This window comes from Leucopleurus acutus, assembly GCF_964270905.1.
Source record: "Leucopleurus acutus genome assembly, chromosome: 11".
In the NCBI taxonomy this organism is placed as follows: domain Eukaryota; kingdom Metazoa; phylum Chordata; class Mammalia; order Artiodactyla; family Delphinidae; genus Leucopleurus; species Leucopleurus acutus.
Genome location: NC_139152.1, coordinates 8,855,585 through 8,927,673, shown reverse-complemented (window position 1 = coordinate 8,927,673; position 72,089 = coordinate 8,855,585). Strand labels below are relative to the sequence as shown.

Here is a 72,089-nt window from a genome sequence, read left to right as displayed (position 1 = left end):
GTTTTTTTGTATGTAACATCCTGTAGACATCAATTAAGTTCAACTGTTCTATTGTGTCATTTAGGATCTCCTTTGCCTTATTGCTTTTTATGTCTGGAAGATCTGTCCAGTGATGTCAGTGGGGTATTAAAGACTCCTACTATTATTTTATTCCCATCAATTTCTCTCTTTATGTCTGTAGTGTTTGTTTTATGTATTTAGATTCTCCTAAGTATATTGGGTGCATACATGTTAACAAGTGTAATATCCTCTTCTTGTATTGATCCTTTTATCATTATATAGTGTCCTTTGTCTTTCATTATGAACTTTGTTTTAAAGTCTATTTTGTCTGATATGAGTATTGCTACCCATACTTTCTTGTCATTTTCATTTGCATGTGCCATTTATCTTGTGGTTTAAGCCTTCTTTTCCTCCCCTTCCCATTGTTTGGTTAGGTGATATTTTTAAAAATTACCTTTTCTTGAACTGCATAGTTTGACTTGGGTTTATGTCGTTACATCAAATATTCCTAGTGTAGGGCTTCCCTGGTGGCACAGTGGCTGAGAGTCCGCCTGCCGATGCAGGGGACATGGCTTCGTGCCCCGGTCCGGGAAGATCCCACATGCTGCAGAGCGGCTAGGCTCGTGAGCCATGGCCGCTGATCCTGCGCGTCCAGAGCCTGTGCTCTACAACGGGAGAGGCCACAACAGCGAGAGGCCCACGTACCACCAAAAAAAAAACTATATATATATATATATATATATATATATATATATATATATATTCCTAGTGTAATACAGACAACTAGTCATGATTGGAGGATGAATTCATGAATGATATAATGAGTAGTTATTTAATATTTCCACCTATGTCATGGTGATACAGTTTAATATTGTTTGTGTTTTATCCTTTCAAGGGGCATTTATTTTTATCAGAGGAAATCTGCAGATTAAATTATTTATTTAATAAGAATAAAATGGAACGTAAGAACTAGGGCAGAGAAATAGAGATGGTATTTTGAAAACGATGGACTTTGTGCCAGGTAGAGTATGGTTGAGAATGTAGAAATTCCTCAGGATAATTAGTGACAAATATCCTTAAATACTTGTTGAAAATGGGATTATGGCTTTTAGAATTTCTTCCATGACAATAGAAATGAAATAATAATGGATATGAGGAAATAGTGTATGTACTGCCAAGATTTAGCAACTAGTTTAAAAGTAAAACTTGAGGTATTTGAAGTTTGCAGTGTTCATGATTGAGATGGAAATAAGATAACTGCAGGGTGGCTAAGCCGCCATCTCCTCAGATCTTGTAGAATGTGAAAACAATTTCTCAGAGACATTTGAAAATGGAAAATCTAAATGACACACTTAGAGGTCCATTTGTCCTTTCAACTGGAGCCCAAAGTCTCCTAGTTTCTGGAGGTTTGTGATGAGGTAAACTGTCTTCAAAATAGCCTATGTGTGAGAATTTCCTGTTCAAACCTGAAGTGACACATTGATGAGAAATCAACTTTTTCCACTCTTGTTTCACTCTGAGCCTTCACAGGGCAGTCTGTGGAGGTCACAGACATTGTTTATTCTTGTCCTAGATTTATGTTTTTAAATTTCTTCTTTTAATTTTTTAAATTCTTCTTTAAATTTCTTCTTTCTACCCAGCTATAGCAGGCCTCTTTTATGAGAGTAACCTGACCTCCCCACTAAAGGATGCACAACTTTCTGGCCAACAGAAGGTATGTGTCCCTCCTCTCCTGTCTCTCTACTAGACCACCTCACTTAGTGGGAAATAACAAATGTTAAATGTAATGCAAGTGAGGTACAATTAATATACAACAAAATCAAAGTAGAATATGGGTGTTTTTTTAAAATAATTCAGGGTAAAAAGCAACCATAAAACATGAACTATGTTGGAAGATTTCTCAAAGTATTCAATTTATTGTCTGTAGGAAGTTAGTTGCATATGCACTTGCATATTTGGGTTTATAAATCAATATAATATTAAGTGAAAGCCACAGACATCATGACAGCGAAGAATTAGTTTGGGATTTTATAATCAGTAGAAGGTGGGTTTTTTGTATAATAGTATGTTAATATATATTTTGCTCAACCTTTATAAATAGATTCTTGGAAAGGAATTCATTGCATAACAAAAGCCAAACATAATTCCTCATACGTGTACTTAGACTCAATAAAAGCAGCCTGATTTTATAACAAAAATCAGGATGAGGTAGCTTCCTAAATGCTAATTTAAACTTAATTGTAAGTAATGAAAGAATTTTTTCAAAAATTGAACAAACACTGCAAAAAAATGTACCATGCTAATTAAAGACACTCCTGCTTAATAAATTACTTAACAGGGTCTAACTGATATGAATTAGAAATAGTAACATAGAAATTGTGACTAAAATAATAATTAAAACTGATACTTGTTGAGAACTTATAAGTGTCAGGTTGAGTGCTCAGTGTTACATGCATTGTATATTACCTATTCTTATTTCCATTTTAGATTAGTAAGATAGGTTACTAGATACTAAATAATTTTTTAACAGTCACACTCTGATAAGTTTCAAAGCCATAATTTATTTCCAGGTCTTTCTGACTACAGCATCCATTGACTGAATTATTAAGTTATGTTATCTGGATTTTTTTATAAGTAATTTTTATAAGTAATTACCATCACTTATACAACTAAAATGACCTTTACTAACTTTGACACCTATAGGATCTTTCTGGAAGTTTGAATTAACAGTGTTCTTCCATAAATTACTTATATTTGTTTATTATTTTGTGGGTTCATATCTTAGCCATTAAGTCAATTATCGATTACTTTTACAAACTAAGTATTTTTTAGTCTTTTTCTGTTGTTTTATTTTCAATATTGTCTAGGTTATATATAAGTTTAGTGTATCATGTAACATTTTCCAATACATGAAGTATTTCCTCAATTTTTAATGTCTTCTCAGAACTCCTCAACCATTCAAAATAACGACCATTTGGTAACACTTTTCATAAGTAAATGTAAGTCACCAAATAATGTAATTTAGTGTAGGAGATTGTTGTACATGCCAACATTACACTTTCCCCATCTTTAAAATACTCTATTTTTAACCATTACTGGATTTCAAAATTATCATAAATATAGGTGAATCTCTCTTTTCTAATAAAACATTTTAATTTTAATACAAGCATTATAATGGTGTTAAAATATTTCTGTGGAATCTGAGTAGGATATTATTAGTCATGAACTTCTTTACTCCTCCCTAATTTATTGCTTTTCATTGTTTCAACCAAAAATATATTGTCAAATGTAGAATAACTTAAAAAAAAAAGTATTCTACCATGAGACACTTGTTTAAAGCTCTAAGGAATTTAGAACCAGGCCTTAAGGTTGTTCTACTGCGAAGTGAGCACTAGACTCTACCCCGCCCATTTTACTGTACTAGGGATCTCATCTTACATACACCATTCATTCCTAAGTACACTTAGAGCACTGTCTGATATAATTCAGCTGCAGAGATGAATAACCAAGGAGTAACCTGTGCAGAACTGAAGGTAGCCAAGAACTCAAAGAGGCAGCAAATAAAACCTAAGGGCACTAAAAGTTCCATTTCAATAACTGAGCAGGAAATAACCTATGCAGAATCAAATCTTCAAAATGCTTCTCAGAATCTTCGAGGGAATGACAAGAACTACCACTGCAAAGGTAAAACATTTAGTAGTCACATGATGGAACTGTTCTAGGATATGCAGTTGGAGTACAGAGGTTGGAGAAGGAGTAGGGGATAAGTTCACATATTTTTAATTTTGAGGAACAGAACTTGAAGTTGGAGATGGGATTCTAATGTGAAACTGGAGGACTACTTTTATTCTGGCATTGCTGTAATTTGTAGTCTTTGATCAACAACTCATGAAGCGTTATATATGCTGAAAATGCAAAGGTATATTCTGAGAGAAAGATTATAGTGGTAGAAATGGGCTTGGGGTCCAAGTTTATATATATAACTCCCTGTTTATGTGGGTTCTCTTGTTTGTAAACTTTCTAAACAACTGTCACCATCACTCTTTTCTCAGTGTTTCCTTTTCTTTCCCTGCAGATTTACCATCACCTCCAGAGAAGCTCATTGCTGGGGTTCTGGGAATCATCTGCCTTGTTTTGATGTCCAGTGTGGTAACAATGATAGTTTTTACTCCCTGTAAGTAGATTTTTGAAAAATTGTAAGGGAACTTTACACTTTAATGATGGTCAGTGCCTCTAAACAGTTCATAATATTATGGAATGGGCATCTCATTAAAATGTATGCATTTAGACTAAATGTGGAATGGTTATTCTGAATTTGTCAAAAGTATACAACACAATAATTACAGAGAGTATGTATATGTATATTCTGATTTCATAACTCAAAAGCATTCTTTAGGATATTGAAAGATCTTATTGAGAAATACAAATTAATTCTTGAGATTGGTTAAAACAAACACTATAAGAGATGGTGATCTGTTCCTTTAGGCTTTTGAAATATTTTTTCAACCAAATCTTCATTACTTAATTTTTCTTGGTAAAATCAATTTTATTCCAGATTATTCTAATCCTAAGCAATAAACCAAACTTCAACTCAGAAACTACAATCATTATGATTTATTTAGATCAATATTAACTTTTATAATGATTAATTTTGTAGCTACTGCAATACGGGAGCAGAATAACTCCTCTCCGATAAAAAGGCTCCAGAAAGGTACATAATGATTTTCAAAGTTCTGATATAAATACAGTTTGTATTTTGTCTCTATCTTAGGCTAGTGAAAATAAGAATAGATTTTGGGGTTGAACATAAATTACAAAATATGGCAACAAATATTCATAAATAATGATTATAGGAGAGTGTTTCTCCCTATGCAACAATATGATCACCATACCCACTGTTGCCACTGGCTCAAATTTCCTCCCTCTGTAATATGATAAGAGACAAATAATTTTGCTATTCTAAAACAGAGGTTTCATTTCTTGATTTTCAGGACATGTAAAGAGTGGCTATTTCTGTGTTTGCTTTATACGGAGACATGAATTGGGGGGTGAGAGACTGACACTTCTGTGAATGTATGAGTGTGGTTTGTTTTATATGCACCAGCCTTGAGGGTGCATAGATGTGTTTTATATATATACACACATATATATTTATACCTATGCATATATGTAAGTTAGTTTTCATTTTTTTTAATTCAAATTGTTTTTAGATAATAATTCACAATCTTTCTTCAGAATGTCATGCTGGTCATTGTCCAAAACAGTGGTTTACATGTTCCAACAATTGCTATTGTATTCATTTGGAAAAAAAAACATGGAAAGAGAGTGTGATGGCCTGTGCTGCTAAGAACTCTACTCTGCTTTATATAGATAATGAAGAAGAAATGGTAAGATACTAAATGTTGCAAACACTTTGTTAAAGGCTTGATTCAGTCAATATTATATTTGCTAGGATTCACTTGCGGTTTTGTACATATTTGCAGTTTGTTTAAGGCCTATTAATGTTCCATTAAACAACAGAATACAACTTTATGATATTCTATTTATATTTTTATACCATTAATACACGTTTGATAATTTCCAGTTCTTGCTTTTCATAAAAAAAACATGTTTCTACAAATGCTATTATTTTCTAAAATAAACTGTGCTATTTAATTTTACAATATATAAAGGAAAATAAACATATCATGATTTTGCATATTGATCACAAAATGTATAGAACCATGTAATTGCATATCAGATCGTGGAATAGAAGTTTCCACTTCATAGCAGCCCCACTCCTCTGTATTCTCTCATCACTTCTCCACCCTCCGTGTATACCCACTGTCCTGACTTTTGATATTATAGAATCTCTTTGCTTGGTTGTTGTTTTTTTTGTGTGTGTGTGTGGTACGCGGGCCTCTCACTGTTGTGGCCTCTCCCATTGCGGAGCACAGGCTCTGGACGCGCAGGCTCAGCGGCCATGGCTCACGGGCCCAGCCGCTCCGTGGCATGTGGGATCTTCCCGGACCGGGACACGAACCCGTGTCCCCTGCATCGGCAGGCAGACTCTCAACCACTGCGCCACCAGAGAAGCCCCTCTTTGCTTGTTTTTGAACTTCATATACATGGAATCATAGAGTATGCATTTTTCTTCTTGTCTCCTCTCACCCCCATATGCTATTTTTGCAATTCATCCATATTATTGCATTTATGTGTAGTTTGTAAATTTCCACTGCTCATTATGTAAATATAACATTTAAAATCCAATCTACCCAATGTCTCTGGTTACAGATGGAGTCTTATGCCCTCAGATATAAAGAGGCTTCCTGGGTTCAGTACTTTTAGTCATGGGATCCCCTTCGCTGGTCCCACCTCCACCCCTACCCCCCAACTCTGGTATCTCTCGGTGGAGGGGGAGGAGAAGCCCTTACTCTGGCTGCTTCTTGTTAGCAGGTGTCCTGCTGGATCACCTTGTAAGGCTCACCTGGTGTCGCCCACAGGATTCCCCTCAACACCAAGGAGGAATGGCTAGGCTGGGTGTTGGGAAGCAGCAGGCCTAGGTCACTTTCTTCGGTTGGGTGGTGGATATAAGATGCCCTTAATAGTTGTTCCTTAACCCCAGGGTCGCAAACCATTTCGCCTTTCTCTTTCCACCTTTCAGAGTTCTCCTTGACTTGTGTCTTTCATTAGTTCCAGTGTTTACAGTTGTACTTAACTGGGCACAGCTGAGAGAAATGAGTCTCTGACTCCTTGTCTGGTCCCTTGGATTCTAGCAACACAGAAACAGAGTGATTGGGGGTTGATCTAGTCAAAGAACGGTGTGAGCCCCAGGAAACCAAATCTTTGGCTTTCGTGTCACTTATTTTCTCAATTTCATTCCCTTAATTTCCTTCTAAAACTGAAACTCTGAGAAACATAGAGGAGAAATCCATTGATATGGTCACAGTATCCTGAGAAATGGATGTCACAGAATCTAAAATCTTATTTAAAGCCTTGCTGTGTTAGTTTTGACAACATGGGTAACAGTTGAATTACATGAATCAGAATTTTCCTTATTAACCTAAGAAAAACAGTGAAACTGCTAAGCATAACTGTTTGAGTTAATTTTACATCAAAAGTACTGACCTTGATTAATGTATTTGGCAATATTAAAACTTTGAACTTTAATATATTTTTAGTGTTAGATGAGACTCTTAACACTCATTTTGTTCAGAAAACTAAGGATCCTATGAAAGAACACACTACTTGCCTTTGAAAAATTAATAAAAATCTTTCATGACGACTATTTAAGTGAAAATTCTTTATTTTGGGCTAGAAATTCCTGATGTCCCTATCAATTATGTCATGGATTTCAGTCTTTCGTAAAGGCCGTGATCATCCATGGATGTGGCTAAATGGTTCAACTTACAAACTACAGTAAGTTTTTAAAAATAATACTGTATAGAGGAGGAAAAGATTAAAAATTTTAAGAATAATATTAAAACATTTGTTTTAGTTGAATTATAGAAAGATGAAGGAGGATGTTGAAAGTTAATAAAATGTTGATATAGTTATTAAAGAATGGGCTCCTCAATAGCCCATTTCCCTAATAACAAGCTCTTACTAAAATTATATTAAAATATCATTACCCATTTTCAAAATATCTTTTATTACAGTGACATGGAAAATGCTATTGTTTCATGAGTTGTCCTCATATGATATAACAGAATTGTGCTTTTTTTTCCATTACAGTATAACAGACTCATCACCCAATGAACATAACTGTGCTCTGCTCTATTCAGATGGCATTAAATCAGACAGTTGTGAGCTTCCACTTACATATAATTGCAAGGATCAGCTCGAGAAAACGTGAGTTTGGATGCTGTTGAGTAACTTTAACTTTTATGAAATGGAAATAATATTATGATTGTATAAATTTTAAAATGAATTATATTGAAATATAATATGCGCACCAAAAAGTATAGATATCGTTACTTTTGTGCCTGGCTTTTTTTACTCTACATTATTTTTATGGCCTTCAACCTTTGTAAAAGATCGCATGTTGTGTGAGTCCATTTATATGAAATATGAAGAAGAGGGAAATCTATTCTAGAGGCAGAGAGTGGATTGTTGGTTACCAAGGGCTGAGCAGAGGTAGGATTGGAAAATGACTGCTAATGGTTACTATGTTTCTTCTGGGGGCATGAAAACGTCTAGAGTTTGTTACTGTTGATGGTTGTAAACTCTGTGAATATACTAAAGAAAAAAAATCACTGATTTATACCCTTTAAGTGAATAAATCTCATGCCATGTAAATTACACCTCAATAAAGCTGTTTTTAAAAAAAATCCTGGAATTATGTTTGGGATTGCATTTAATCTTCAAAGTAATTTGTAAAGATAGTCATCTTTACAATATTGGCTCTTCCAGGCAATATCATGCTTTATCTCTCTATGAATTAGGTTTTCTTTAAATTCTCCCTATTATATTTTGTATTTTTCTATATTGAGTTCTTAAAGATACATTGGTATTTCACTCTCATGCTTTTGTAAATGACATCCTTATTTGAAAATTTTTAGTAAGTTTTACTGCTGTAAACAGTAATACAATGAGGTTTACATATTGGTCTTATAGCCAATGATTTCTCTGACTTTATGTATTAATTCTGTCATTTCAAATATATAGTCTTCTGGATTTTTATATAACAGCTCTTGCATTTGTAAATAATCACACTTTATTTCTTCTTTCCAGATGTAATTTTTTTTCTTGACTTATTTTTATAGGCTAGGATTTTATTTTCAATGTCGAATAGAAGGTACAGTAAAGGTTCTATATGTATCCTTTTCTATTTTCGAGGAAAAGCTTTCAGTATTTCATCAATATGAGATTCATCTTAAGGTTTTTTTCATCATAAGTTTCTCATATGAAAACAGTTCCATAATATTCTCATTTTTCAAACAAATTTTATAATCAATTGACGTTACATTTGTATTGTTTTTCCATCAGTTGGATTGATAAACGTTTTCTCTGTATAATGATTATGAAGTAAATTACCTTTATTTCTTTCATATGTTAAACCAGTCTTGCATTTTGAAGTAAAATCACAATGATCATGTGTTGTCCTTTTTTAAAAAATCAATGCATATATTATATCTAGGTCAAGCTGAAGTTTTTCTTTATCTGTGTTCCCAAAGAAATTTGACTGAGTTTTCATTTACGTTATGTACTTGACAAGTTGTTACCAAGGCTATTTTTAGGAAGCATTTCCTTTTCTTTTACCTGGACCTTTGTGAAAGAGTACTGCTACGTTTTCAAGTGTTATTATTCACTACTAGTGCCATCTGAGCTTCTAGAACTTTTTTGTGGGAAGGTTTATATAACGAGCTCAATTTCTTTACAATATGTGTTAGGTTTACTCAGGTTTCTATTTTTTGTGATGCATTTTGGTAATTTTCAATTTAGGATTTTTCTATTTTTTATAGATACTAAAATGTTTTCATAATATTGCTTTTTTTATCTGTAAAAACCACATGGTATCCCCATATTTATTATAGACATAAAAGACTTGTTTCTTCTCAAATTTTTTTTTTTTGGCCACACCGCATGGCTTGTGGGCTCTTAGTTCCCTGACCAAGGAATGAACCCGGGGCCTCGGCAGTGAGAGCATGGTGTCTTAACCACTGAACCATCAGGGATTCCCTCTCCTCACCTTTCTTTCAGCAGTCTTTTATCAATTTTATTAAATGTTTTCAATGAGAATACATTTGGCCTTGTTCCTCTCTATTGTAATTTTGTTCTTTGTCTTGATTTTGTACTATTTATTGTTTTCTTCCTTCTACTTCATTTGGTTTTAATTTCACCTAAATTTAGCTTTTCCATTTTTAGTTGCTTGTGATGCATGCTTGGATTTCTGCTTTGTTTTGTTTTATTTAGTTTGTAAGGTAAGCATTTAAGGCAATCAATACTTCACAAGACAGACATTTGGTTTTATATTTTCCTTGTAATTCTTATAAAAATTTTGAACGTTCATTGTGGTCATTTCTATGGTCCATCTGTTACTTAGACATTTATTACTGAATTTAACACCATATAAGGATTTTCAAAGTTTTGGTTATTGACTTCTGCATATAGTAAAGAGCATTCTGTTTGGTTAGAGAACTTTCTGTGAAGCTAGAAATATTCCACATCTTTGTTAAAAGTGGCTGGTGTGAAAGAGGAACCAATATTAAAATATTATTTTTTTAACTAATTAAAATTGAATGCCCACATTTCAAGTGCCCACTTGCCAAACTTGCCTAGCGGCTACTGCAGTGACACCACTTCTATATTTTTATATGAATATGCTTGGAAATATGATTTATAGTGTATTTTTTGAAAATTTCTATGTAAAAAAATATGAATAGTCCATACTAGTATATAGTATGTGTTCTACATATATGTATTGATTAGTTGTCTAGTTTAAATCTTTCTTTAGCCTTACTGATATCTGCTTGTTTGTAAGCAGTGAGAGAGAATCGTTTAAATCTCTATTTGTAATAGTTCACTTTTTTCAAACTTATGTTGAACTTGTATTATTAAGTACATAAAGATTTTTTAGAAAACATTGCTAATAGTTTAGATACTCTATCTATCATTATGAAACATGCTTCATCATTTCCAATACGGCTCTTGCCTTCTATTATAACAGTATACTAACTATAGCATTTTTCTACTGGCTTGTGTTGCATGGTATATTTTTCATCTTTTTACTTTCCTCTTTCTTTAGGCTTTTGTTAAAGGAGTTTCTCATTAAGATAGTGAACAGTTATTTTAAATATTCTTAGAATTTAAATTGGAAGTTACCCTATATTTAACATAATTTTTAAATTATTATAAGATATATTTACATATATTATTTATATATAAGTATGTATTATATGTATATATAATTAATTAAGTATAATATAGTTATCCTTAATCAGAGATGAATGCTACCATTTCTTTGAACTCCACTTCTTTTGTTGTTTTCTTTTTATCTTTCACAATAACTATTTTAACTATTTTAACTATCCTCTGTTGTCAGTTTAATGTTTTAAATATTATGTTATTAGTGCCCCACATTTTACAGCATAAATTCTTAACTCATTAAAGTCTAACAAATTAATACCTTTACCCTTTCTCGAAAAGTGAAAAGACATAACTACCTTCTACCTTTATTTACTGCTTATGCCGTATTTGCTCCCTTGAATTCGAATACAAATATATATTTTAAAATTTGAAACTTTATTGTTAATATTTTGTCGACTCGATATCCATTAAATATATCCACATAATTCTTACAACTCTTCTTTCCCTTCTGCATATCCAGGTTTTCACCTAGAATAAGGGTTTCTTTTTTTATATATACACCTTTATTGGAGTATAATTGATTCACAATGCTGTGTTAGTTTTGTTGTACAACAAAGCGAATCAGCCATATGCATACATATATCCCCATATCCCCTCCCTCTAAAGCCTCCCTCCCACCTTCCCTATCCCACCCCTCTAGGTGGTCGCAAAACACGGAGCTGATGTTCCTGTGTTATGCAGCTATATCCCACTAGCTATTTTACATTTGGTAGTGTATATATGTCAATACTTCTCTCATTTTGCCCCAGCTTCCCCTCCCAACCCTGTGTCCTCAAGTCCATTCTCTATGTCTGTGTCTTTATTCCTGGCCCGCTGCTAGGTTCATCAGTACCATTTTTTTAAAAATTCCATACATATGTGTTAGCATATGGTATTTGTTTTTCTCTTTCTGACAGTTCATTCTATATGACAGACTCTAGGTCCATCCACCACATACAAATAACTCAATTTCATTTCTTTTTAGGGCTGAGTAATATTCCATTGTATATGTATGCAACATCTTCTTTATCCATTCATCTGTCAATGGACATGTAGGTTGCTTCCATGTCCTGGCTATTGTAAATAGTGCTGCAATGAACATTGTATGAACAATGTATATTTGCATTGTTATATCTTCTTGATGAATAACTCTTTTATCATTATATGCAATGACTTTCTTTCGCTCTTGTTACCATTTTTGTTTAAATTCTATTTTGTTTGTTATAAGTATCACTACCCCTTCTTTATTTTGGTTTCCAATTCTGTGGAATATCATTTTTCATCCCTTCACTTTTAGCCTAAGTGAATCCTCAAAGCTGAAGTGAGTCCCTATACGTATATATGTAGTTGGGTCTCAGTTTTCTTATCCATCCAGTCACTCTATGCCTTTTGGTTAGAGAATTCAATCCATTTACATTTAAGGTAATTATTAACAGGCAGGCACTTACTTAAGCCATTTTATTGTTTTCTGGATGTTTTGTAGTTTCCTTGTTCTTTTCTCTTTCTCTTGCTGCATTTGTTTGTGAATTGATAATTTCCCATAGTGGTATGTTTTGATTCCCTTCTCTTTATTTTTTTGTGAATCTATCATAGGTTTTCACTTTGTGGTTACCTTCAGGCTTAAATAATACATGCTATAGATATAACAATCTATTTTATGCTGATAACAACTTCAGTTGCAAACCAAACCTTACCTTTTTACTCACTCTTTTTATGTTTTTCATATCACAATTTACCTTTTTTTATATTGCGTGTTTAAAAACAAATTATTTTTGCTATAGTTATTTCTAATATTCTTTTCCTTTAACCTTTATACTATTTCAGTATTAGAGTATTCTGGATTTGACCTTGACCAATGTCCTGTATATTTTCTATGTTCTCATGTTACTAATTAGCATCCTTTCATTTCAGGTTAAAGAACCCCTTTCAGCATTTCTCATAAGACAGGTCTAGTGATGATGAATTCCCTCAGCTTTTGTTTGTTTTTTTGAGAAGATCTTTATCTTTCAATTCTGAAGGACAAATTTGCCAGGTTGAATATTCTTGCTTGGCAGTTTTTTCCCCCGGCACTATCCCACTCTCTCCTGGTTTCTAAGGTTTTGCTTGGAAATCTCATAGCCCTCTAGGAGTTCCCCTGTAAGTTACTATCTTCTTTTTCTCCCGCTGGTTTTAAGACTATCTCTTTGTCCTTGATTTCTTTTTACAGTTTTATTATAATGTGTCTTGGAGAGAATCTCTTTAAGTTGATTTTGATTGGTGACTCAGGAGCTTCATAAATGTGGATATCAAAATCTCTCAGCAGACTTGGGAAGTTCTCAACCATTATTTTTTCAAAATAACTTTCCACCCCCTTGTCCCTCTCTCCTCCTGGAACTCCAGTAGTCTGCAAGTTGGTTCTTTTGATGATATGCCATATATCATACAGGCTTTATTCACTTTTTTAGTTGGTCTTTCTTTGTTCTCCTCTGACTGGATAATTTCAAAGGTCTTGTCTTCTAGTTTACAGATTCTTTCTTTTGCTTGATCCATTTGGTGTTGATGCTTCCATTATATTTTTGTTTCACCTATTGTATTCTTCAATTCTGTTTAGTTCTTTTTACGATTTGTATCACTTTGCTAACCTTATCATTTTTCATTTATTGTTTTCCTTACAGTGTTGAATTATTTTTCTTTTTTTCTTCTAGCTCGTTGAGCTTCCCTGAAACAGCTATTTTGAATTCTTTATTGGTAATTCATAGATTTCCATGTCTTTGGGGTTGGTTGCTGGAAAATTACTGTGATCCTTTGGTGGTGACATTTTTCATGCTTCTTGAAGTTTTCTATTGCTGTCTTTGTATTTGAAGTAGTGGCCACCTTCTACCATTTACTCACTGACCTCAGGAGAGAATTACCTTCCATCAAAACTGCTAATGATTCTGAGGCTTTTTAGGACCTTTTATGGACGCACCTGCTCCACATTTTGTGCTCCCTCTTGTGGCAAAAGTTTTAAGTTTGTATACCTTATCTTAATTTTGCAATGAACCAGGCTGGGTGCTGAAAGCCTTTCTTTTGTTTTCACAAACATGATGTTAAAGTTCATGTTTGTGGTCTCTTGTTGGCCTTCAGATTCAGACTAGGTTTCTGCACATGCTCACTAGCCATCTGCCAAAGCTCACTCTCTATGCTACAGTTGGGAGTGCCCACAGGGAGGCAACTACAGGGTGTGGGTGTTTTGAGGTGAGGTGAGCTTATTACTGAGGGTACCTGTGGGCCAGTTGGGCGGATCCAAGTGGCTCATAGGCAGGTTTCCTGATGGAGCCAGTGACACAGTTAGTAGGATCTGCATCCTTTTAATGCCATTTTAGAGTCCTATTTGCTGCTATCTTAGACTCTTCTCAGCCCCCCAGTTATACATATGATTCAGTGCCCTGGGTGAGGCATGAGAGAAATCAGCCTCTTTGGCAGCCTCCCATATAGCTGAGAAGGCCGGGTGCTCACTCACACTCTCTTACTTTTCCTAGTGGAAAAAACATGGGCCAAGAAGGTCTCTCTTGGCCCTAAAACTGTGTCTCCATGGAGGAAGGGTAACGTAGGTAAAGTCAGGTTGCTCCTCTTATCTTCTCTAATGCATCCAATCTCATATTCTTTGCTCCAGTGGTGTGGTGGAACTTCTTCTCTGGAAGCCTGGACCTCCACAAGGGTTCTTTTGTCTGTGAGTGATTGTCTAAGACATTGTTTTCCAGAGGTTCCCTGAAAGAGGGAGGAACTGGAGCTGGTTCACAGGCAGGGTCCACAGATGGGACTGAGTTCTGTATCACTCAATTTCAAATCATATAAAGTGGAAAACACCAAGAATAGTCAAGACAGTGTGGGTGAAGAGCATGAAGAATATATTTTGTCATTAGTCCGAGGAACCAAACCAAATTCTGGAAAAAAAAAAAAAGTCTATGAATATATTGAACAATAAATATGTGGTTGCAGAGGTAATATTACAGATCCTAAGAAAAGAATAGATTATTCAATAAAGATGATGGAAAAAATCATTTCCCTGTGGAAAAGTATTGAATATCAGAGATCTAATTATGAAAGACGTCCTCACAAGTTTAACAGAAAATACAGTTGCAAACTTCAAAACCTTTAGTGAAGGATACACTTCTCAATCAAATTTCCAAAAATCCAAATCATAAATGCAAATGATGCTATAAAGTAATAATTAAATAAGTAAATTTATTATCTGGACAGTAAAATATATTATTAAGATTGGAAAGATACACCCAGACTAGCACAGATTATACAATCAGTGAGTGGTTTGCTGGATCGGGCTCATAGCTAATCAAAAGAGATTATTGTTAAAATTTCAGGAATTTTGAAAACAAGCTGTTAAACACAATCATTACTAAAATTCAATTATATAAATATAAATATTGTAAATCATACTAACAATAAAAGTAATAAATACTCAAAACTCATTTTTAGTTATTTTGCTAAATTTACTATACTTATGAAGTTATTTGCATCTATCATATCTGGTTGTTGAAATACTGTACAATGTTGTACTACTATAAATCTCTTCCCTTCTCAATTCTGCATTCAGTGGTATCAGGTTAGTAGCTTTAAATTTGATTATGGTCAGAGTACTTACACAAATAAAATTGGCAAACTCTACCAATGAGATCTTCCCCACCACCATAGAGTGGGTTTTTAAACATTTACTAATTTACACTGGGTGCACTTAACAATAGATTTCTATCTAGAATATACAAAGAACTTATGTAAGTCCATAAAAAGGCAACCGATTCAACATAAAATATGTGAAAAGACAATTCACAGAGAATTAGACCTAAATATTCCTTAATGATACTATTATAAAAGTTAAATGTAAGTAATTATCACGCAAAGGCAAACCAAGACATCCTAACAAAATTTTGTATTCACGATATTAGAAATATGAAAAGATTGTAGATTCCAAATCATGGATATGGTGTAAAAAAATGGAAGTTCTCATGTACTTCTGCTTGGGGTGAAAGTAATAACAAGTTTTGAAAAGCAATTTGTCAATATTTGTGAAGTTTTGAATATACTTATACTAGTACCCCAAAACTGGTAAGTACATAGTCTAGAAGAAACACTCCTGTAAATATGGTTAAGGAAAGATATTGAAGAACATTCAAGACAGAATTTTGAGTGATAATAAAAATGAAAAACAGGAAGAATCTGAATATCCTTAGAAAAGAAAATAGGTGAAAATATTGTCCTATATTCATAGAATAGACTATATTTTATGAAGAAAGTGAATAAAATAGCACAATATTGAGTATATCAATATTAAGGGAGGTCAAAAATATAAATTTGAGCCAATATAAATAATTCTAAAAATACACATTATACATTGTTTATGTCCTTTTTAAAAATACATGCAAGACATAGCCGTATGTATTAGATATAAATAAATAGGTAACAGGGATCCTGTAAAGGGAAAAGAGGGAATTAAATTATGAATGAGCAGATAAAAATTTTACATCTATTCATAATATATTTCCTAAGCTTGATAGTGGGTACATTAGTGTTTGTCATATTATTCTTTAAGCAAAAATTATTATCAATAAGGCAATTTAGAAATGTTTCAGAATATTTATATAAACTTAGAGCAACAGAAGACTTTGTAGGCAACCCAGTACACCCCCTAATCAATAAATAAAAGACTAGAAATATTTATCTACGTAACATAACAATTATGTCAAATAAATAATGGAAAATATATAAAACTCATAACTAATGTTTGATGAGCACTTATTATGTACCATACATTATTTTATGTGCTAAAGATACATCAGTGAAGGAGACAAACTGCCTGTCCTTTCATATTTTATATTCTGGTGAGGAAGAAATATAAAAAGCAAAATAAACAGGTTAGAATAAATGATACAAGTAAAAATAAGTTACATTAAGAAATAAAACATATTAATAGTGTGTTCAGGAAAAGAAACTCTAGAAGATAACATTTGACAGAAGTTAAACGAAATAATGAACTTATCTGGGCAAATAAAATTCATATCTGTCGGAGCAGAAAGGCCAAAGAAATAAACGGTGTTGGTGAGGAACAATAAAAAGAACAATGAGTCTAAAGAGAGAGAAAGAAGATGAAGAATAGGTCAAGAGAGAAGAAAAGTTGATATGGACCTAGTGCTTGACCACTTCTGAGTATTAAAAAAACAGAAATGAGGTACACATTTTTGCAAGTACTTTTTAGATGGTTTTCATTCTTTTGACTGCATCACTCCACTGAGACTGAAAATGTGAGTCATTGCTCTTAAAGACACAAGCATATATGTCTTTAATAATCTAAAACAACATCTAATTACAAGGAAATATTTGGCTTTCTGGTTTGTAATCACATCGGGAACCACCACTCAAACCCTGTTTTAGTGTAATAGTGATTATTCCTATTAACCTTGAGAACACATCACTTTTGAAAATTTCTTTTTTAACTTGTCTTCTTGACATTTCTTATTAAGAGAAAATTCTGTAAACCACAGAGTATTTTTTAAACAAACTGTCTAACATTAAAGATATCTAGAAAGTAAAATTTCGTGTTTTGAATCATAAAACTAAGGCCCATGAGGTCCATTTGTATTTTAAAATAGAAATGGGTTAAAAATCCCAACTGGCTTTACACCTTATTATGTCGATATATTAGGTCATCATCCCCTTCCTTAAACTGCTTACTCTAGTATCCTCTATATTAATGGTACCATCATTATTTCATTCAGTAAAAAATAAAAACGTATGCATCTTTCTTATCCTTTCCCTCTCCCCACTCTTTTTTTTTTTTCGGGACACGGGCCTCTCACTGCCGTGGCCTCTCCCGTTGCGGAGCACAGGCTCCGGACGCACAGGCTCCAGACGCACAGGCTCAGCGGCCATGGCCCACGGGCCCAGCCGCTCCGCAGCATGTGGGATCTTCCCGGACCTGGGCACGAACCCGTGGCTTCTGCATCGGCAGGCAGACTCTCAACCACTGTGCCACCAGGGAAGCCCCCTCTCCCCACCCTTGTCTTCACCTACTGTCAGATCTAATGTCATCAACGATGTCAGTAACCTCCCAATTATTGTCGTCTTCACAATTCCTAACATCACAGTTTTGGATAAAAACACTATTTACTTCTACTGTCCCTAACTATTTTTCTTATTTGTTCTTTATCCCCATCTGTATCAAATCTATTGTCCTCTGAACAGGTCAAATTGTCTACCCACAGTGTGGAAACCTGACCTTGTCAATCCTTTCTTAAAACTCCTCAAAGGGCTTTTACTGACTATATGGTGCTATTCAAGCTTAGATTATGAATCTTTCTTCTCACTCACACACACCCACTTCTTGTCCTTCCAGACTGTTCCAGGTTCCATCCATCTCCAGATATTCATAACCCCACCTAATAAACCAACAGTACTGGAGTGTGTATAGCTCTCTTTATTCATTTTACTGTCTCTTTCTTCTGAGTCTTTGTCATTTCCATCTTCAACTCTTGGTTCCACTTGATATCTAACATATTGTTTTAAAAAACACTCCCTCTAAATCACCTAATCAAGGACATCTTCCCTAACACCATTTCCTCATAGTTGATACTGGTAATCCATTGCAAAATTGTTATGTATAATCCTAGCTTCTCTACTACCCAGTAACTGTGTCTACCATTGCAAATTACATATTAATTTAAAACCATATGCTTATGTCTATGCCTTTAATAGATTGTGGACAATTCGATGATAGGGATTGTGCTGTATACTTTATTAAACTATGTATATCCATTGCCAAACAATATGCTTGACACACAGAAATCCTTAACAGATACTAGCTCAAACAAGAAACAAGAAACAGCCTTCATGAAAATACAGCAGTTTCCTATTTGTATGTTTATTTATATATTCTGTTGTGCTTTGATGTTGTTAATTCTGTGTAAAATAATGGAGAAAAAAATTAATGCAGTTTAAAAAGGCTCCAGGAGATGGGCTAACACCACAGAAGGAACATTGTAAGCTTTTAGTAGTTATTTTCAAACTCTCCAAGAGGATAATGTGAGAACTGTAGAGCTTAAACTGAATGCATTTTTATTCTTGTGTACACAAATGAATCTACTGGGAACAAATGAAGAAGCAATACATAAAATTAGAATTTGACCAACTGCTGTTAGGTGCATTAAAAAAAAAAAGGTTGTGACTTGGGAGACCTTGGTTCTACCTAGATCTTCAACTAATGAGCCTTTTTCTTTGGGAAAAGTGCTGTCTTATTCCTAACTCTATGTCCTTGGGCACCTGGGATAAGTACTGTCCAAATTTCATGATATTTACACAATTCTACTATTCTTTGATATTTAAAGTACTAAAGTAAACACAAAATCCACTTGGATGCAAGATGCAGAAGTTGTAAATAGCATCTTTCTTTTTTTCCATGAATGTGGAGATTACTGCTGTGGCAGGAAGTGTAAGGTCAAATGGCAAATAAAGCAATCAAACAAAAATAACTAGGATGCTAATAGAAATTTGAAGTCCTCTAATTTGTAAGTCACGCATGTGATTCACTTGAGAGCAATTTTGAAAAGAGTTACTATTTACATGCTGTTTATTCTCAAATTCTAAGTTAATACCACAGGAGGAGAAAAGTTTTCAGTTTCATTATATCATATAGATGGATATTAAACAAACAATGAAGTTTTCTAGCATGGCCTAAGTGAATATAATGAAAATATTTCTTTGTGAAAGAAATGACATCTCAGTAGAATTGTTTATTTTTAGAATTACAGAAGGTTTCAACCGAGATGGGGCCAAGAAATTATTTATCCATTACAAGCTCAGGCAACTGTGTCAAGCAGTATCAGTTAGTTGCCAAGATGGTGATCTCTTCTCTTTCCCTCCCTGCTGAAGTTCAAGATTTATGAATTACCTGCCTTGTGTTCATTCTACTACAATGTACTAGTTGGCAGCATACGTTCCTTGCACAGTACGTAATACCCACTAAGTGTTCTGAATAAATATTTAGGTTCTGAATAAATATTTTTTCAAGTGTGTTTGCAGATTTTTCACTTTTTTATCACTCAGCATTTCAATTCTGCTTCAATATGCCCATGCATATCCAGACTCAGCTCTGTTTCTCCCTGTCCCATTTATTCACTTCATTGCTCATGTGAATTTTAGAATCTTTTTGTCATGTCTCTTATTAATCCAAACACATTTACAGAAAAGTCAAGACTACAAAAGTTTCCCTTGGTCATGGCCATACATCATATGCTTGTGTTTCTAGGCAACTGTCCAGTAAACATCCCTGACCACATCTACTTTTAGAGTCGCAGCTTGAAGTCAGTATCCTGCCCAGAGGACTGTTTCTCACCACAAAATTGCGTTGTGCCTCACTACCTTCTCCCCTTATGGTACACAGGAAGAGCTTAATACAGGCTCAATCATGTTAAGCAGACTGTTATTTACTGGCCAAGAAGGCCTGTGGATTAGGCCGTGGTGGTTTTTCTCACTTAACAAATTTCGTTTCTGCATAGTTTGTGGAAGTGGTGGCAGTTAGATGACTTGAACCCAGGCTGTTTGCAAAGCATTGTAAATTTCTAGATCCAGTAGTTTTAAAAGGTCAGATAAATATGTCCTTATGCAACCTATACATGTACTTTTGTACTCAAATTACTCTTTCTGCATAAATTCATTTTGTTGGTTTTATTCCATTTATTAGAAGGTATGTTTTCTGAAAGTAATGTCATGTCTTTCTGCAATTTCACATGTCACTGAAACATCACTACTATTCAGCACATCCTCAATAAATGTTCCATGATGACAGATGCAACGTGAATATATGCTTAGCATTGAGAAAGATTTTGGAATTTCTTTGTACATATTGTCTCTTTATACAAGTAAGTTTTTTAACTTCTCCCCTGCCTTTTAAGTTTTTTAACTCACCATCCTAACGCAGAATATATCTCTTTAAGAATCCTTAAAGAAGGATGTTAACTAGATGTTGTGGTGATCATTTTTCAGTATATACAAATATTGAATCATTATGTCATATATTTAAAACTAATATAATGTTATATGCCAATCACGCCTCAATTAATTAATTAAAAACACTTTGCCCCCCCCCCCCAAATCAAAGAAAAAGAATCCTTTCCTCACTCCATCAATTGATGTAGCAGGGCTTTACATATGACACCATAGTTCTCCGTGCTCAGCTGTATCTATTTCCAGAAACTGTACCTGTAGGTATGTTTTGTGACTTTCCCACAGGACTCTAAGTTCTTATTTGAACTAAATGAAATAGTAGAATATTCAGATGTTCTGTTTCTTCCCTATTGCTATCTCTTTTTCTTGGTCTTTTATTTAAGAGACACATAATATCAGTTAAATATAAAGCCACTAGGGCTTCCCTGGTGGCGCAGTGGTTGGGAGTCCGCCTGCCGATGAAGGGGACACGGGTTCGTCCCCCAGTCCGGGAAGATAACACATGCCGCGGAGCGGCTGGGCCCGTGAGCCATGGCCGCTGAGCCTGCGCGTCTGGAGCCTGTGCTTCGCAACGGGAGAGGCCACAACAGTGAGAGGCCCGCGTACCGCAAAAAAAAAAAAATAAATAAATAAAACCACTAACATAAAAAATAGCTCTTCAACTAAGTGTGATTTAGATTTCCCCATAAAAAGCCCACATTCATTTCCTTTTATAAACCAAATATTTTTTTTAAATGTGGTTGTAAATGTCAGCCTACATTTCATATATAGAGATCTAATTTTACTCTAAAATAGTCAATGGAAAATGTGGATTAGCTGAAAAGAATTTTGCTCAAAGACTGTCAGAAGATAACATTATTCTTTTTTCCTTCAACTTGTTTCATATTCACTTATCTTGCTTATTCTTGAACTTGTTTCACACTTTCTTGTCCATTTTTCTATCACCTACACTAAAATGTAAACTCCATGATGGCAAGAAATTTTGCCTAGATTGTTTAACATTTTCAAGGCTTAGAAAAGCACCTAGCAAATAGTTGTCACTAAAAAACCTATGTTGAATAGAATTGTTTATTGTCCAAGTTGAAACATATCAACAAATTTGCTTTCCTTATTTCCTTAGTATATTTTTAAGAATTTTGACTTTGATATCTTACTTTTCCTTAAAATTTTATGATGTTTTGTTATCTTACTTTATACTTTATCTCAATGTTTTGAATAAATGAAAATAAAATATATACTGAATCAATCTTATAAATTGATATCAACTCTCATATATTTACTTTTTTTTTTAATGCACACCAGGGTTGTGATTTAAGTTCCTAATTCTTCTGCATATGATGTATATACAGTAGGGATTCAAGTGTGTGTTTTTATATTGGCATAAAAAATTTCACAGCAGTAATTATTTAATAGTATCTCATTTCCTACTTTATCTGCAATGCTACCTCATCTGTTTTTTCATCTATTCACATGGCTTTTCATTGTCTGTATCTTTTCTCTTTCAATTTATCAGATTTGTCTACGTTCTCATGTCACTTTGTTGTAAGGGACATAGCTTTAGCAAAGGTCTTAAAAATTAGTAGGACAAGTCCCTCACCATTTTTTCTTCTTCAATAGTGATACGTCTACTCTTGGATTTTGCATTAATGAACATAGGATAACCTGGGATGTTAATTGGAATTAAATTGAATCTCTAAAATATTTTAGGATTAATTGACATCGTTATTAGATTCAGTGGTCCTATCAAAATTTAGTTGTTTTTGAAAATATTTCTATAAAATTATACAATAAGTTCAATATAGATCTTGTCTATTCCTGTTAGATTTACTCATAAGTACCTTACAGTGTTTCTGTTGTGGTTGTTAAGTTAATTAATTATTTCTGTTTATTATCGAACTTTAATAGTATTTGCAAATTAATGTTACATTCAGTTATACTAATATTATTTCTATTAACTGGTCATTAAATTATATTTTTATGTTCTATGTGGATAAATATATCATCAGAAAAAAATTTTTTTAAGTCCTTTTCTTTTTAATTTCCTATGGTGGTCTTAAATGTGCTGGAGAATCTCCTCAATGATATTGAAAAGAAGTGGTATTATTATCATTTTGTCTTAATGATTTTCTAAAAAGCTACTAATACCTCAAGGTTAAGAATGATGTTTATACAGATTCTGATATATATGCTAAAGATTGTTTTTATCACGAAAAGCTGTTGAATTATAATAAATATGCATTCCATCTGGATATATTCATCTTCTATTTCTTTAATCTACTGTTTGGAGCAAATTTCATTTAACAATTTTTCTTCCAAAATAAAATTATTATTACAAGGCTGAAATAAACTCAATTTGGTCATCTATAGACTAGACAGTTTTATGTACTGTCTAGTACATATGACAGTTTTATGACAGTTTTGATTTGGTTTGGTACTGTTTTAAGATTTTGTGACAATTTTCACAGTAAGATTGACTTTTCCTTTTCCTGTTAACACATTCTCATCTAATTTGGACATCAACACAACTCTAGTCGTAGTGGAAAAAAATAGCAACAATTCCTTTCTCCCCTATAGTTTAGGAAAGTTTATATGTTTTAATTATTTCTTCCTTGAAAGTTTATTATTTCTCTCCTGTAAAAATATTTGGCTTGGGTTTCCCTGGTGGCGCAGTGGTTGAGAGTCCGCCTGCCGATGCAGGGGACGCGGGTTCGTGCCCCGGTCCGGGAGGATCGCACGTGCCGCGGAGCGGCTGGGTCCGTGAGCGTGCGCGGCCAGAGCCTGTGCTCCGCAACGGGTGAGGCCACGGCAGTGAGGGACCCGTGTACCGCAAAAAAAAAAAAAAAAAAAAAAAAAAAAAAAATTTGGCTTTTGTGTTATCCCTATAGGAAGATTTTAAATAATGTATTGATTTCATAAAAATTATTATAGCTTTATCAAACTTTGCAGAATTGACTTTTACCTATGTTAAATTATCTCACACATATTGTACATAGTAAATAGTTACAGTGTCTATGTAATTGTTCTATTGACTAAAAATTATTGCTTGATAATTCTCTTATTGACTGAATAGGTTGTGGATTTACTGGTTGAAGTTCTGTTTTCAGAAGCGCATGTTCAGTGAAAGTTCATATGAATGACTCCTTCTTAAGCTGTTTCCCTTTAGAGTCGTTTTTTGGTTTTCTTTTTCAAATTGCCCCATCTAATTTATAATAATAATAAAGATAATGATTGTTACTATTCTGTAGAATATAACATTATAAAGAAGCACCAATACTTATTTTTAAATAAACTTTTTATCTTAGAATAGTCTTAAATTTACAGAAAAAGTGCAAAAGTAGTACAGAGTGTTCCCATACACCCAGTGTCCAGTTTCTCTTATTATTAACAGCTTACATTAGCATGGTGCATTTTTCACAATGAATGAACTGATATATTATTATTAATGAACATACTTTACTTGTATTTCTTTAGTTTTTACCTAATATCCATTTTCTCTTCCATTATGCCATCCAGGATACCATGCTACTTTTAGTCATTCAGTCTATTTAAACTCCTTTTGGCTGTCATCATTTCTTAATATAACAAAAATTATAAATAGCTAAAAATGAGAGCATTAAGACATTAGTTGATTATGTTACTATTCTGGTAAGGGATTTGGAGCTATTGTTCTGAGCAATAAAGAGAGAGTAATATAATGAGTGGTGTACACAAGGAAGAAGGAGAAAAGAGCCCTATTTAGGAGCAGAGGTAGATCTGAGAGACTCACATACATCATAACTGAAATAATATTGGTCACAAGTTGATAATTATTTAAATTAGGCATATGATGATTCATCATGGAATTTTTATCTTATATACACTTATATTTTCATTATTAAAAGGTCATATAAATACACACATATGCATATATACATATGTATGCATATACATGTAGGTATGTACCTATGTAGTATATATATGAAAGCTATCTCTCTGTTGTTTCAGCTTATATGATACAGCATACTTAATTCCACTCAAACTTATAAAAGCCTATGCACAAAATGATTAAGAAGTTTAATTTTTTCTCTATTTTTTCCACAAAGTACTTATAACCATATTTTATTACAAATTTTTCATTTTGAAAAAAATTCAGAAAGAGATTATGTGATCCCACCATTTGTTTCTTAAAACTCTGGTGACTTCTTATCACTGAATTCACCATTTTTAAGTCCTAAAGTGATGTTAGGACCTAACATTTATTCCACCAAAAAGGGAAATTTTCTGGGTCGTGAGAGGTGGAAGCACTGTAGTTTGTGCTATGCTTTTTCAACAGAAAGATGAGATTAGAATAACACTTGTCATATCCTTTTCAGGGATCAGAATTGACTGGATATTGCTAGTATCAAATCTAAATCAGGAACTCAGGACATGTCTAATTTTTTCAGGAGGCTCTTATCCACAAGAATCAGGACCTTCCTTCTCTAATCAGGTGTGTGTCTGTGTGTGTTTGTGTGTGTGTTTCTAACAACTATTGTTTAATAAATAAGAAACTCTTGAGGTTTTAACCTCAAGAAAATTTCTAAAAATATATGCGCTATAAGGTAATTCTAATTGTTTCTTAAGTGTTTGAATTGACTTACTGAAGGCAATGAATACTTGTTACTTCTCAGGTATATTCTGCTCCACTTTATTTAATGATAGGTAAGTAGGATATACTTATTGAAGAATCAGAAGTTATGATATTACTATAAGATGTGACACACAACCTTACTTTCAAAATGAAACAAATTATTTTCATTGTTTCCAACTATCATGATCAAATGTAAAACAGTTTATATTTTTAAAAATCTAAGCACTATGCGCATTTATTAAACACCTTTTATTTTTTCCTGAGAGCTCTGCTAGGCAATGTTAAGATGTTACTATATTAACAAATGTGAGATTAGTTTTGTTAATGATGACAACGATAACTTGTAAATGATGACAACGATGTGACAGAACTTTAATTAAAGTGTACTAGAAAAACTCATTCAACAAAAATTCATATATCCTACCCAGACTTACCTTGCAAAGAAGCAATTACCACCAATAAAGTTACCACCAAATAAAATAAGACGACTATAAATAAAAAACTGTGTGTGGGGCTTCCCTGGTGGCGCAGTGGTTGAGAGTCTGCCTGCCGATGCAGAGGACACGGGTTCGTGCCCCGGTCCAGGAGGATCCCACATGCCGCGGAGTGCCTGGGCCCGTGAGCCATGGCCGTTGAGCCTGTGCTCCGCAACGGGGAGAGGCCGCAACAGTGAGAGGCCCGTGTACCGCAAAAAAAAACAAAAACAAAAACAAAAAAAAACTGTGTGTGTTATCATTCACTATCAGTGATGAAAAACATCTTTAAGTATCTTAGTGTAGGTGAACTAAAAACAGCTATTACATTTTTTAACATTTTGTTTTTTATTTTATAGTAAGAGAAAATTTAAAAGTAATTTTACCTGGCTCTATATGAATTCTCATTTCCATTCTTTCCTTTTTCATGTCTGCATGGGTGAAATTTTTCTGTATTCTCACTTTTCTAATCTAAATATATCAACTCACCCCAAGGAGAGGAAACAGGAAAAAAATTCACATTTTTATTTTATTCAGTAATCCTTTGTAAAAAATGAAGAATTTGGATTCATCTGTGGGATAGATGGGCAGTCATAATTCTATGATGGGGTTGGTCCGAGATCCGTGGGCCCATCACAGCGTGGGTATGTACTTTCCACATAAATGTAGTTTGGTCTTTCTGTACAATTTTAAGATACCCAGAATTTGATACAAGCATATAAGTCATAGAAAAGTAATTTACTATGATTCACTTATGTTCATTTCATATTATGGTCATGTTATATTTTAAATCCTGGCTTCAAAAACTTGAAAGGTTTTTTCCTCCTTCATTTCAATAACTACCTAAAGGAATGTATCTCACAATTTGAGATAACAGCCTTAGTATTTGGAGTTAGAACTGGGTTTTAATCAAAATTTTACCAGTCTCTAGCTTTGAGATCTGGGACAATAACAGCCTCTATGGACTTACGTTTCCTCTTCTATTAAATAGAGGTATAAGACATGCCATATTTACCTTAGTGGATTTCTATGATATTCAACTCAAGTGACATAAATTTAAAAGTGCTTTTTTAACTAAAAATATTATAAATTACTCATAGGTGATAGGTTTATACTGAATAAGCAGTATGATTTTGGCCGCCTCTAAGATTTAATTTCTTCACCCATAAAATAATAATAAATATTTACCTAAATAATACATAAATAAGAAATAAAATAATACCCACATTTTCCACATACTTAATAATGAAGTTTAAATTACATTACATATTGTATGTATAAACTAAAAAAAGTTTTAGTTTAATTTTAGGTGTAAAAGGTAACTCATATTCACATTTCATTTATAAAAGGCTCTTACATATTCAGTAGTGATTATTTCAAAAAGAAAAAAAATTATTTTTCACTCGTGTTATTCAGAGGCGAGATTCTTTACTTGTCTTTTTCCTAAAATTTTAGAACCTACTATTTTATTCTTTGTAAGTCCTTCACTATAAAGAACTTTACTACATGATTTACATTATTGATACAAGATGCATTTCATTTTCTTTTACTTTTTAAAATACCCACACCAGGTTTTGTTAATATTCTTTGTCTTCCTCCCTCCCTCCCTCTCCCCCTTTTTTTCTGTCTTTCTCCGTTTCTTTCTTTGTTTCTTTTCTTCTTCTTGCAATTTGTGAAATTATTAACTTAGTAAACGTGGCTCTGTGAATTAAACACATGTCTAATGCCCTAGATCCCTGTCTTTTTCATGATAGTGTCTTTATTTTTATGTTATATTTCATTACACATTAAGAATTAACTTATTTTAGGGCTTTCCTGGTGGCACAGTGGTTGAGAGTCCGCCTGCCGATGCAGGGGACACGGGTTCGTGCCCTGCTCCGGGAATATCCCACATGCCGCGGAGCAGCTGGGCCCGTGAGCCATGGCCGCTGAGCCTGCGCGTCCGGAGCCTGTGCTCTGCAACGGGAGAGGCCACAACAGTGAGAGGCCCGCGTACCGCAAAAAAAAAAAAAAAAAAAAAGTGTTGTTCCCATCCCAAGGACTACAAAGATATTTTCAGGATGAAGGAAAATAGAATGCAGGTAAGAGTGGCAGAAAAAATAATAAAAATGAAATGGGTCAGATGCTCCTGGATTGACTGTGATTAGTATGATGGGGCCAGATGTGAGCAGGCCACTGCCATGGGTGACCAGTACTCTTCATTCAAATCAGCACTTTCCATCACAATGCCCTGAAAAGATATGGGAGCTTAAAAAAACATCTGAGCTATAATTGGGTGGCAACAGGAATTTTCTTCCCTCCATGGAGACAATTTTGACATAGATTACTCTCTGAAATTAGACATCATCTGTCATATTTAACACCTTCCGTTCCCTCATTGTTCTTGCAGCATTGTAATAAATGTTCATGAGTTCTCAGGAAAAAAAAAAAAAGGCTGATTGAACTCTGGACACTTCATAGTGTAATGATATGAAAGTAACAATTTGTACCTATACTTTAATGTGGCTAAATAAATACAGTTGAGATTCATCCTGGACAAAAATTATGAAAATAGACTATCCTTGGTTCATTACAGAGAAAACTACTCCAGGTAGGAAAAAACAAAGAAACACACAAAAAACTCAGAGGAAATTTTTGTGGGAAGAGGACAGATTGATGGGACAGTTGGAACAGAAAAGTATTTATTTTCATTATAAGCTTGCCTATAATGTTCTTTTTAAATTCAATTAAACTATATTATTATGAAAATCACATGGACAGCAAAGGCAAAACATTTCAAATATCTAGAAAGTGCAATGCATGTTCACTTAGTCCAAGTTAAACATTTGAAAGATGTTATAGTCTATCCTGAATTTTGCATAGTATAACTTAAGTGCATTTTTCCTAAGTCAACCTGCATACAAGAATGTGAAGAGTTCAAGTTGTAGTACTATTATATTTATATTTTGAGAAATAAAACATAAGAGGCTCTTTCCTCTTCCTGACTCTTTGTATTTTAAAAATCAACTTTGGGTTCTTAATTATTATTATTTAATTAAAATATAAAACTAGAGAGCAAATATAGATGTCAATACACAATTTTTAAGATGTAGATGCAACAATTACAAAAAGGGAATTGGCTTTTGATATCTGTGAGGTTGGGAAAATCTCTTCCAGGTCAGACGGGCATCAGAACTCATTGTGTTCCCACCCTTTCTTTTACCTATTTAGAAATCCTTCAATAAAATGAGCTAGCCCCTCCTCCACTCCCCCCCCCCAAAAAAGGGTACTTATTGGGTTGGCCCAAAAGTTCATTTGGGTTTTTCTGTAACATCTTACAGTATTTAGTTTTTGGTACATACTTTTAGGAAAAGGCTTTGGGGACTGGCTAGAGATTAAAATCTTCAATGTACATGTAAGAATGGCTTTTTTTTTTACTGATGGATAAGCATAGGCAAGAAAGATAGGTGGAGTAAAGAAATAAGTATTATAAATTTATATGATCAGGGCTTAGATGCCCTTGCCTCTTGCAAAATATGAAAGCAATCACGTGAGACCATATATTTGGCCAGAGACTTCCAACTGTTCTGCAGAACTCTGTAGCATCAAGAGAAGACACACAAATGTGTTCCCCTCTGAGGCCAGGTGACACATATGAAGAAACTATTATATGGCACTTCCAGCTCTAAATTAGAACATATAGATGTATAGAAATCCAGAAAGAACTGAAAAGGAACACTAAAATTATTTTTACTTCCGGAAAAAGAGAGATGAGGATGGGACTTCTCAACTCAGTATGCCACACAAAGGACTGATACGATGTGATATATATTATTTGGCATGAATTAGGTTTTATTTAAATTTCTGCAGACAGTTTCCAAGAATATATGCATAAACTATTAAATTCACTATTTACCATATACATTAATATTCATGAAATTATTTGTCTGGACTATAATTTTAGGTGTAGGCACACATTTCATCCATTTTAAGACACATGGCAAAATTTAAAAATTATAACTATATATGATGATGGATGTTAATTAGACCTAGTGTCTAGTTATTATGTTGTATACTTGAAGCTAATGTAATGTTATACGTCAATTATATCTTGATAAAAAATTTAAACACATTTTCAAATACATGAAAATTATGATTGATAAGACACAATTTGAAACATTTTACAGATCCCAGAAGTAGGTAGTTAGTAATATATGTTACCATTCTAAGTATACTGAATCTTCATTGCACACCCCTTCTGCCCCAAGAGACATCTAAATAAGCTGTTGCTTACAGACATAACGATATTGACTCCCACAGTCTGTATCCAAAACTCCTCCGCTTGGGACATATATTATGCAGTTCTTTGGATTTAGAGGGTGAAGGAATAGAAATCTGTAATGAAGAATAATGTTTTAATATATTGGGAAAAGGAAATGAGAATGTTCAAGGATGATGTTTTTGTTAAATGATAGAACTACAGACATTTTAAAAGCATTTTAATGAGATATTACCAGATTGAGACATTATCTTTTTTTCATTCAAGTCAGTTTTCACAATTTCAGAGTACAATGTTACAAAAACTCAGCTATTGCATCAATAATCAATAGCAATGAAGTTGGGGATTTTTTTGTTTTTGCTGTTGTTTTTAATGGTTTTGGTATGTTATATACTTTACTTCTAAGATGCATCTGCTAATCTAGTCTAGGGAAAAAATCAGAGCATAAAACCTGTCATTGTATGATACTGTAAATCCCATGTTTATGAATGAAAATGAGATTTGAAGATTACAAATACACAGAAAATAAGCCCAGAATGTTTGAAATATGGGATGATGCTGAGAATATTGGGCTCCACCAGAATAAGGAAAATAGTGGATATACTCTTTTCTCTGGATGGCTTTTGTGTATGTGAGAATCTGTATATGTACATACATATCCAAGTGCTTGTACCAAGGCAGGAAATAAAAGCATATATCAAAAGCTCTTTTAGAGTCACAAGTACACTAACTTCATGTCACTTGAGCATACACTTGGGTGTTGTGGTTGGGACTAAAATTGTTATTCTGTTGTATCAATTCTCTTTTCTGTATTCTCACGTCCTAAACAGGATATCTTACCTACAGTGTTCCTGGATGTTACGTTCTCTGATCAGATCTAAGGATAAACTCAAAAAGAACAGAAAAAGGTTTTGAGTGCCAGAAACTTACAGATCTTGGGAGACAGTAGACTTATCCTCCCACAACCAGGCATGATGTTCTTCACTATAAGAGAGTCCAATCCAGTAATGATAGGAAATGGAGTTCATAAAATGCTGTTTGGAAACAAAGACCAACATATTAATCTATTTTGAATCTACTCTAGGGATCAGGTACTTTTAAGAAAGTCAGTGTCTATTATTCAGATTCAGTTTTTCAATTATACAAACTAAAATCATTTTTAACTTTTAATTTAGGAGGTATAGTCAAGTCACATGCCTCATATTTCTCATTCATCAGGCCCATTCATTTATGGAGGAAAACGTACCACAAAATCTCACTTCTTGAAAGAATGAAAAACGTCATAAAGGGAATTAGAGCTTTCATGGAACACTTCCTTCACAGGGGATCAGCAATCAAATTTGATCCCAAACCAACAGTATCTTGAGGGATAAATCTTAGCACAGGTTCTGCATGGAGCTAGAGAAAATTTTCACTTTTTCTTAAGAGTTGGGTAATTGTTTTATAATATTCTTCATATTCATTCCAAGAGTGATAACAAAAGCTATATAATTACAAAACAAATTATAAATTCAATTAATGAACTAAAAATTCAAAGTCCTTTGAATAAAAATAATGATCTATTATTTATTCTTTGAATTCTCTCTAAAAAGTTTCTTGTACTTTATCTGTCACATTCCTATAATGTAAATCTTTGAGAAATTTTGTGTAGATTGTTTGACTGTTTCAAAGTGTAGGAAATTAGTTCAAATATAACTGCCTATTTACTATCTGATTAAAGACTTGAATCAAAGTATTCAGCTTACTTAGATAATATTTTCCTAGGTCAAAAAAATTGTAGAAAAATCAGAATTAAATACATGCCAGTTCATTTCTGTTTTGTATCTGAAGTAGACTGGAATTCTGAGAAACACAAAAATTTCTACTGTCTTTCCATGTTTTTGATTCACTAGAAAGGAAGTAACAGCTGCATTGGTAGCCAATCCACTTTTCTCGGCAAGAACAGCAGCCAGATCCTAAGAGAAAAAACAAAATGTGACTTGATGACATTGGCGATTCCGTTGTTTTCAGTGCTATTTACTCATTTGTTATTTAATGTTTTTCTACAACTATTCTTTGAGAATTTACTGCATACACCACAGTTCAGGGGATATTAATCTGAATGACTCAGACATGACCCTTCTTCCTCATGAAGATTATAGTCTAGAGATAGAGACAGAATTATACAAATTTCAGTCATTTATGAATTATATTTAATGATAATTTGTGTAAGTATACACAAGAAATTCAGTATGTAAAAATACTGTGTAGCAGAGTATAGGATGGGGGGCGGTTAGAAGAACCTCTTTTGAGGAAGTGACCCGAAGTTGATCTCTGCTGTGTAATTAGAAGTGAACTAGATAAAAGAGATATTTAAAGGAGGAAAGCATTTTAGCATATTTCCTGAGTCAGAAAATAATTCTGGATATTTTATTTCAAAACGAAGTTAATAAAGCACTTAGCTTGAAGTCTGACCGTCCAGTTTACTAGTGATAGTGTCTTCAACATTTACCATCCTCAGTGATAAAAGTCATATTATGTGGTAGGCACTCAAATCTTTGTCAAATGAGTGGTGCTGAGATTGTAGAGTTGAATGGTGGCTACCAGGGGCTGGGATGTGGGGGAAATGGGGAGCTGTTGGTCAAAAGGTACGAGCTTCCATTTAGAAGATGATTAAGTTTTAGGGATCTACTGTGCATCATTATAACTAGAGTTAACAGTACTGTATTATATACTTGGGAGAGTTGCTACAAGAGAGCTTCTTAAACATTCTCACCACAAAAAGACATGACAGTTGTGTGACATGATGGAGGTGTTAGTTAATGCTATGGTGGCAATAATATTGTAATAAGTGAATCATTGTACACTTTAAACTTACACGATGTCATATGTCAATTATATCTCAATAAAGTTGGAAAAACGCTGAGGGAAAAAAGATATGAATGAAGTGCTATATGAACACAGAAGATGATGAGACATCATTTAGGAAAAGATATGTTTAAAAATATCTTTGAGCTGACGTTCACTGGTTAAGTAGAGTTTAGAATTGCAGAAATCTCTGTGCTTCTTTCTGAGTTATGGAAGAAGCGGAGGTACAGGTAAAGAGGTATCAAAGTATGTGTTATGAAACACAAGCAGGCACTTAGGATCAGCTACAATATTTACTGTAATTTGCTTTTGTTACTTAAACATGAGCAGTCACATAGGAAAAATAGGTCACTTCCGGCTCATATTTTCCTTATTACTTAATATATAAATGACACACATTCAATGTAATTTAATAAACTAAGTTAGCAATAAAATGAGACTATCCTATAATTTCTATTACTAAGCATAATATCCCTTCATGCTTCTGTGTGAGAAAAACAAGAATATTTCATTCTCTAACAGCACTAAAGTTTTCCAAAGTATGGAACCCACCTTCCTGGAGATCTGTGGAGGGTCCTGGAGAGAATGTCGGCTGAACATTTTGTTTAGTAAATGCTGTAAGAAGTAATTAGAAATTTACTTCATCGGACACAGATTTATGAAATAACAAAATATTACACATTAGCAAAATGAAACCTTTATTGTAAGACAGTTTCATCACAATTTTGATCTTTTTATATAGTCTTGATTAGAAAAACTTACAATTTTTCAACAAAACTCCCAAAGCAGCCACCAACAAAAGGCACATTACTCCTAAGACCCCAGAAATCAGCCTCCATGGAGTGGTCTGAAAAGCTATAAAGAAAGAGAGATAGGGTAAAGATTTAAAGAACAAACACAGGAGCTGAAGTTCTTAAAAGCAGAAACCAGTGAGAGAATCCAAAAAGTTCCTTGGTTTAATAACCCCATAATTTTGTCAATGAAATGTTGGAAAATGAAGACATTCCATTTAGAACTCCACCCAATACCAAAAATCTTATATGATGTACTTTATTCTTCAGTGAGATTAGCCATACCTTTTCCTCTTTATCAGCTCTATCTTATCAAACTGTACTTACCACTTATTTTTAAATTTGACAAAGAAGCTTAGAGATCTGTAGTAAAAAGAGATCAACAGGCGCCAAGTTCGGTCTTGTGGGCTGATATAACAAACTCTTAGTTTTGTAACAGCAACAAAAAAATCACAAGATAGAGAATCTGATTCCCATTAGGTAGCTGAGAAAATGTGGGATCCATTAATAATGTTATTTTCTCAAGGAATCAGAGCTATTAAGTACCCAAGTCAGAAATCAAATGAAAGTTTGTCTAGACCCAGAGTCTTTCATTTAAATGACATGTATTCCATCATTGTTACAATAATATTAATACTACTTGGGAGTGTGTCCTTCTGCTCATCTCAGTGTATTCGCTACTCTGAGAAATGTCAGGCTGCTCATAGCTTTGTAGAGGCTGTACTGTGAAGAGAAGACATGGTGTGATGAGAGGTTCCCCAACCAATGTAGCGCTAATAACTTGGGAACCTGAGTTCATTTCACAGTACATTGAATTATGATACGTAAAAAACCACTTTTTACAGGAACCATTTTTTACATGTATTACGTCTTCTCATACCAAAAATTACTTGATCACAGGCATTTCCCCTAAAATAATTTAGCATCAGGAGATTCTGCATTAACATTAGAGTACTCCCAAAGGGTGTCGTCATTCACAACAGTTCAATGTGTCAAACTGTTAATCTGGGTGCTTTGGGGGATGTCACAACACAAATGGTAAATTAAAAAAAAACACTTTTAAACATTTTGTTGATAATGTTTAACATTCTCTATATATTTTCATGCTAGAATTATGTTGTTTATATTTTTCCTGGTAAATTCAGATGCCAATCAGAATTTAGAGCTATCCCTGTCAGAATCCACTCTTTAAACCTGTTGGAAAAATCTTCACAAAATCATTTCTAAGTTACAGAATGAAGAATCAGAAAAATGAAATTAAAGTAGAACGTACAGATACATGGGGAGCCTAAAAATGTATACTTTTGTCCTACAGCGTTGCCTCAAATTAGCCATACCCACAAGATAGTTTTCCTGGTTATTTTAATTTCTTCATTTTATGACTTGGGCTGCACATACCTGCCATATGAAATGTTGTTCCAGTGTTCATGCAGGAAAGGCACGATGGCTGCTTGTTCAAGAACTGGGTTAGATCACGGAGCTGAGCTGTAGGCTAAGGAACCTGAAAGTTGTGTATGAAGAAATTTTTTAAAAAAGAAAACTTGTGTATTCAAGTGTGCATGCATCATCTGCTGATGAGACACAGATGTGTAGTATGAACAAGAAGCAGTAAAATCACTATCTTCTAAAATGTTTCTGGAACCACAATACAGGAAATTCTCACTGAACTTGTGCAATGCACACCCTTTGACTATCACAAAAGAAGGTGACAGGAAGTTTTTTTCGTGTTTAATGGTAAATTTACTTGGTATAATAAAATTCCACACATAAGTTTCCTTTTTCTAAAATATTTATTTATTTACTTTTTATTTTTTATTTTTTTATTTTTTTACATCTTTTTTTTAACATCTTTATTGGAGTATAATTGCTTTACAATGGTGTGTTAGTTTCTGCTTTATAACAAAGTGAATCAGTTATACATATACATATGTTCCCATATCTCTTCCCTCTTGCGTCTCCCTCCCTCCCACCCTCCATATCCCACCCCTCCAGGCGGTCACAAAGCACTGACCTGATATCCTTGTGCTATGCGGCTGCTTCCCACTAGCTATCTACCTTACGTTTGGTAGTGTATATATGTCCATGCCTCTCTCTCGCTTTGTCACAGCTTACCCTTCCCCCTCCCCATATCCTCAAGTCCATTCTCTAGTAGGTCTGTGTCTTTATTCCTGTCTTACCCCTAGGTTCTTCATGACATTTTTTCCCCTTAAATTCCATATATATGTGTTAGCATACGGTATTTGTCTTTCTCTTTCTGACTTACTTCACTCTGTATCACAGATTCTAGGTCTATCCACCTCATTACAAATAGCTCAGTTTCATATCTTTTTATAGCTGAGTAATATTGCATTGTATATATGTGCCACATCTTCTTTATCCATTCATCTGATGACGGACACTTAGGTTGTTTCCATCTCTGGGCTATTGTAAATAGAGCTGCAATGAACATTTTGGTACATGACTCTTTTTGAATTTTGGTTTTCTCAGGGTATATGCCCAGTAGTGGGATTGCTGGGTCATATGGTAGTTCTATTTGTAGTTCTTTAAGGAACCTCCATACTGTTCTCCACAGTAGCTGTATAAATTTACATTCCCACCAACAGTGCAAGAGGGTTTCCTTTTCTCCACACCCTCTCCAGCATTTATTGTGTCTAGATTTTTTGATGATGGCCATTCTGACTGGTGTGAGATGATATCTCATTGTAGTTTTGATTTGCATTTCTCTACTGATTAATGATGTTGAGCATTCTTTCATGTGTTTGTTGGCACTCTGTATATCTTCTTTGGAGAAATGTCTATTTAGGTCTTGTGCCCATTTTTGGATTGGATTGTTTGTTTTTTTGTTATTGAGCTGCATGAGCTGCTTGTAAATTTTGGAGATTAATCCTTTGTCAGTTGCTTCATTTGCAAATATTTTCTCCCATTCTGAGGGTTGTGTTTTGGTCTTGTTTATGGTTTCCTTGCTGTGCAAAAGCTTTGAAGTTTCATTAGGTCCCATTTGTTTATTTTTGTTTTTATTTCCATTTCTCTAGGAGGTGGGTCAAAAAGGACGTTGCTGTGATTTATGTCATAGAGTGTTCTGCCTATGTTTTCCTCTACCAGTTTGATAGTTTCTGGCCTTACATTTAGGTCTTTAATCCATTTTGTGCTTATTTTTGTGTATGGTGTTAGGGAGTGATCTAATCTCATACTTCGACATGTACCTGTCCAGTTTTCCCAGCACCACTTATTGAAGAGGCTGTCCTTTCTCCACTGTACATTCCTGCCTCCTTTATCAAAGATAAGGTGACCATATGTGCATGGGTTTATCTCTGGGCCTTCTATCCTGTTCCATTGATCTTTCTGTTTTTGTGCCAGTACCATACTGTCTTGATTACTGTAGCTTTGTAGTATAGTCTGAAGTCAGGGAGCCTGATTCCTCCAGCTCCGTTTTTCATTCTCAAGATTTCTTCCTGATTCAGTCTTGGCAGGTTGTGCATTTCTAAGAATTTGTCCATTTCTTTGAAGTTGTCCATTTTATTGGCATACAGTTGCTTGTAGTAACCTCTCATGATCTTTTGTATTTCTGCAGTGTCAGTTGTTACTTCTCCTTTTTCATTTGTAATTCTATTGATTTGAGTCTTTTTCCTTTTTTTCTTTATGAGTCTGGCTAATGGTTTATCAATTTTGTTTATCTTCTCAAAGAACCAGCTTTTAGTTTTATTGATCTTTGCTATCGTTTCCTTCATTTCTTTTTCATTTATTTCTGATCTGATGTTTATGATTTCTTTCCTTCTGCTAACTTTGGGTTTCTTTTTGTTCTTCTTCCTCTAATTGCTTTAGGTGCAAGGTTAGGTTGTTTATTCGAGATGTTTCCTGTTTCTTAAGGTAGGATTGTATTGCTATAAACTTCCCTCTTAGAACTGCTTTTGCTGCATCCCATAGATTTTGGGTCATCGTGTCTCCATTGTCATTTGTTTCTAGGTATTCTTTTATTTCCTCTTTGATTTCTTCAGTGATCACTTTGTTATTAAGTAGTGTATTGTTTAGCCTCCATGTGTTTGTAGTTTTTACAGATCTTTTCCTGTAATTGATATCTAGTCTCATAGTGTTGTGGTTGGAAAAGATACTTGAAACAACTTCGATTTTCTTAAATTTACCAAGGCTTGACTTGTGACCCAAAATATGATCTATCCTGGAGAATGTTCCATGAGCACTTGAGAAAAATGTGTATTCTGTTGTTTTTGGATGGAATGGCCTATAAATATCAATTAAGTCCATCTTGTTTAATGTATCATTTAAAGCTTTTGTTTCCTTATTTATTTGCATTTTGGATGATCTGTCTATTGGTGAAAGTGGGGTGTTAACGTCCCCTACTATGAATGTGTTACTGTCGATTTCCCCTTTTATGGCTGTTAGTATTTGCCTTATGTGTTGAGGTGCTCCTATGTTGGGTACATAAATATTTACAATTGTTATATATTCTTCTTGGATCGATCCCTTGATCATTATGTAGTGTACTTCTTTGTCTCCTCTAATAGTCTTTATTTTAAAGTCTATTTTGTCTGATATGAGAATTGCTACTCCAGCTTTCTTTTGGTTTCCATTTGCATGAAATATCTTTTTCCATCCCCTTACTTTCAGTCTGTATGTGTCTCTAGGTCTGAAGTGGGTCTCTTGTAGACAGCAACTATATGGGTCTTGTTTTTGTATCCATTCAGCTAATCTGTGTCTTTTGGTGGGAGCATTTAGTCCATTTACATTTAAGGTAATTATCGATATGTATGTTCCTATTCCCATTTTCTTGATTGTTTTGGGTTCGGTATTGTAGGTCTTTTCCTTCTCTTGTGCTTCTTGCCTAGAGAAGTTCCTTTAGCAGTTGTTGTAAAGCTGGTTTGGTGGTGCTGAACTCTCTCAGCTTTTGCTTGTCTGTAAAGATTTTAATTTCTCCATCAAATCTGAATGAGATCCTTGCTGGGTAGAGTAATCTTGGTTGCAGGTTTTTCTCCTTCATCACTTTAAATATGTCCTGCCACTCCCTTCTGGCTTGCAGAGTTTCTGCTGAAAGATCAGCTGTTAACCTTATGGGGATTCCCTTGTGTGTTATTTGTTGTTTTTCCCTTGCTGCTTTTAATATGTTTTCTTTGTATTTAATTTTTGACAGTTTGATTAATATGTGTCTTGGCATATTTCTCCTTGGATTTATCTTGTGTGGGACTCTCTGTGCTTCCTGGACTTGATTAACTAGTTCCCTTCCCATATTAGGGAAGTTTTCAACTATAATCTCTTCAAATATTTACACAGCCCCTTTCTTTTTCTCTTCTTCTTCTGGAACCCCTATAATTCGAATGTTGGTGCATTTAATGTTGTCCCGGAGGTCTCTGAGACTGTCCTCAGTTCTTTTCATTCTTTTTTCTTTATTCTGCTCTGCAGTAGTTATTTCCACTATTTTATCTTTCAGTTCACTTATCCGTTCTTCTGCCTCAGTTGTTCTGCTATTGATCCCATCTAGAGTATTTTTAATTTCATTTATTGTGTTGTTCATCATTGTTTGTTTCATCTTTAGTTCTTCTAGGTCCTTGTTAAATATTTCTTGCAATTTGACCATTCTATTTCCAAGATTTTGGTTCATCTTTACTATCATTATTCTGAATTCTTTTTCAGGTAGACTGCCTATTTCCTGTTCATTTGTTAGGTCTGGTGGGTTTTTATCTTGCTCCTTCATCCGCTGTGTGTTTTTCTGTCTTCTCATTTCTCTTATCTTACTGTGTTTGGGGTTTCCTTTTTGCAGGCTGCAGGTTCGTAGTTCCTGTTGTTTTTGGTGTCTGTCCCCAGTGGCTAAGGTTGGTTCAGTGGGTTGTGTAGGCTTCCTGATGGAGGGGACGGTTGCCTGTGTTCTGGTGGATGAGGCTGGATCTTGTCTTTCTGGTGGGCAGGTCCACGTCTGGTGGTGTGTTTTGGGGTGTCTGTGGCCTTATTATGATTTTAGGCAGCCTCTCTGCTAATGGGTGGTGTTGTGTTCCTGTCTTGCTAGTTGTTTGGCATAGGATGTCCAGCACTGTAGCTTGCTGGTCGTTGAGTGAAGCTGGGTGCTTGTGTTGAGATGGAGATCTCTGGGAGATTTTTGCTGTTTGATATTATGTGGAGCTGGGAGGTCTCTTGTGGACCAGTGTCCTGAAGTTGGCTCTCCCACCTCAGAGGCACAGCACTGACTCCTGGCTGCAGCACCAAGAGCCTTTCATCCACACGGCTCAGAATAAAAGGGAAAAAAAGTAGAAAGAAAGAATTAGTAGAAGTAGAAAGAAAGAAAGAAAGGGAGGGAGGGAGGAAGGAAGGAGGGAAGGAAGGAAAAAAAGAAAGAAGATAAAGTAAAATAAAATAAAGTAAGATAAAATATAATAAAGTTATTAAAATAAAAAATAATTATTAAGAAAAAAACCAAAAAAACAACGGACGGATAGAACCCTAGGACAAATGGTGGAAGCAAAGCTATACAGCATAAATCTTGCTCTCAAAGTCCACCTCCTCGATTTGGGATGATTCGTTGTGTATTCATGTATTCCACAGACATCAAGTTGATTGTGGAGCTTTAATCCGCTGCTTCTGCAGCTGCTGGGAGAGATTTCCCTTTCTCTTCTTTGTTCTCACAGCTCCCGGGGACTCAGTTTTGGATTTGGCCCCACCTCTGCATGTAGGTCGCCTGAGGGCGTCTGTTCTTTGCTCAGACAGGACGGAGTTAAAGGAGCCGCTGATTCGAGGGCTCTGGCTCACTCGGGCGGTGGGGGCGGGGGGGGGTGCATGGAGGGCGGGGCGAGCCAGCGGCGGCAGAGGTCACCGTGACGTTGCACCAGCCGGAAGGGGGGTGTGGATAGTGACCTGTGGTCGCACACAGGCTTCCTGGTGGCGGCAGCAGCAGCCTTAGTGTCTCCCGCCCGTCTCTGGGGTCCGTGCTTTTAGCCGCGGCTCGCGCCCGTCTCTGGAGCTGCTTTAAGCAGCGCTCTTAATCCCCTCTCCTCGCGCACCAGGAAACAAAGAGGCAAGAAAAAGTCTCTTGCCTCTTCGGCAGCTCCAGACTTTCCCGCACTCCCTCCCGGCCAGCCGTGGCGCACTAACCCCCTTCAGGCTGTGTTCACGCCGCCAACCCCAGTCCTCTCCCGGCGCTCCGACCGAAGCCCGAGCCTCAGCTCCCAGCCCCGCCCGCCCCGGCGGGTGAGCAGAAAAGCCTCTCGGGCTGGCGAGTGCCGGTCGGCCCTGATCCTCTGTGCGGGAATCTCCCCGCTTCCCCCCCCGCACCCCTGTTGCTGTGCTCTCCTCCGCGGCCCCGAAGCTCCCCCCTCCACCACCCGAGGTCTCCGCCCGCGAAGGGGCTTCCTAGTGTGTGGAAACTTTTCCTCCTTCACAGCTCCCTCCCGCTGGTGCAGGTACCGTCCCTATTCTTTTGTCTCTGTTTTTCCTTTTTTCTTTTGCCCTACCCAGGTACGTGGGGGGTTTCTTGCCTTTTGGGAGGTCTGAGGTCTTCTGCCAGTGTTCAGTAGGTGTTCTGTAGGAGCTGTTCCACGTGTAGATGTATTTCTGGTGTATCTGTGGGAGGAAAGTGATCTCAGCGTCTTACTCTTCCGCCATCTTCCCGGAAGCCCCTACAAAATTTATTTTTAAATTTATTCTTCAAGTCACTGAGTATTACTTTTGTTTATTTCCTTCTCTCAAGAAGTTAAAAATGTATGTAACTTTTTAACACTACTTTCAACAATCAACTCAGAATGTATTAAATGATAGTTTAGGAAAAAATAATTTTTGTAAAATTATGTTACATGCTCATTTTGTAAACAATGTTGTGGAGTATGAACACAGCTATCCCTTGAACTTTTTTGTTTCTTGGTCTTGGAATTTTTCTGTCGTTTTATTTTCCAACTATTTAGGCTCTTTTTTGAAATAACCCATCATTTTCACATTATTTTGAAATCTTTTATCAGTAGATGTTTTTATTATTTGGTTTTGATATTTACATACTGACAGATTATTTTCCAGAAGGGAAAGATTTAGATTAACCAAAAGTCCGTGTAAATGAATGCCTGTTTTCCTGCACTTTGTCCAACTCTGTGTGGTTGCATTTGGCTTATAAATATTTACTGATTCTGTAGGTGAAAATGTATATCATTAATATAGTAGTTTGTATTTCTTTGGTTAGTGATGAAATAAAAGTCTTTTAGTGTGATTATTATTGATAAAAATCTTTACATTAGCAAGAAAATGATGTTTCTATAATTTAACCTAACTCTCTTTCTTGTCTGTGTGTGACTAGAAAGTTATAACTATTTACTTATACTTTCTTTCAGTCGTTTATCAGTTTTATCATCTCATGGTTTACATTTAACATTTTAGTTTATCTGAAATTTTTTCAATTATATGTTGTGAAATTAGAGATCTAAGTCTATGTAATGCTTCAATTTGAACCAATATTCCACCTGATTCTATCACTTTTAACATTTTCTAGATCAGCTTATTCAATTATTTATTTTCAAAAACAATAGTCATTTTTCTTCCTTTTCTGGTACAAAAAATAGTTTAATTGTTCTAAATATTTAAACAGCAACATTCTTACAATGCCAATTCCTCTTAAATATCATTTTTGCTGGTGCTAAATGAATTGGTCAAAACTTTCAGAAAACAATTTGAGGAAGTGTAAAAAATTCTTAATTTGAAAATAACTTTATCCCAGTTGTTTTGAGTTTACTCAGTAAATTTATAGAAGGGTAAATATAGAAAAGGCCCTATGTATAAAATTATTTATTATTCAATATTTTTAAATACTCAAATTTTCACCTTTAAATAGATTTTAACATATGTTCTTTAATTTTCAATAAAATTGAGAGCAGTGCAAACCTGCCAAAACTCTACCTACAAGTAACCACCAAAGACATAGCACGTTACAAATCTATTATTTTGCTTTACACATCAGTAATATTTGTTGGGCTTCCCTGGTGGCACAGTGGTTGAGAATCTGCCTGCCAATACAGGGAACACGGGTTCGAGCCCTGGTCTGGGAAGACCCCACATGTCGCAGAGCATCTGGGCCCATGAGCTATAATTACTGAGCCTGTGCGTCTGGAGCCTGTGCTCCACAACAACAGAGGCTGCGATAGTGAGAGGCCTGCGCACCGCGATGAAGAGTGGCCCCCCCTTGCCACAACTAGAGAAAGCCCATGCACAGAAACAAAGACCCAACACAGCCATAAATAAATAAATAAATAAAAATTTAAAATAATATTTCTTATATTAAACAATGGTATACTAGGGTATAAATGTCTCATAACTTTAACAACTCCCTTAATTGTGAACCGTTCTCTTGACAACTTTTTGTTCTTTTGTTTTTCCAATTTAGCTTTTAGTAAATAAAACCAAAAACAGGTGCTACACAACTTTGAATATTTAAAAAATATTTTGTAAGATAAATTACTTAAAATAGAATTGCTGGTAAAAAGCCTGTATATTTTATGTTTTAATAACTATCGACAGTTTTATACTCACAGTCATTTGCCAATTCAGAAAAGTATCAGTTATTTAGTGTTCTCGCAGGTGAAAGTTGTTCTATTCTTTTCATTTGCTTTCTTTCTTTATTAATGAGATTGAATAAATTTAAAAAATTTTATACATTACCTTTTAATTTCTTTTGTTTATTTTTGGTGATTCATTGGCCTTGTCTCTTTAATTTAGATGGTCTGTGTGTCTGCCTCTGTGTGTGAGTATGTGCCTATAGGTAAATATAATCTAGTTAAGTAGCAAAAAGACTTTAGGCTGGCAGATTGAGAGATACATGGTTATTGTACAAATGTAGACTCTACCCAGTTCTTGAAAGAGTTGGGGTTTTCCTCTATTAGTAAAGAATCTACTGAGTAATGGGTTATTTCAGTGATACAATAAACTTTATGCCAACCTGATTTGAAATAAAAACTTTAATATTAAATTTAAATAATCAACACTTTGTTAATGTAGTTGTGTTTTAGCCATAGTCTACACATTGTCAACATGATTCATTATACAGAGAATGTTGAGAGGGAAAAACATATCTACTCCTTAATCTGCTCCTTTCAAAACCTGATTCAAAGAGGAAATGAAATGTATAATCTCATTAAAGGGGAATAAAATTATTCTTCTGAATAAGGACTGCAAAGTTGGGAGAGAGATTTAGTCTCTCATTTCCTCCCTTTTTTACCCTTTTAATGTTATACCTAAATGTTTACTTGTACATCAGAATGAAGGCAATGTTCACTGTCTGAGCTGATACAGTCACCATGTAACTCTTTTCCTCACATTTCTCTATTGCATAGATATTAAAGAGAGACACAGAAAGATATCAAGATTGAGCTGAAACAATCTAAGTCTTTCCAAAAAATAATGTTTAAGAGTAAGCAAAACAAGGGTATTGTAAACAAGCAAGAGGTAACCTACACAGAACCAAAATTTTCCAAATCTCAACAGAAGCAAAAAATACCCAAGACAAACCAGAGAAGTGTCAAATCAAGTGAACAGCAAGTAAACTACACGGAACTGAAGTTTCCAAGGCCCTCTCACCTTCAGCACAGAAAACGGTTGTTTAGGAAAAAAAGAAAAGGTACAATATTACATATATTTTGTTATTTGCTAGATCTTGATTCTTGGGTTTAGAAGATTACTTTTCTCAAAACCACTATAAAATTGCCTCATTACACTACTTATCTATCTTCAACACTCTCCTTAATTATTTTAGGATATTACCATGGAATTGTTTGTCTCTTAAATAGTCCTTCACTATGTTCATTTCCTCTAAAATAGCATTGATTCAAATTCCTACAGAATTGCATTACTTATAAGAACTACTGTGAAAATTCTATTCCTTTTTTTGTGTTATTTTAAAATTATTTTAAAATAATTCTTGATATTAGTCTTCAATTCAGTTCAATATAACTCAGTCCCACAACTATGTCTGAATTTGTTCTGTGGGCCTGCTCTGGACTTAGGGTACCTACAAAGATGAAGAAGCAATAACCACTTAGCTTCAAAGAACTAACAGAATTTGTTAGGGGAAAGACAGATTATAGAGAAAAAAAGTATTTTGGCGGTAGAGCTTATATGACTTCATGATTAACTGAAAGTTGGAGGTAAGGTGAGAAATGAGTAGAATAAGATAACAAGGTTCTAGCTTAAGTGACTAAGTAGTTAATCATCTTACTCACCATTAAGAAAAATAATGTTTAATCCAGTAAAAGTCAGATCATATATGGCATTGAATTGTCTCTTGATCACTTCAGAGGACAACGTCCATAATGAAATTAGATTTAAAAGGCTGGATATTCCAGAAGAGGATGGAAATGGGTGGGAAAGACTCAGTAGGTAAGGTTGCAGATAGAGATGATGGGGGTGAAAAGTCTATCATAGAGAAAAGCAACATATAAGGCTTGAGTAGAGGAAGACTCAAGAAAGGTACATACGAAATGTATGTCCATTTCTGTTAAGAAAGAACTGAAGTCAACAAGAAGCTAATAGGGAGGAAATTTGGGTATCAAAGAACTAGGGTTCTCAAAGTGGCTGAGAAATAGTTTTATTCAGGATGAACTCATTCAAGAATTAGAAAATGAATGGTTGCCCTCTAAGGGTGAAACACAATGGTCTTAAATTTTACATTTGATGACTTCTGGGAAACGATGGAACTTCATCATTGTTTCTGTTTTCTTTAGTGTTACACCACCGACCTACAGCATGGCAACTGGTGACTGGGAGTCTAGGGATCTTGTGTGTGGTCTGGATGACAACAGTGGGTGCCTCGCTTGCAAACTGTAAATAATTAAGAAAATAATCTGTTTTTATTAAAATCAGTAACATAATACATTTCAATGATTTGCTTTCAAGACTGATTTTTACGTTGTCTTAATTATTTTGTCCTATACAGAACTAATTACTACCATAATTTTTACCACAGTATTTTCTAGCAGAGAAGAACAAAACTGAAAAAGATCACCTGTTCCCACACTATCTTCTAAAAATGGTGGTGAGTATTCTCTCTGTTCAATCCACTTCTAATATTGATCATTGGAACTAAAGGGTTTGCCTTCCTGACAGCCACAAAACTTCGTGAATCATGATAGAAAAATGCTGTTTTATGGTATGGTCAATGTTTTATCAAGGAAATATTAATATTGGGCAAAATAAGAAAGAAGACATAAGAGAATGTGAAAAGACCCAAAGTATTATGTATAAAAGATAATTATTGTTTGCAATTTGATTATTATTAGGAGAAAAATGGGATTTAAATTATATTAAGGTGGGGGGCGAGAGAAATGTGTGAAGGGGGTCAAAAAGGCAAAAAGAAAACAAATGAAAAGCAAGGGAGTTGTGTCTCATTAACACTTTTTTCTTTCTAGCTTTCTCTGATGGATATTATTCCTCTAACATTTATGACATTACAAGCGTATAAATTTTACATTAATTTTTTTATACATCCAGATACAATAGCCATAATATAGAAAGCTGTTTTCGTTTTCAATTCTCTTTTTTTTCACTTATCGCGGGTTTATTCAAATCCTTATCAGTAAATTAAGCACTTAAAAAACAGCAGGGATGGGGCACAGTGGGGGGGGAAGAGGGGGAGAGGGAAAGAGAGAACTTTCCTAATTGAGTCTGTTTTTTCAGGAAGTCGGGATGGTTCCCCTCTGTCGTCTTTTCAGAGAAATATTTGCTTTTTCATGAACAGTGTAAGATTCTCAGCACAGATGCATTTACCAAGAAAAATATCTCTTCCACACACAAAAACCAAAAGTGTAGGGTTCCTTCGTCATTGAGACTAAAGGCATTCCTCATGAGTATTCCTGATGAATATTCCCTATAAGCAAAAAAAAAAAAAAGAAAATGGAAGGAAATTAAAATAATGGAGTAAAAATATGGAAAGAACTAATTGAAAGTCTTATTAAAAATAAATTCTTTGAATAAAAAAGGGAAAATCTCAATAGATGCAATAAACAGGAGACTAGACCCAGCAGCTGTTAATTTTTTATTTAAATTAGTGATTGCTGTTCAAAACTTCTTGATGTCTCCCAGAAAAAAAATATTAATGCCAAATATTAGCTGTTCATATTGCTTGTTTTTGTTTTCCTTCAATTCACCTAATCTGAAAATAAAAAGCAATCAAATAGTAAATAATTAAGGAAATGCAACTTATGACCCCAGTGAGTTACCACTACACAACCATCCAAAATGGTTAAAATTTGAAAGGACTGACAGTAACAAGGACATGGAGTTAACTGTACTGGTGCAAATCCCCAACAATTTCACTCTTAAACATTTAAAGAAGAGACATGAAGAGATATGTCCACATAAGACATGTGCAAAAATGTTTATAGACAATTTATTTATAAAAACTAAAAATTATAAGCAATCCAAAAGTAAATCACCAGATGAATGGATTACAAATTGTGGGTTAGTCATATGATGGACAAGTCAGCAATGAAAAAGAATGAAATCCCTATACACACAACCTGAATAAAACTCAAAAACATTATGTTGAGTGTCGTAAGATGCAAACGAGTTGATATTGAAGGATTGTGTTTATACGAATTGCATACAAAAGTAAAAAATAATTTACAGTGATGTAAATCAGATCTGTGGTTGCTTGGGTAAAGCAGGTGTGGGGCATTAGTTGGGAATTGACATGAGTTAACTTTTGAGGTGATGGAAATATTCTAAATTTTAAATGGGGAGGAAGTTACAAAGGTATATTCATTCATCAAAACTCATCAAAGTGTGTACTTCAAAACAATGTAATTTATTGTGTGTAAATTATAACTCAGCCAAGTGGATTTAAAAATAGCACAGGAAGACATAATTAAAAGCAGTGAAGCTAACTCTTCTTCCTCTCTTTAGTCCTATTCCTCAGAGGTAAATTCTCACATAGCTTTGTTTTCTACTAATGTTTTCCTAGTCTTTCCATAGTCCTCTTTCTTTTTTATTTTTACTTCTTATTCCTTTACTACTACTTTAGTTGAAGTTCTAGCTTTAAAAGTCAAGAGATGCAACTCAAGCTCTACTTCTCTCGTAGGAAGGAAGAGGTTCAGGGTTACAGTCGACAGGTGGCAGGGAACCAGAGTTGCTGCTCTAATTTCTACCTAAGGGATGATGCTTAACAGCTCAGGCATCTAAGTTTATGTATTAGTGAAGTTCAGCTTCCCTTTTTCTCCTCATTAGATCCAGATGTCTAGATGGATACAATTTTTTTAATTTAAATTTTAGTTTTACATCTAGATTTCTGATAAAACAGCAGAAATCATCAAGGGCCAAAAATGGAGAGAAAGCTTGAAACGAGAGAAGCATTCTGACTCTGAAGTTACCACTCTCTGGGGTTATTTCCAATTTTAATAACTGTACAGTCTGGATTGAACCGCTACAACAGAGATAGAGAATGAGGCTTTCACTTAGGTTGAGCAAAAGAGTTAAAAATTAGTTTCTCATGTAAAGCTTGAGGATATTAAAACAGTTTTTTCTATATTAGCTCAAGTTCTAGTTGACTATACAGACCTTTCTGTTATTTCTTAGGCAGACTCACTTAGAATTTAAGGTTATATTCCCTGTGTGATCCTGGGTTGGTAGGACCCCAAATCATCACAGAGAAAGTACATGCAGATGATCCATCTAAGAAAAGGACACTAGCTCAGGTCCAGATGATTGTCATATATAAAAATTAATTTAAAATACCAAATTGCATAGGGAAAAAGTCATAACAGTACTTAGCTGAGATAACAAAGAAATTAGATGCTAATACATCCAGGTAATTGAAGTATCAGATACAGAATGAAAATTAGATGTCTTTCAAATATGTAAAGCCTTGAAAAGTGGAATTAAAGACACAAAAACTGATATGGAAAGGACAAAAGGACCAAAAACAAACTTAGTCTTTTCCTGGATGTTTTAAGAAACAGAGCCTGAGGCAAGGAATAAAGTAATAAAGTTTTATTTGGGAGAGAAAAAATCAGGTCATTGAGGGTACGTAAACAGTGGGAAAATAAAAACTGAAGTAAAAAAATAATATGTTATGATTCTGGTTATTATTTCATAATGAGCAGCAAAATATCACAGCAAATTGCTCAGAAGTATGTTTCTGTTCTGCATACTAAATTGCTTTTGAATGATTGCAAAAGGAACCCATGCAGTTGAATAATTAATGGGAGAAAGAAAGAAAAAGAAAAAAAGAACAATTTGTAGGCTGAGGGTGGAAGCAAGATATGAATGAGAGAAAATCTTAAAGAAGAAATTTAAAGTATAATTAATATATGAAAAGATGCTCACTTTCACGGGCAATTAGAAAAAATTGTAATTAAATAATGGTACATTATTTCAGATTTCAAAGATTAGTATAGATTTTTTAAAATATGAAAATTTCAAAAAGTTAGAAAAATGAGCGGATTAAAGGAAGACTCATACACTGTTGATGAAATTGTGATGAGCAAAAGCAAACATATGCCTTCTCTGTTATACTCTTTACTATTTACCTCAAAGAGAATTTTTTGAGCTATAATTGACATGCAACATTATATTAGTTTAAGGGGTACAATATAATGATTTGACATTTGTATATATTCTGAAATGATCATCAAAATAGGTCTAGTTAAAATCCATCACCATATATTGTTATAATTATTTTTCCTTTTGATGAGGACTGTTTTTTTAATAAGAGGACTACTTTATTTTTAAATTTTATTTATTTATTTTTGGCTGTGTTGGATTTTCGTTGCTGAGTGCGGGCTTTCTCTAGGTGCAGCGAGCGGGGGCTACTGTTTGCTGTGGTGCGTGGGCTTCTCAATGTGGTGGCTTTTCTTGTTGCAGAGCGTGGGCTCTAGGCATTCGGGCTTCAGTAATTGTGGCGCACGGGCTCTAGAGCACAGGTTCAGTAGTTGCGGCGCACAGGCTTAGTTGCTCCGAGGCATGTGGGATCTTCCCGGGCCAGGGCTCGAACCCGTGTCCCCTGCTTTGGCAGGCGGATTCTTAACCACTGCGCCACCAGGGAAGTCCTGATGAGGACTTTTAAGATCTACTCTCTTATCAACTTTCAAATATACAACATGGTATTATTACCTATAGTCACCACACTTTACCTCCCCAGAATTTATTTATTTTACAACTGGAAGTTTGTACATTTTGACCATTTTCACCTACTTCCCTCACCACCACACCTCACCTCTGGCAACCACAAATCTGTTTCTATGACTTTTTTTTTTAGATTCCATATAAGTAAAATCATACTGTATTTGTCTGACTTATTTCACTTAGTATAATGCCCTCAAGGTCCATCCATTTTGTTGCAAATGCAAGATTTCCTTCTTTTTATGGCTGAGAGTTGGGAGCCTCTGTGCTTCCTGTTCCTGTATATCTGTTTCCTTCTTTAGGTTTGGGAAGTTTTCAGCCATAATTTCTTCAAATACACTTTTCATCCCCTTTTTTCTCTCTTCTCCTTCTGGAACTCCTATTATGTGTACGTTGGCATGCTTTGTATTATCCCATAGATCTCATACGTTGCTTTTGTTTTTCTTTCCTTGTCTTTCTGTCTGCTGTTCTGATTGGGTGATTTCCATTTTTCTATCTTCTAGATCACTTATTCATTCTTCTGTGTCATTTAGTTGGCTATTCATTGCTTTGAGATTGCTTTTTTTTTTTTTTTTTGCGGTACGCGGGCCGCTCACTGTTGTGGCCTCTCCCGTTGCGGAGCACAGGCTCCGGACGCGCAGGCTCAGTGGCCATGGCTCACGGGCCCAGCCGCTCCGCAGCATGTGGGATCTTCCCGGACCGGGGCACGAACCCGTGTCCCCTGCATGAGCAGGCAGACTCTCAACCACTGCGCCACAGGGAAGCCCGAGTTATCTATTTTTGATTGGCTCTTCTTTGTAGTTTCTAGTTCCTTGTTACAGTGATCTGCATTTCTATTGACAATCTTTCTTAATTCAGTTAGCGTTTTTATTACCACCTTCTTGAACTTGGGGTCTGGTAGGCTGGTGAGCTCTGTTTTATTTTGTTCTTTCAGGGGATTTCTCTTGTTCTTTTGGTTGGGAGTAGTTCCTCTGCCCTTAGATTTCACTTAAATTTCTATGACTCTATGAATTTAGGGGAAACAGTTGTCTTGAAGGCGTGTTTTTATGTGGGAGCATTCCCGTGGAGGCTGTGTGTATTCAGTGTCTTTGGTGTGAGAGCTGCCAGCCACTTCTTTCCTCAGGGTGTGCTAGCCACGATCACCTTGATAGAGACTGTCATTGGCATTGGAGGATCAAATGCTCGTGCAGGGTGTGAGGAGGGACTTCCTCTCTGTTCAGTGGCCATCATTGCCCTGCCAGGTGCTGGATCTGCTCCCCAGCTGTGGTGTGGAGTGAGCAGGGCTGCGGGGTTTGCCCCTTCGGATTGAGAAGTGTGGTGATGAGGCAGCCACCAGTGCAAGGCTCTGTCCACCTGACTGTTGGCAGACCAACATGTGCACACTCCTTATGAGTAGCATCTAGGCTTCTCCAACCCTTCTGTCTGTCCCAGCAGTTTTCCCAGCAGGCAAGAGGGCTTGTCTCCTTTGTGCAGGACCCAGGACTAGGATGCCTAGATTGTGGCTCACCCTGCTCGCTCCTCAGGTTGAGAGTCCTTTTTTTTTTTCTTTTTTTTCAGATCCCTCCCAGGGGTGCAGGTCCCGAGCCAATGTCTTTTTTTCCCCTCCTACCCAGTTATAGGTTTCTTGCAACTTTGGTTGTGTAGTTCTGCTAGTTTCCAGTTAGCTTTCCATGAGAACTGTTCCACATGTAGATGTATTTTTGATGTGTTTGTGGGGGGAGATGAGTTCCACATTCTCCTACTCCACTGCCTTGATCCCCTTCCCTAACTGTATGTTTTTGATGATTATAAAAAAGATTATTAAAATATGCAAATTGCATATGTTTATTAAACAGTTGAAGTATAAGTTTTTATGAAATTAGTTACTGAATTTTATTCCATATATTTAAAATAATTAATAATAAAAATTTCTGACAAAAGTGCAGTAGTTCATTAATTGCTTTTTGTGTTCATATGATTATATATTTTTAGCCTTTTCAATATGCATATATAATTTTTATTTATTTATTTTTTTGTGCTACGCGGGCCTCTCAGTGTTGTGGCCTCTCCCGTTGCAGAGCACAGGCTCCGGACGCGCAGGCTCAGTGGCCATGGCTCACGGGCCCAGCCGCTCCGCGGCATGTGGGATCTTCCCGGACCGGGGCACGAACCCGTGTTCCCTGCATCGGCAGGTGGACCCTCAACAACTGCGCCACCAGGGAAGCCCTGCATATATAATTTTAATCACATCAAACAATTGTATAATATTATTTGGAATGCATTTTCCTTGTGGGTAAAATTGTATAACAAATTTTTAGTAGAAAAATTCAAAACATGAGCTAAATATTAATTATTGTTAACTATGGTTTGTGTAAAACTTGCCCAGAAATGTTACAAAAAATGCTTGTTTTGCTTTCTATCTAATATCCATCTGTAAAACAAACACAAAGATATAGTAATTGTGTTAGTAGTAGTTATTCATAGTACAGAGTACACATTAAATATGTTTACATTTTCTAGAATGTTCCTGTGATCTTTGTTCAACCCACTGGATTGGATTTGGAAATATTTCTTATCATCTTTCCAATAAATCCAAAACCCGGGCGGAGAGCCATGCTGCCTGTGCAGAGCTGAATTCTCACCTTCTAAAGATCGGTATCAAGGAAGAGCTGGTAGGGCAGACACTTCTGTTTGTTTTGTTATACTATAACTATATCTGGTTTCAAAGCATTAGTGATTGACACCATAATTTGGGAAAACTGAAGGTTCTCAAAAGTGTATGATATTTTCTTACTTTGACTCAATTTTCTTAGGGAGAAACTCCACTTTTTGAACATTTAATGCTAGAAGAAAACCACATTAACAAATGAGATACCTTGAGAAAAAATCTTATTAATACTAAGTGGATGTGGTGCAAGCCCTTGGGAGAACTTTAACCAATAACAGTTGAGTCAGAAAGGAGTGGATTATAATATGCACACATTTCTGGTTTATGATTTCTTTTCCCAATTGGAAATTTTATCCATGCTTGAAATGAAAGGCTGGATAGGTCTCAAAATCAATGAAACCAATAAATCCTGGTTAAGGGAAGATGGCGTCACAGTAACTGAAAGCCTGAAAGTATAGTGTTTTGATAACTGAACTTTTCTGAGAGTATATGACAATTCGTGTGTATGTGCATGTATGTGTGTGTGCGTTACGTGTGTAGGGCACAGAAAGAGCAACCAAGAAAAAGGAAATCATTACGGTTTTTGAGGATCAGTCTGTGGGATTTAATTGGGGGAAAATTTCCAGTTCTTTCTAAATATCACCTTTAGGGCCTTTACTTTTTTAACTTTACTGGACTCTTAGGAGAAACTTATGCATAGTTTTAGGCAAGCTGATAAATCCATAAACTTCTATCATATTGGCTTATAATTCTACTTAAATAAACAGGATAGGATTAGATACTGTTCGGTATTTTGTGTTAAGCTTAATATTTTGTAATTAAAGACTGTCAATCTTCAGGGTTTAATTCTTGTTTTGATTAGTTTGTTCTTTTATTGTTTCTCATTTTGTTTGTTCTTTCTAATTTTAAGCTTGAGATAAAATTGGCATTTGCGGATATCACACCTTGCTTTACAATTTTTTTTACAGATTCTTGGAAATGGAGAACCATGGTTGTCCACATATCGAAGGAAATTATGTTTATGCTTGTAACTGTTCATCTGGGAAAACTTACGTCTGTGAGTTTAATATATAGCAGCTGTTTTCCTAATACATGTTGTGATTGAATCCTAATTAATTAAAGAAGTACAAAATATTCTGTTGCCTTTATAAAATTTTACAAATTATTGTTAAAGTTTTTTTTTTTACTGCACTCACAATACTTTAGTTAAATTTTCAACTTTTAAATGTATTAGAAGTGAGGAAAATTCACCACCCACAAATTCTTTGGGAGTGAGTGTTCTCCCTATGAGAGCTCATATTAGAATTAATTTATTAAATAAAGTTAGCAACCTGTTTTAACATCTTTATAGGAGTATAATTGCTTTACAATGGTGTGTTAGTTTCTGCTTTATAACAAAGTGAATCAGCTATACATATACATATATCCCCATATCTCTTCCCTCTTGTGTCTCCCTCCCTCCCACCCTCCCTATCCCACCCCTCTAGGTGGTCACAAAGCACCGAGCTGATCTCCCTGTGCTATGCGGCTGCTTCCCACTAGCTATCTATTTTACATTTGGTAGTGTATATATGTCAGTGCTACTCTCTCACTTCGTCCCAGCTTACCCTACCCCCTCCCCGTGTCCTCAAGTCCATTCTGTAGTAGGTCTGCGTCTTTATTCCCGTCCTACCCCTAGGTTTTTCATGACCTTTTTTTTTATTTTTAGATTCCATATATATGTGTTAGCATACGGTATTTGTTTTTCTCTTTCTGACTTACTTCACTCTGTATGACAGACTCTAGGTCCATCCACCTCACTACAAATAACTCAATTTCGTTTCTTTTTATGGCTGAGTAATATTCCATTGTATATACGTGCCACATCTTCTTTATGCATTCATCTGTTGATGAACACTTAGATTGCTTCCATGCCTTGGCTATTGTAATAGTGCTGCTATGAACATTGGGTTCATATGTCTTTTCGAATAATGTTTTTCTCTGGATATATGCCCAGGGGTGAGATTGCTAAATCATATGGTAACTCTATTTTTAGTTTTTTTAAGAACCTCCATACTATTCTCCATAGTGGCTACATCAATTTACATTCCCACCAGTAGTGTAGGAGAGTTCCCTTTTCTCCACACCCTCTCCAGCATTTGTTATTTATAGACTTTTTGATGATGGCCATTCTGACAGGTGTGAGGTGCTACCTCACTGTAGTTTTGATTTGCATTTCTCTAATAATTAGTGATGTTGAGCATCTTTTCATGTGTTTGTTGGCCATCTGCTTGTCTTCTTTGAGAAATGTCTGTTCAGGTCTTCCACCCATTTTTTGATTGGGTTGTTTGGGTTTTTTTGATATTGAGCTGCATGAGCTGTTTGTATGTTTTGGAGATTACTCCTTTCTCAGTTGCTTTGTTTGCAAATATGTTCTCCCATTCTGAGGGTTGTCTTTTCGTCTTGTTTATGGTTTCCTTTGCTGTGCAAAAGCTTTGAAGTTTCATTAGGTCCCATTTGTTTATTTTTACTTTTATTTCTTTTGCCTTGGGAGACTGACCTAAGTAAATATTGCTATGATTTATGTCAAAGAATGTTTTGCCTTGGTTCTCTCCTAGGAGTTTTATGGTGTCATGTCTTATATTTAAGTTTTTAAACCATTTTGAGTTTATTTTTGTGTATAGTGTGAGGGAGTGTTTTAAGCTGGTTGTCCAGCTTTCCCAATACCACTCGCTGAAGAGACTGTCTTTGCTCCATTATATATTCTTGCCCCCTTTGTCAAAGATTAATTGACCATAGGTGTGTGGGTGTATTTCTGGGCTCTCTATTCTGTTCCATTCATCCATATGACTATTTTTGTGCCAATATCACACTATTTTGATTACTGTAGCTTCGTAGTATTGTCTGAAGTCTGAGAAGGTTCTGCCTCCAGATTTGTTATTTTTCCTCAGGATTATTTTGGCAGTTCTGGGTCTCTTCTGGTTCCATATGAATTTTAGGATTATTTGTTACAGTTTTGTGGAAAATGTCATGGGTAATTTGATAGAGATTGCATTAAGTCTGTAGATTGCTTTGGGTAGTATGACCCTTTTAACAGTATTAATTCCTCCAATTCAAGAGCATGAAATATCTTTCTATTTCTTTGAATAATCTTCAGTTTCCTTTACCAATGTTTTATTGTTCTCAGTGTATAGGTCTTTCACCTCCTTGGTTAGGTTTATTTCTAGGTTTTTCTTTTGGATGCGATTTTAAACAGGATTTTTTTTGGATGCGATTTTAAACAGGATTTTTTTTTTACATTCTTTCTGATATTTTATTGTTAGTGCAAAGAAATGCAACAGACTTCTGTGTATTAATTTTGTATCTTGCTACTTTGCTGAATTTGTTTATTAGTTCTAGTGGTTTTTGTGTTGGAGTCATTAGGGTTTTCTACATACATAGTATCATGTCATCTGCATATAGTGACAATTTTGCCCCTTCCCTTCCAATTTGGATACCTTTTATTTATGTTTCTTGTCTGATTGCTATGGCTAGGACTTCTGATACTATGTTGAACAGAACTGGTGAGAATGGACATCCTTGTCTTCTTTCAGATTTTAGCTGGAAGGCTTTCAGTTTTTCATTGTTGAGTATTATATTAACTATGGGTTTGCTTTTATTATGTTGAGGTATAGTCCCTCCATACCCACTTTGGTGAAAGTTTTTATCATGAATTTTATTAAATGCTTTTTCTGCATCTATCAAGATGATCAGTGGTTGTTGTCTTTTCTTTTGTTTATGTGGCATATCACATTGATTGATTTGTATTTGTTGAACCATTCTTGCAACCCTGGAATGAATCTAACTTGATCACGGCATATGATCCTTTTTATGTATTGTTGCTTCAGTTTACTAATATTTTGTGAGGACTTTTGCATCCATATTCATCAAAGATATTGGCCTGTACTTTTCTTTTTTTTTGTAATATCTTTGTCTGATTTTGATATCAGGATGTTGGTGGCTTCCTAGAATGACTTTGGGAGAGTTCCCTCCTCTTCAGTCTTTTGGAATACTTTGAGAAGGATTGGTATAAGTTCTTTGTATATTTGGTAAAATTCCCCAGTGAAGCCACCCAGACCTGGACTTTTATTTACAGGGAGTTTTTTAAAAAATTACAGATTGTATTTCACTTCTAGTGATCATTCTGTTCAAATTTTCTCTTTCTTCTTGACTCAGTTTTGGCAGGTTGTCCATTTTTAAAAACTTGTCCATTTCTTCTAGGTTGTCCAATTTGTTGACATAAGTGTTTATAGTATTTTCTTATGATTTTTTGTATTTCTCTGGTATCAGTTGTTATTCCTCCTTTTTCTTTTTTGTTTTTATTTGGCTCCTCTCTCTTTTCTTCTTGGTGAGCCTGGCTAGAGGTATGTCAATTTTGTTTATCTTTTCAGAGAAACAGTTCTTGACTTTATTGATCTTTCTATTGTTCTTTATCTCTATTTTATTTATTTCCTCTCTGATGTGTGTTATTTCCTTCCTTCTGCTGACTTTGGGTTTTTTTGTTCCTGTTTTTCTAATTCTTTTAGGTGGTAGCTTAGGTTGTTTACTTGAGATTTTCTTCTTTCTTGAGAAAGGCCTGTATTGCTGTAAACTTCCCTTTTAGAACTGCTTTTGCTGTGTCCCATAGATTTTGTAAGGTTGTCTTTTCATTGTCATTTCTTTCCAGGTATTTTCTGATTTTCTCTTTCATTTCATTCTGACCCATTGGTTTTTAGTATCATGTTGTTTAGTCTCCATGTAATCATTTTTTTTTCTCATTTTTTTCCTGTGGTTGATTTCTAGTTACATATGGTTGTGGTCAGAAAAGATGTTTGAAATAATTTCTATCCCTTACATTTCTTGAGGCTTGTTTTGTGTCCTACTATGTGGCCTATCCTTGAGAACGTTCCATGTGCACTTAAAAAAGAGTGTGTATTATGGTTTTTTTGTATGTAACATCCTGTAGACATCAATTAAGTTCAACTGTTCTATTGTGTCATTTAGGATCTCCTTTGCCTTATTGCTTTTTATGTCTGGAAGATCTGTCCAGTGATGTCAGTGGGGTATTAAAGACTCCTACTATTATTTTATTCCCATCAATTTCTCTCTTTATGTCTGTAGTGTTTGTTTTATGTATTTAGATTCTCCTAAGTATATTGGGTGCATACATGTTAACAAGTGTAATATCCTCTTCTTGTATTGATCCTTTTATCATTATATAGTGTCCTTTGTCTTTCATTATGAACTTTGTTTTAAAGTCTATTTTGTCTGATATGAGTATTGCTACCTATACTTTCTTGTCATTTTCATTTGCATGTGCCATTTATCTTGTGGTTTAAGCCTTCTTTTCCTCCCCTTCCCATTGTTTGGTTAGGTGATATTTTTAAAAATTACCTTTTCTTGAACTGCATAGTTTGACTTGGGTTTATATCGTTACATCAAATATTCCTAGTGTAGGGCTTCCCTGGTGGCGCAGTGGTTGAGAGTCCGCCTGCCAATGCAGGGGACATGGGTTTGTGCCCTGGTCTGGGAAGATCCCACATGCTGTGGAGCGGCTAGGCTCATGAGCCATGGCTGCTGAGCCTGCGCGTCCAGAGCCTGTGCTCTACAACGGGAGAGGCCACAACAGTGAGAGAGGCCCGCGTACTGCAAAAAAAAAAAATATATATATATATATATATATATATATATATATATATATATATATATATATATATATATTCCTAGTGTAATATAGACAACTAGTCATGATTGGAGGATGAATTCATGAATGATATAATGAGTAGTTATTTAATATTTCCACCTATGTCATGGTGATACAGTTTAATATTGTTTGTGTTTTATCCTTTCAAGGGGCATTTATTTTTATCAGAGGAAATCTGCAGATTAAATTATTTATTTAATAAGAATAAAATGGAACATAAGAACTAGGGTAGAGAAATAGAGATGGTATTTTGAAAACGATGGACTTTGTGCCAGGTAGAGTATGGTTGAGAATGTAGAAATTCCTCAGGATAATTAGTGACAAATATCCTTAAATACTTGTTGAAAATGGGATTATGGCTTTTAGAATTTCTTCCATGACAATAGAAATGAAATAATAATGGATATGAGGAAATAGTGTATGTATATTGCCAAGATTTAGCAACTAGTTTAAAAGTAAAACTTGAGGTATTTGAAGTTTGCAGTGTTCATGATTGAGATGGAAATAAGATAACTGCAGGGTGGCTAAGCCGCCATCTCCTCAGATCTTGTAGAATGTGAAAACAATTTCTCAGAGACATTTGAAAATGGAAAATCTAGATGACACACTTAGAGGTCCATTTGTCCTTTCAACTGGAGCCCAAAGTCTCCTAGTTTCTGGAGGTTTGTGATGAGGTAAACTGTCTTCAAAATAGCCTATGTGTGAGAATTTCCTGTTCAAACCTGAAGTGACACATTGATGAGAAATCAACTTTTTCCACTCTTGTTTCACTCTGAGCCTTCACAGGGCAGTCTGTGGAGGTCACAGACATTGTTTATTCTTGTCCTAGATTTATGTTTTTAAATTTCTTCTTTTAATTTTTTAAATTCTTCTTTAAATTTCTTCTTTCTACCCAGCTATAGCAGGCCTCTTTTATGAGAGTAACCTGACCTCCCCACTAAAGGATGCACAACTTTCTGGCCAACAGAAGGTATGTGTCCCTCCTCTCCTGTCTCTCTACTAGACCACCTCACTTAGTGGGAAATAACAAATGTTAAATGTAATGCAAGTGAGGTACAATTAATATACAACAAAATCAAAGTAGAATATTGGTGTTTTTTTAAAATAATTCAGGGTAAAAAGCAACCATAAAACATGAACTATGTTGGAAGATTTCTCAAAGTATTCAATTTATTGTCTGTAGGAAGTTAGTCAATTGCATATGCACTTGCATATTTGGGTTTATAAATCAATATAATATTAAGTGAAACCCACAGACATCATGACAGCGAAGAATTAGTTTGGGATTTTATAATCAGTAGAAGGTGGGTTTTTTGTATAATAGTATGTTAATATACTTTTTGTATAATAGTATGTTAATATATATTTTGCTCAACCTTTATAAATAGATTCTTGGAAAGGAATTCATTGCATAACAAAAGCCAAACATAATTCCTCATACGTGTACTTAGACTCAATAAAAGCAGCCTGATTTTATAACAAAAATCAGGATGAGGTAGCTTCCTAAATGCTAATTTAAACTTAATTGTAAGTAATGAAAGAATTTTTTCAAAAATTGAACAAACACTGCAAAAAAATGTACCATGCTAATTAAAGACACTCCTGCTTAATAAATTACTTAACAGGGTCTAACTGATATGAATTAGAAATAGTAACATAGAAATTGTGACTAAAATAATAATTAAAACTGATACTTGTTGAGAACTTATAAGTGTCAGGTTGAGTGCTCAGTGTTACATGCACTGTATATTACCTATTCTTATTTCCATTTTAGATTAGTAAGATAGGTTACTAGATACTAAATAATTTTTTAACAGTCACACTCTTGTAAGTTTCAAAGCCATAGTTTATTTCCAGGTCTTTCTGACTACAGCATCCATTGACTGAATTATTAAGTTATGTTATCTGGATTTTTTTATAAGTAATTTTTATAAGTAATTACCATCACTTATACAACTAAAATGACCTTTACTAACTTTGACACCTATAGGATCTTCCTGGAAGTTTGAATTAACAGTGTTCTTCCATAAATTACTTATATTTGTTTATTATTTTGTGGGTTCATATCTTAGCCATTAAGTCAATTATCGATTACTTTTACAAACTAAGTATTTTTTAGTCTTTTTCTGTTGTTTTATTTTCAATATTGTCTAGGTTATATATAAGTTTAGTGTATCATGTAACATTTTCCAATACATGAAGTATTTCCTCAATTTTTAATGTCTTCTCAGAACTCCTCAACCATTCAAAATAACGACCATTTGGTAACACTTTTCATAAGTAAATGTAAGTCACCAAATAATGTAATTTAGTGTAGGAGATTGTTGTACATGCCAACATTACTCTTTCCCCATCTTTAAAATACTCTATCTTTAACCATTACTGGATTTCAAAATTATCATAAATATAGGTGAATCTCTCTTTTCTAATAAAACATTTTAATTTTAATACAAGCATTATAATGGTGTTAAAATATTTCTGTGGAATCTGACTAGGATATTATTAGTCATGAACTTCCTTATTCCTCCCTAATTTATTGCTTTTCATTGTTTCAACCAAAAATATATTGTCAAATGTAGAATAACTTAAAAAAAAAAGTATTCTACCATGAGACACTTGTTTAAAGCTCTAAGAAATTTAGAACCAGGCCTTAAGTTTGTTCTACTGCGAAGTGAGCACTAGACTCTACCCCGCCCATTTTACTGTACTAGGGATCTCATCTTACATACACCATTCATTCCTAAGTACACTTAGAGCACTGTCTGACATAATTCAGCTGCAGAGATGAATAACCAAGGAGTAACCTATGCAGAACTGAAGGTAGCCAAGAACTCAAAGAGGCAGCAAATAAAACCTAAAAGTTCCATTTCAATAACTGAGCAGGAAATAACCTATGCAGAATTAAATCTTCAAAATGCTTCTCAGAATCTTCGAGGGAATGACAAGAACTACCACTGCAAAGGTAAAACATTTAATAGTCACATGATGGAACTGTTCTAGGATATGCAGTTGGAGTACAGAGGTTGGAGAAGGAGTAGGGGATAAGTTCACATATTTTTCATTTTGAGGAACAGAACTTGAAGTTGGAGATGGGATTCTAATGTGAAACTGGAGGACTACTTTTATTCTGGCATTGCTGTAATTTGTAGTCTTTGATCAACAACTCATGAAGCGTTATATATGCTGAAAATGCAAAGGTATATTCTGAGAGAAAGATTATAGTGGTAGAAATGGGCTTGGGGTCCAAGTTTATATATATAACTCCCTGTTTATGTGGGTTCTCTTGTTTGTAAACTTTCTAAACAACTGTCACCATCACTCTTTTCTCAGTGTTTCCTTTTCTTTCCCTGCAGATTTACCATCACCTCCAGAGAAGCTCATTGCTGGGGTTCTGGGAATCATCTGCCTTGTTTTGATGTCCAGTGTGGTAACAATGATAGTTTTTACTCCCTGTAAGTAGATTTTTGAAAAATTGTAAGGGAACTTTACACTTTAATGATGGTCAGTGCCTCTAAACAGTTCATAATATTATGGAATGGGCATCTCATTAAAATGTATGCATTTAGACTAAATGTGGAATGGTTATTCTGAATTTGTCAAAAGTATACAACACAATAATTACAGAGAGTATGTATATGTATATTCTGATTTCATAACTCAAAAGCATGCTTTAGGATATTGAAAGATCTTACTGAGAAATACAAATTAATTCTTGAGATTGGTTAAAACAAATACTATAAGAGATGGTGATCTGTTCCTTTAGGCTTTTGAAATATTTTTTCAACCAAATCTTCATTACTTAATTTTTCTTGGTAAAATCAATTTTATTCCAGATTATTCTAATCCTAAGCAATAAACCAAACTTCAACTCAGAAACTACAATCATTATGATTTATTTAGATCAATATTAACTTTTATAATGATTAATTTTGTAGCTACTGCAATACGGGAGCAGAATAACTCCTCTCCGATAAAAAGGCTCCAGAAAGGTACATAATGATTTTCAAAGTTCTGATATAAATACAGTTTGTATTTTGTCTCTATCTTAGGCTAGTGAAAATAAGAATAGATTTTGGGGTTGAACATAAATTACAAAATATGGCAACAAATATTCATAAATAATGATTATAGGAGAGTGTTTCTCCCTATGCAACAATATGATCACCATACCCACTGTTGCCACTGGCTCAAATTTCCTCCCTCTGTAATATGATAAGAGACAAATAATTTTGCTATTCTAAAACAGAGGTTTCATTTCTTGATTTTCAGGACATGTAAAGAGTGGCTATTTCTGTGTGTTTGCTTTATACGGAGACATAAATTGGGGGGTGAGAGACTGACACTTCTGTGAATGTATGAGTGTGGTTTGTTTTATATGCACCAGCCTTGAGGGTGCATAGATGTGTTTTATATATATACACACATATATATTTATACCTATGCATATATGTAAGTTAGTTTTCTTTTTTTTTAATTCAAATTGTTTTTAGATAATAATTCACAATCTTTCTTCAGAATGTCATGCTGGTCATTGTCCAAAACAGTGGTTTACATATTCCAACAATTGCTATGGTATTCATTTGGAAAAAAAAACATGGAAAGAGAGTGTGATGGCCTGTGCTGCTAAGAACTCTACTCTGCTTTATATAGATAATGAAGAAGAAATGGTAAGATACTAAATGTTGCAAACACTTTGTTAAAGGCTTGATTCAGTCAATATTATATTTGCTAGGATTCACTTGCGGTTTTGTACATATTTGCAGTTTGTTTAAGGCCTATTAATGTTCCATTAAACAACAGAATACAACTTTATGATATTCTATTTATATTTTTATACCATTAATACACGTTTGATAATTTCCAGTTCTTGCTTTTCATAAAAAAAACATGTTTCTACAAATGCTATTATTTTCTAAAATAAACTGTGCTATTTAATTTTACAATATATAAAGGAAAATAAACATATCATGATTTTGCATATTGATCACAAAATGTATAGAACCATGTAATTGCATATCAGATCATGGAATAGAAGTTTCCACTTCATAGCAGCCCCACTCCTCTGTATTCTCTCATCACTTCTCCACCCTCCGTGTATACCCACTGTCCTGACTTTTGATATTATAGAATCTCTTTGCTTGGTTGTTGTTTTTTTGTGTGTGTGTGTGGTACGCAGGCCTCTCACTGTTGTGGCCTCTCCCATTGCGGAGCACAGGCTCTGGACGCGCAGGCTCAGCGGCCATGGCTCACGGGCCCAGCCGCTCCGTGGCATGTGGGATCTTCCCGGACCGGGGCACGAACCCGTGTCCTCTGCATCGGCAGGCAGACTCTCAACCACTGCGCCACCAGAGAAGCCCCTCTTTGCTTGTTTTTGAACTTCATATACATGGAATCATAGAGTATGCATTTTTCTTCCTGTCTCCTCTCACCCCCATATGCTATTTTTGCAATTCATCCATATTATTGCATTTATGTGTAGTTTGTAAATTTCCACTGCTCATTATGTAAATATAACATTTAAAATCCAATCTACCCAATGTCTCTGGTTACAGATGGAGTCTTATGCCCTCAGATATAAAGAGGCTTCCTGGGTTCAGTACTTTTAGTCATGGGATCCCCTTCGCTGGTCCCACCTCCACCCCTACCCCCCAACTCTGGTATCTCTCGGTGGAGGGGGAGGAGAAGCCCTTACTCTGGCTGCTTCTTGTTAGCAGGTGTCCTGCTGGATCACCTTGTAAGGCTCACCTGGTGTCGCCCACAGGATTCCCCTCAACACCAAGGAGGAATGGCTAGGCTGGGTGTTGGGAAGCAGCAGGCCTAGGTCACTTTCTTCGGTTGGGTGGTGGATATAAGATGCCCCTAATAGTTGTTCCTTAACCCCAGGGTCGCAAACCATTTCGCCTTTCTCTTTCCACCTTTCAGAGTTCTCCTTGACTTGTGTCTTTCATTAGTTCCAGTGTTTACAGTTGTACCTAGCTGGGCGCAGCTGAGAGAAATGAGTCTCTGACTCCTTGTCTGGTCCCTTGGATTCTAGCAACACAGAAACAGAGTGATTGGGGGTTGATCTAGTCAAAGAACGGTGTGAGCCCCAGGAAACCAAATCTTTGGCTTTCGTGTCACTTATTTTCTCAATTTCATTCCCTTAATTTCCTTCTAAAACCGAAACTCTGAGAAACATAGAGGAGAAATCCATTGATATGGTCACAGTATCCTGAGAAATGGATGTCACAGAATCTAAAATCTTATTTAAAGCCTTGCTGTGTTAGTTTTGACAACATGGGTAACAGTTGAATTACATGAATCAGAATTTTCCTTATTAACCTAAGAAAAACAGTGAAACTGCTAAGCATAACTGTTTGAGTTAATTTTACATCAAAAGTACTGACCTTGGTTGATGTATTTGGCAGTATTAAAACTTTGAACTTTAATATGTTTTTAGTGTTAAATGAGACTCTTAACACTCATTTTGTTCAGAAAACTAAGGATCCTATGAAAGAACACACTACTTGCCTTTGAAAAATTAATAAAAATCTTTCAAGACGACTATTTAAGTGAAAATTCTTTATTTTTGGCTAGAAATTCCTGATGTCCCTATCAATTATATCATGGATTTCAGTCTTTCGTAAAGGCCGTGATCATCCATGGATGTGGCTAAATGGTCCAACTTACAAACTAAAGTAAGTTTTTAAAAATAATACTGTATAGAGGAGGAAAAGATTAAAAATAAAAATTTTAAGAATAATATTAAAACATTTGTTTTAGTTGAATTATAGAAAGATGAAGGAGGATGTTGAAAGTTAATAAAATGTTGATATAGTTATTAAAGAATGGGCTCCTCAATAGCCCATTTCCCTAATAACAAGCTCTTACTAAAATTATATTAAAATATCATTACCCATTTTCAAAATAGCTTTTATTACAGTGACATGGAAAATGCTATTGTTTCATGAGTTGTCCTCATATGATATAACAGAATTGTGCATTTTTTTCCATTACAGTATAACAGACTTATCACCTAATAAAAGTAACTGTGCTCTGCTATATTCACATGGCATTAAATCAGACAGTTGTGAGCTTCCACATACATATAATTGCAAGGATCAGCTTGAGAAAACGTGAGTTTGGATGCTGTTGAGTAACTTTAACTTTTATGAAATGGAAATAATATTATGATTGTATAAATTTTAAAATGAATTATATTGAAATATAATATGCGCACCAAAAAGTATAGATATCGTTACTTTTGTGTCTGGCTGTTTTTACTCTACATTATTTTTATGGCCTTCAACCTTTGTAAAAGATCGCATGTTGTGTGAGTCCATTTATATGAAATATCAAGAGGAGGGAAACCTATTCTAGAGGCAGAGAGTGGATTGTTGGTTACCAAGGGCTGAGCAGAGGTAGGATTGGAAAATGACTGCTAATGGTTACTATGTTTCTTCTGGGGGCAATGAAAATGTCTAGAGTTTGTTACTGTTGATGGTTGTAAACTCTGTGAATATACTAAAGAAAAAAAATCACTGATTTATACACTTTAAGTGGATACATTTTATGCCATGTAAATTACACCTCAATAAAGCTGTTTTTAAAAAAAATCCTGGAATTATGTTTGGGATTGCATTTAATCTTCAAAGTAATTTGTAAAGATAGTCATCTTTACAATATTGGCTCTTCCAGGCAATATCATGCTTTATCTCTCTATGAATTAGGTTTTCTTTAAATTCTCCCTATTATATTTTGTATTTTTCTATATTGAGTTCTTAAAGATACATTGGTATTTCACTCTCATGCTTTTGTAAATGACATCCTTATTTGAAAATTTTTAGTAAGTTTTACTGCTGTAAACAGTAATACAATGAGGTTTACATATTGGTCTTATAGCCAATGATTTCTCTGACTTTATGTATTAATTCTGTCATTTCAAATATATAGTCTTCTGGATTTTTATATAACAGCTCTTGCATTTGTAAATATTCACACTTTATTTCTTCTTTCCAGATGCAATTTTTTTTCTTGACTTATTTTTATAAGCTAGGATTTTATTTTCAATGTCGAATAGAAGGTACAGTAAAGGTTCTATATGTATCCTTTTCTATTTTCGAGGAAAAGCTTTCAATATTTCATCAATATGAGGTTCATCTTAAGGTTTTTTTCATCATAAGTTTCTCATATGAAAACAGTTCCATAATATTCTCATTTTTCAAACAAATTTTATAATCAATTGACGTTACATTTGTATTGTTTTTCCATCAGTTGGAATGATAAACGTTTTCTCTGTATAATGATTATGAAGTAAATTACCTTATTTCTTTCATAGGTTAAACCAGTCTTGCATTTTGAAGTAAAATCACAATGATCATGTGTTGTCCTTTTTTAAAAAATCAATGTATATATTATATCTAGGTCAAGCTGAAGTTTTTCTTTATCTGTGTTCCCAAAGAAATTTGACTGAGTTTTCATTTACGTTATGTACTTGACAAGTTGTTACCAAGGCTATTTTTAGGAAGCATTTCCTTTTCTTTTACCTGGACCTTTGTGAAAGAGTACTGCTACGTTTTCAAGTGTTATTATTCACTACTAGTGCCATCTGAGCTTCTAGAACTTTTTTGTGGGAAGGTTTATATAACGAACTCAATTTCTTTACAATATGTGTTAGGTTTACTCAGGTTTCTATTTTTTGTGATGCATTTTGGTAATTTTCAATTTAGGATTTTTCTATTTTTTATAGATACTAAAATGTTTTCATAATATTGCTTTTTTTTATCTGTAAAAACCACATGGTATCCCCATATTTATTATAGACATAAAAGACTTGTTTCTTCTCAAATTTTTTTTTTTTGGCCACACCGCATGGCTTGTGGGCTCTTAGTTCCCTGACCAAGGAATGAACCCGGGGCCTCGGCAGTGAGAGCGTGGTGTCTTAACCACTGAACCATCAGGGATTCCCTCTCCTCATCTTTCTTTCAGCAGTCTTTTATCAATTTTATTAAATGTTTTCAATGAGAATACATTTGGCCTTGTTCCTCTCTATTGTAATTTTGTTCTTTGTCTTGATTTTGTACTATTTATTGCTTTCTTCCTTCTACTTCATTTGGTTTTAATTTCACCTAAATTTAGCTTTTCCATTTTTAGTTTCTTGTGATGCATGCTTGGATTTCTGCTTTGTTTTGTTTTATTTAGTTTGTAAGGTAAGCATTTAAGGCAATCAATACTTCACAAGACAGACATTTGGTTTTATATTTTCCTTGTAATTCTTATAAAAATTTTGAACGTTCATTGTGGTCATTTCTATGGTCCATCTGTTACTTAGACATTTATTACTGAATTTAACACCATATAAGGATTTTCAAAGTTTTGGTTATTGACTTCTGCATATAGTAAAGAGCATTCTGTTTGGTTAGAGAACTTTCTGTGAAGCTAGAAATATTCCACATCTTTGTTAAAAGTGGCTGGTGTGAAAGAGGAACCAATATTAAAATATTATTTTTTTAACTAATTAAAATTGAATGCCCACATTTCAAGTGCCCACTTGCCAAACTTGCCTAGCGGCTACTGCAGTGACACCACTTCTATATTTTTATATGAATATGCTTGGAAATATGATTTATAGTGTATTTTTTGAAAATTTCTATGTAAAAAAATATGAATAGTCCATACTAGTATATAGTATGTGTTCTACATATATGTATTGATTAGTTGTCTAGTTTAAATCTTTCTTTAGCCTTACTGATATCTGCTTGTTTGTAAGCAGTGAGAGAGAATCGTTTAAATCTCTATTTGTAATAGTTCACTTTTTTCAAACTTATGTTGAACTTGTATTATTAAGTACATAAAGATTTTTTAGAAAACATTGCTAATAGTTTAGATACTCTATCTATCATTATGAAACATGCTTCATCATTTCCAATACGGCTGTTGCCTTCTATTATAACTGTATACTAACTATAGCAATTTTCTACTGGCTTGTGTTGCATGGTATATTTTTCATCTTTTTACTTTCCTCTTTCTTTAGGCTTTTGTTAAAGGAGTTTCTCATTAAGATAGTGAACAGTTATTTTAAATATTCTTAGAATTTAAATTGGAAGTTACTCTATATTTAACATAATTTTTAAATTATTATAAGATATATTTACATATATTATTTATATATAAGTATGTATTGTATGTATATATAATTAATTAAGTATAATATAGTTATCCTTAATCAGAGATGAATGCTACCATTTCTTTGAACTCCACTTCTTTTGTTGTTTTCTTTTTATCTTTCACAATAACTATTTTAACTATTTTAACTATCCTCTGTTGTCAGTTTAATGTTTTAAATATTATGTTATTAGTGCCCCACATTTTTCAGCATAAATTCTTAACTCATTAAAGTCTAACAAATTAATACCTTTACCCTTTCTCGAAAAGTGAAAAGACATAACTACCTTCTACCTTTATTTACTGCTTATGCCGTATTTGCTCCCTTGAATTCGAATACAAATATATATTTTAAAATTTGAAACTTTATTGTTAATATTTTGTCGACTCGATATCCATTAAATATATCCACATAATTCTTACAACTCTTCTTTCCCTTCTGCATATCCAGGTTTTCACCTAGAATAAGGGTTTCTTTTTTTATATATACACCTTTATTGGAGTATAATTGATTCACAATGCTGTGTTAGTTTTGTTGTACAACAAAGCAAATCAGCCATATGCATACATATATCCCCATATCCCCTCCCTCTAGAGCCTCCCTCCCACCTTCCCTATCCCACCCCTCTAGGTGGTCGCAAAACACGGAGCTGATGTTCCTGTGTTATGCAGCTATATCCCACTAGCTATTTTACATTTGGTAGTGTATATATGTCAATACTTCTCTCATTTTGCCCCAGCTTCCCCTCCCAACCCTGTGTCCTCAAGTCCATTCTCTATGTCTGTGTCTTTATTCCTGGCCCGCTGCTAGGTTCATCAGTACCATTTTTTTAAAAATTCCATACATATGTGTTAGCATATGGTATTTGTTTTTCTCTTTCTGACAGTTCATTCTATATGACAGACTCTAGGTCCATCCACCACATACAAATAACTCAATTTCATTTCTTTTTAGGGCTGAGTAATATTCCATTGTATATGTATGCAACATCTTCTTTATCCATTCATCTGTCAATGGACATGTAGGTTGCTTCCATGTCCTGGCTATTGTAAATAGTGCTGCAATGAACATTGTATGAACAATGTATATTTGCATTGTTATATCTTCTTGATGAATAACTCTTTTATCATTATATGCAATGACTTTCTTTAGCTCTTGTTACCATTTTTGTTTAAATTCTATTTTGTTTGTTATAAGTATCACTACTCCTTCTTTATTTTGGTTTCCAATTCTGTGGAATATCATTTTTCATCCCTTCACTTTTAGCCTAAGTGAATCCTCAAAGCTGAAGTGAGTCCCTATACGTATATATGTAGTTGGGTCTCAGTTTTCTTATCCATCCAGTCACTCTATGCCTTTTGGTTAGAGAATTCAATCCATTTACATTTAAGGTAATTATTAACAAGCAGGCACTTACTTAAGCCATTTTATTGTTTTCTGGATGTTTTGTAGTTTCCTTGTTCTTTTCTCTTTCTCTTGCTGCATTTGTTTGTGAATTGATAATTTCCCATAGTGGTATGTTTTGATTCCCTTCTCTTTATTTTTTTGTGAATCTATCATAGGTTTTCACTTTGTGGTTACCTTCAGGCTTAAATAATACATGCTATAGATATAACAATCTATTTTATGCTGATAACAACTTCAGTTGCAAACCAAACCTTACCTTTTTACTCACTCTTTTTATGTTTTTCATATCACAATTTACCTTTTTTTATATTGTGTGTTTAAAAACAAATTATTTTTGCTATAGTTATTTCTAATATTCTTTTCCTTTAACCTTTATACTATTTCAGTATTAGAGTATTCTGGATTTGACCTTGACCAATGTCCTGTATATTTTCTATGTTCTCATGTTACTAATTAGCATCCTTTCATTTCAGGTTAAAGAACCCCTTTCAGCATTTCTCATAAGACAGGTCTAGTGATGATGAATTCCCTCAGCTTTTGTTTGTTTTTTTGAGAAGATCTTTATCTTTCAATTCTGAAGGACAAATTTGCCAGGTTGAATATTCTTGCTTGGCAGTTTTTTTCCCCGGCACTATCCCACTCTCTCCTGGTTTGTAAGGTTTTGCTTGGAAATCTCATAGCCCTCTAGGAGTTCCCCTGTAAGTTACTATCTTCTTTTTCTCCCGCTGGTTTTAAGACTATCTCTTTGTCCTTGATTTCTTTTTACAGTTTTATTATAATGTGTCTTGGAGAGAATCTCTTTAAGTTGATTTTGATTGGTGACTCAGGAGCTTCATAAATGTGGATATCAAAATCTCTCAGCAGACTTGGGAAGTTCTCAACCATTATTTTTTCAAAATAACTTTCCACCCCCTTGTCCCTCTCTCCTCCTGGAACTCCAGTAGTCTGCAAGTTGGTTCTTTTGATGATATGCCATATATCATACAGGCTTTATTCACTTTTTTAGTTGGTCTTTCTTTGTTCTCCTCTGACTGGATAATTTCAAAGGTCTTGTCTTCTAGTTTACAGATTCTTTCTTTTGCTTGATCCATTTGGTGTTGATGCTTCCATTATATTTTTGTTTCACCTATTGTATTCTTCAATTCTGTTTAGTTCTTTTTACGATTTGTATCACTTTGCTAACCTTATCATTTTTCATTTATTGTTTTCCTTACAGTGTTGAATTATTTTTCTTTTTTTCTTCTAGCTCGTTGAGCTTCCCTGAAACAGCTATTTTGAATTCTTTATTGGTAATTCATAGATTTCCATGTCTTTGGGGTTGGTTGCTGGAAAATTACTGTGATCCTTTGGTGGTGACATTTTTCATGCTTCTTGAAGTTTTCTATTGCTGTCTTTGTATTTGAAGTAGTGGCCACCTTCTACCATTTACTCACTGACCTCAGGAGAGAATTACCTTCCATCAAAACTGCTAATGATTCTGAGGCTTTTTAGGACCTTTTATGGACGCACCTGCTCCACATTTTGTGCTCCCTCTTGTGGCAAAAGTTTTAAGTTTGTATACCTTATCTTAATTTTGCAATGAACCAGGCTGGGTGCTGAAAGCCTTTCTTTTGTTTTCACAAACATGATGTTAAAGTTCATGTTTGTGGTCTCTTGTTGGCCTTCAGATTCAGACTAGGTTTCTGCACATGCTCACTAGCCATCTGCCAAAGCTCACTCTCTATGCTACAGTTGGGAGTGCCCACAGGGAGGCAACTACAGGGTGTGGGTGTTTTGAGGTGAGGTGAGCTTATTACTGAGGGTACCTGTGGGCCAGTTGGGCGGATCCAAGTGGCTCATAGGCAGGTTTCCTGATGGAGCCAGTGACACAGTTAGTAGGATCTGCATCCTTTTAATGCCCTTTTAGAGTCCTATTTGCTGCTATCTTAGACTCTTCTCAGCCCCCCAGTTATACATATGATTCAGTGCCCTGGGTGAGGCATGAGAGAAATCAGCCTCTTTGGCAGCCTCCCATATAGCTGAGAAGGCCGGGTGCTCACTCACACTCTCTTACTTTTCCTAGTGGAAAAAACATGGGCCAAGAAGGTCTCTCTTGGCCCTAAAACTGTGTCTCCATGGAGGAAGGGTAACGTAGGTAAAGTCAGGTTGCTCCTCTTATCTTCTCTAATGCATCCAATCTCATATTCTTTGCTCCAGTGGTGTGGTGGAACTTCTTCTCTGGAAGCCTGGACCTCCACAAGGGTTCTTTTGTCTGTGAGTGATTGTCTAAGACATTGTTTTCCAGAGGTTCCCTGAAAGAGGGAGGAACTGGAGCTGGTTCACAGGCA

The 72,089-nt window shown here is 34.7% G+C and overlaps 4 protein-coding genes across 4 annotated transcripts; 3 read left to right on the top strand and 1 right to left on the bottom strand.

Annotated features, from left to right (window-relative positions):
* Window positions 1-3,497: 3,497 nt before the first annotated feature.
* Window positions 3,498-7,834, top strand: LOC309968254 (NKG2-A/NKG2-B type II integral membrane protein-like; the record flags this gene model as incomplete). The annotated part of the gene is made up of 6 exons (XM_082849485.1): window positions 3,498-3,684; window positions 4,076-4,174; window positions 4,658-4,711; window positions 5,236-5,387; window positions 7,298-7,398; window positions 7,714-7,834. The coding sequence occupies 6 exons, from the start codon at window positions 3,498-3,500 to the stop codon at window positions 7,832-7,834; spliced, it is 714 nt and encodes a 237-aa protein (XP_082705611.1).
* Window positions 7,835-30,134: 22,300 nt separating this feature from the next.
* Window positions 30,135-35,778, bottom strand: LOC309968118 (natural killer cells antigen CD94-like; the record flags this gene model as incomplete). Its single annotated transcript, XM_082849251.1, has 6 exons — window positions 35,176-35,778; window positions 33,749-33,841; window positions 33,539-33,601; window positions 31,943-32,094; window positions 31,070-31,173; window positions 30,135-30,255 (listed from the first exon to the last, which is right to left on the bottom strand). Exons 1-6 carry the CDS (start codon window positions 35,204-35,206, stop codon window positions 30,135-30,137), a joined length of 564 nt encoding a protein of 187 aa, XP_082705377.1. The 5' UTR covers window positions 35,207-35,778.
* Window positions 35,779-44,151: 8,373 nt separating this feature from the next.
* LOC309968253 (killer cell lectin-like receptor subfamily I member 1) lies at window positions 44,152-52,968 on the top strand (the record flags this gene model as incomplete). Its single annotated transcript, XM_082849484.1, is given in 8 exon segments — window positions 44,152-44,368; window positions 45,683-45,738; window positions 45,742-45,780; window positions 45,918-45,953; window positions 45,957-45,984; window positions 50,880-51,104; window positions 52,363-52,514; window positions 52,789-52,968. Coding segments are annotated over 8 exon segments (933 nt in total).
* A 6,191-nt stretch (window positions 52,969-59,159) lies between these two features.
* LOC309968252 (NKG2-A/NKG2-B type II integral membrane protein-like) lies at window positions 59,160-65,330 on the top strand (the record flags this gene model as incomplete). The annotated part of the gene is made up of 7 exons (XM_082849483.1): window positions 59,160-59,181; window positions 60,988-61,173; window positions 61,565-61,663; window positions 62,147-62,200; window positions 62,727-62,878; window positions 64,788-64,888; window positions 65,210-65,330. Exons 2-7 carry the CDS (start codon window positions 60,996-60,998, stop codon window positions 65,328-65,330), a joined length of 705 nt encoding a protein of 234 aa, XP_082705609.1. The 5' UTR covers window positions 59,160-59,181; window positions 60,988-60,995.
* Between the last annotated feature and the right edge of the window lie 6,759 nt (window positions 65,331-72,089).